General features: G+C 47.1%; 3 protein-coding genes and 2 long non-coding RNA genes across 13 annotated transcripts; 2 read left to right on the forward strand and 3 right to left on the reverse strand.

The window, feature by feature from the left end:
- The first annotated feature begins 13,016 nt into the window (after positions 1-13,016).
- LOC120663899 (protein kinase PINOID-like) lies at positions 13,017-14,770 on the forward strand. The gene is made up of 2 exons (XM_039942845.1): positions 13,017-13,739; positions 13,835-14,770. Exons 1-2 carry the CDS (start codon positions 13,060-13,062, stop codon positions 14,622-14,624), a joined length of 1,470 nt encoding a protein of 489 aa, XP_039798779.1. The 5' UTR covers positions 13,017-13,059; the 3' UTR covers positions 14,625-14,770.
- Positions 14,771-18,274: 3,504 nt separating this feature from the next.
- Positions 18,275-21,798, reverse strand: LOC120666934 (putative pentatricopeptide repeat-containing protein At1g10330). 2 transcript variants are annotated; one of them, XM_039946927.1, is made up of 5 exons: positions 20,119-21,798; positions 19,631-19,848; positions 18,920-19,138; positions 18,731-18,825; positions 18,275-18,642 (listed from the first exon to the last, which is right to left on the reverse strand). In XM_039946927.1, exon 1 carries the CDS (start codon positions 21,686-21,688, stop codon positions 20,234-20,236), a length of 1,455 nt encoding a protein of 484 aa, XP_039802861.1. In that variant the 5' UTR covers positions 21,689-21,798; the 3' UTR covers positions 18,275-18,642; positions 18,731-18,825; positions 18,920-19,138; positions 19,631-19,848; positions 20,119-20,233. The 2 variants fall into 2 exon arrangements, with proteins under 2 accessions (XP_039802861.1, XP_039802860.1); XM_039946926.1 differs by having other exon boundaries at positions 18,530-18,825.
- An 872-nt stretch (positions 21,799-22,670) lies between these two features.
- Positions 22,671-29,759, reverse strand: LOC120666935. 5 transcript variants are annotated; one of them, XR_005671953.1, is made up of 6 exons: positions 29,313-29,758; positions 28,197-28,279; positions 26,688-27,835; positions 25,835-26,596; positions 24,126-25,203; positions 22,671-23,281 (listed from the first exon to the last, which is right to left on the reverse strand). It is a non-coding gene; the product is annotated as an uncharacterized LOC120666935 (long non-coding RNA). The 5 variants fall into 5 exon arrangements; XR_005671949.1 differs by having other exon boundaries at positions 26,688-28,279; positions 29,313-29,759; XR_005671950.1 differs by lacking the exon at positions 29,313-29,758 and having other exon boundaries at positions 28,197-28,303.
- Positions 29,760-36,805: 7,046 nt separating this feature from the next.
- LOC120666937 lies at positions 36,806-47,385 on the reverse strand. Of its 4 annotated transcripts, XR_005671956.1 has the most exons (7): positions 47,259-47,385; positions 46,175-46,207; positions 45,518-45,634; positions 42,201-42,379; positions 42,059-42,110; positions 37,334-38,171; positions 36,806-37,256 (listed from the first exon to the last, which is right to left on the reverse strand). It is a non-coding gene; the product is annotated as an uncharacterized LOC120666937 (long non-coding RNA). The 4 variants fall into 4 exon arrangements; XR_005671955.1 differs by lacking the exon at positions 36,806-37,256 and having other exon boundaries at positions 37,296-38,171; XR_005671957.1 differs by lacking the exon at positions 36,806-37,256 and having other exon boundaries at positions 37,296-38,171; positions 42,041-42,110.
- On the forward strand, positions 41,976-44,768 carry LOC120666936 (wall-associated receptor kinase 1-like). Its single transcript, XM_039946930.1, has 3 exons — positions 41,976-42,990; positions 43,228-43,410; positions 43,502-44,768. Exons 1-3 carry the CDS (start codon positions 42,069-42,071, stop codon positions 44,674-44,676), a joined length of 2,280 nt encoding a protein of 759 aa, XP_039802864.1. The 5' UTR covers positions 41,976-42,068; the 3' UTR covers positions 44,677-44,768.
- Positions 47,386-65,737: the final 18,352 nt, after the last annotated feature.

The raw sequence follows: 65,737 nt of genomic DNA on the forward strand, positions 1-65,737 counted from the left end.
AAATGGTCTATATCACCCCGTGAACTTTCCAAAACCAGTCAAATTACGCCCTAAAGCAGTTTTGAAAAATCATAGTAAATCACAAAAAAATCATAAAATGAAAAATCCAATTGTGTTAGACTCCAAATGATTAGATCTGTATAGTGGACATATAATATGGAATACTTTAGTATTTTTTTATAACTATGAAGAAAAGCATAGATCGAAAGCTACAGCAAAAAAAATATACTAAAACATATCATATTATATGTTTATTGTGTAGATCTACTCATTTGGAGTCTAACACAATTGAATTTTCTATTTTATGATTTTTTTTGTGATTTACTATGATTTTTCAAAACTGATTTAGAGGGTAATTTGGCCGGTTTTGGAAAGTTCAGTGTATGATATAGACCGTTTCATAGATTGAGGGTTATGTAGTCCGCCCCCATAGGTGAGGGGGTGATATAGACTTTTTTCTATAATAAATCAGCACCAGCCAACAGCCACAGCCAGCCGAACACCGGCCACAACTATTATAGATTATATATATTCACAAACAAGTTGTTGGCCGTAATATCTAATTAGTGGACGGGGGTAGTGCTGGATCCAAAGGGCGAGTAATTAACCATATAGATAGATATTATTTAATAACTCTAAATTTTCAAGATTCTCTTTGATATTCTAAATTTTCAAAATTCTCTGTGATGTAACGGGTTTGGAGCCAAACGGGGCCGCATCTCCGTGCGTGCGTGTGCAGCAGAAGGCATGACGTCTGACGTCACACAACAATAGTCAAATCGAGGCGCGCACGCGCGCGTGCATGGCTACAGCACACCGCCGAGGAAAGGGATTGGCAAGCCGTACGAGCGGGGCGGCGCGCGGCGCCGGCACCGGCCGGGGCCCCCGCCGCCATGGATTCTTCCCATCCCATCCCGCCCGTCACTACACACTAGGGTCAGGAGGGTCACGTACGCAGGGGGGGCCTAGCCCGCCGCAGCACATGCATGCGATGGACACGGTTGGCATGCAGCACGGAGAACGCCTCCGCCGGCCGGCCTGATTGATCGGTGATCGCCGGCCCCCGGCGTCCGGCCGACGGGGTCGGAGGAGAGCCTAGCCGCGTGAGCGTGACCCGCGCGCGTACTCTTTCCAAGTCCCCGCTCCGTCGTCTACCTCCCTTCCCTTCCCGGCCGTGGTCGGGAGCACGGCGAGCAAGTCGTGCTGATGTGATTGCTGATTGCCTATCACGTACATATTAAGTATAAATAGCTCTCCAGTTTGACAGTTTGTGTGTGAGCCATGTGAGCATGTCTGTACCTGGCCATGAAATATGAGAAAAAAATCCAAGTTAAAAGCATCATAGGACGAGCAGTTAGCTATAGTAGTAACTTTTTAAATGAAAGAAGAGTACAAAGACACGGCAGGGGGGCATGCATGCAGGCTCGATCAGATTTTCAGAAGATTCCTCCGTCGAGTTTAAGTATTGACAAATCGCGACGCCTTGCTTAATGGTGTAGGGTTCTTAGGAGATATAAGCTGCTTCGCCGTGCGCGGGCTGTCCCCCTACAACCGCAGCGCGAATCTTGGCGCGCCTGTCGCCCGGCCGGCTCTTCAACTTCCTCTCTGGTTGGTGGCTGCTAGCACAAGTTTCTCTCCAGATTCTCCAGGTTTCTTGGGCTTCCATCTTAAGTCTGAACCAAAACAGAGGCTGATCCCCGTGATTACTAGTTTAATCTGATCTTGCATGGGGTAGTGCAAGGTGACAAGCAGGCAGGCAGGCAGCTTCTCGCAGCATGTTTTTTTTTTGAACGAACAACACTCGACGAGTGTATTTCTATTGATATAGCAGAAAAAATACAAGGATATAGCCCTGGAAGGCCATAACCAGGAAAAAGAAAAGAACACTTGATTACAAAAACCGGCGGGTTGGATTGGGACATCAACACGCGCCGAAACACAACTCCACATGCTGGTCGGATTGGGACGTCGACGCAAGACACGCAAACGTCTCCAAGAGACAACACTATCCAGTCGGATTGGGATGTCGACACGGACGAGACCACTCTACTAAGGCCGCGGCTGACAACCTTCTCCATCTCATGTAGCCACTGTCAGATACGGCCCCGCGCCGACAGGGAACCAAGATAACAGACCGCACCACACCGAAGAAGGCCACCACCATGTGGGACCCACCGCCGTAGTGCCGCTGCAACACCACACACCATCCGATAGGGTGAAATCACTGGATCCGGATCAAACACAGGCTGTCTCGCAGTCGCCACCACGACACACAACGCGCAGGGGCCTCGCCACATCCGCCGTTGGACTCCACCTCACTCGTCGCCTCGCCACGCCCGCCACAGCACTTCGAATCGCAAATCCGTCTCCAAAGTCGCTGCCAGGATGAAGAACAGTGTTACCCCGTTTCCAAGAACCCTGTCAGAAACAGACTAGCCGCGCCCGCCGGATGACAGCATCACGTTGCACCACCCACGCAACCAGCCACCGCCATCATGCTAGCAACCCAAGTTGTCGTCCGCGCCATCTTTCGACGATGTACCATACCGGAGTCGCCGAGCGATGCAGAGCAACCCGCCACAGTCCGCTGCGGACCTAGGCTTCCCGCGATGTCGTTGCTGCGAGCGTCGTCCTCCGACGTTGTCCCACACCGCACTGGCGATTGCCAAACAACGCCAGCCGCCGCGGTCCGCTGCAAGCAGCCAGAAACCGACACCCGAGCGAAGACCCTTGGCTGCCGGCATAATATTGGAGGACCATTGCAGGGGCGGAGGTACATGGTGATCCGGGTGGTCCATGGACCACCATGCGCTCAGCCCAAACAAGGCCCATACAGATAGGAAATTTGGATGACCCCAGCCCATGTGTAGCTTCCGTGTTGTTTCTGCAACCCTACGCAGAGCAGAGGGCGCAACTTCGTATCCTGCTGCCGGCGGAAACCCTTCCGCTCTCCTTTTACTACGACACATAGCAGCAGCGACCCAGCGACGGGCCGGTCAGCCGGTGGCGGGTGCCTGACGACGAGTCGACAATCAGGCGAGCAGCACATGTGAGTGCTCTGCAGTACGCCTCAAAATCTTCTTCCGATTACCCTATTTGTTTAGCCATGTTTTAATTTTTTTTCCTTCAAATATCTCCGTAGAGCAACTGAGGTAGAGATGCATGATGCATCTGCTATTTGCTAGTGCATGTGATCAGCAATGCGTCATCTATTTGCTAGTGGCTATGATCTGCAGTACGCCATAAGGTGCCCAAAATCTTATTTTATTCTATGTCACTAGAAAATAATATATTATTGGAATCCCTTGGTGCTTAGCGTAGTCAAATAGACCTTCATCTTAATACTTTTATTCTCTTGCAGACATTGAAACATGAAGAGGAGTAGTGATATTGCCTCTCTTTTTCAAAAATATTCATCAAAGAAAAAGGTTTCTTCTCCATCTCCTGTGGCTGCTACTATTCCAGAAGAGCAATTTGAAGAACAAGGTGGACCAGATCAAGATAGAGTGATTGCAGAGAATGCAACTCCAATTCCAATGCCATCAGGTCCACCTCCAGTTGCAGAAAAGGAACCGGTTTATGATATCAATCGGCTTCCACTTGATCCAGGGGAAAGACAATCCATCGCAAGTTATCCCTACAATGATCAAGATGCAGTTCGAAGATCATATATCTTGAAAGGCCCATTCCAACCTTATGCACATGAATTTGAAAGTAGAAAAATCGGAGATAGAGATCGGCAATTCAATCCTATATGGTTTTACAAATATATTATCAAGAAGAAGGCAGCATTTTGCTTTGTGTGCTACTTGTTTGCAAAGGAGAAAGCTAAAAAAAACTGCATTTGTTGAAGGTGGTTGGAGAAAGTGGAATAGAATTGATACACTTGATTTACATGTGGGTGGTGTAACAAGTGCTCACAATGCAGCTCAAGAAAGATATAACTTGTTTATGACTCCTCATGGAGCAAATGATGATAAAATTGTGAAGGTGGATAACGAGGAGCGGCGTCTCTATATGATCAGGTTGACTTATTCACTTAGATGTTTGAGGTTTCTTTTGCAGCAAGGATTGGCATTCCGTGGGCATGATGAAAGTGAAGAGTCTAGCAACAGAGGGAACTTCATAGAGCTTTGAAGTGGCTTGCAGCAAATAATGAAGAGGTGGACAAGTTTGTTTTGAAGAATGCTCCAGGTAATTGCAAGTTGACAAGCTCAGACATACAAAAAGAAATTATTCAATGTTGTGCAATGGAGACTAGAGATCAAATCATTAAAGAAATTGGTGAATATCACTATACAATTTTAGCTGATGAGTCTAGTGATGTCTCTCATAAAGAGCAACTAGCCCTTTGCTTGCGTTATGTTGATAAATCAGGAAGGCCATGTGAGCGGTTTCTTGTAATTGTTCATGTAAGTGATACTACTTCTTCATCACTTAAGGAAGCAATTCAATCTTTACTAGTTAGTCATGGTTTGACTATAACTCAAATCCGTGGTCAAGGCTATGATGGGGCTAGTAACATGAAAGGAGAGATCAAAGGGTTGAAAACCTTGATCATGAAAGAATCACCATCTGCTTATTATGTTCACTGTTTTGCACATCAACTCCAATTGGTTCTAGTTGCTGTTGCCAAACAAAATGATGATTGTGTGTGGTTTTTTGATCGAGTATCCCTCTTGCTAAATATTGTTGGTAGTTCTTGTAAGCGTCATGGCATGCTTCGACATCACCAACTTGACAATGTCATCAAAGCACTTGAGTGTGGTATACTAGAATCTGGAAGTGGGTTAAATCAAGAGATGGGGCTACCTAGACCTGGTGAGACTCGGTGGGGCTCTCATTATAAAACTGTGGTCAACATGATTGCTATGTATCCCACAATTCGTGATGTACTCATAGCTCTTGGACAAGATACTTCACAAAGGGGTGAATGGCCAAAAATACATACTATGGTTGGAGTGCTTGAATCATTTGATTTCATTTTCAGTGCGCATTTGATGCTTGACATTCTTAGACACACAAATGAATTGTCTGAATGTTTGCAAAGAAGAGACCAAGATATTCTTAATGCAATGTCACTTATCCGTTTTGCAAAGAGTAAAATGCAGCAGATGAGGTCTGAAGGGTGGGTTTCATTTCTTCAAAAGGTTACAATATTTTGCAATAAATATGGTGTTCAAGTTCCTGGAATGGAACAAAATTATGTGCCATATGGAAGATCAGCACGTTTTGCTCAGAACCAAACAAATGATGATCACTTCAAAAGAGAAGTATATATTGGAGTCATTGATAAAATTAGTCAAGAACTTGACAGTCGGTTTGATGAGGTAAATATGGAGTTGCTTACTTGTATGGCTGCTTTGAATCCAGCAAATTCCTTCGCTTCTTTTGATGCAAACAAGCTACATAGACTTGCTGAATTTTACCCTAATGATTTTTCAAGCTCTGATTTGCTAAGACTCGATTTGCAACTTGAAACCTTTATTGATGATATGAGAAAAGATGAAATCTTGTTGACCTCTCGGTAAAACTTGTTGAAACAAAGAGGGATGAAGTTTATCATTGGGTCTGTTTACTTATCAAATTGGTATTGCTTCTACCTGTGGCTACCGCAAGTGTTGAAAGAATATTTTCTGCAATGACCTTTATCAAGAATAAGTTGAGAAATAAGATGGGTGATAGCCTTCTGGATGACTGTTTATTGACTTTTATTGAGCGGGATATCTTCTTACAGTTGAGTGAAGAAGAGATCATCGACACTTTCATGGCTATTAGAAGGCGCATGCCTGATAAGAATAAGAAGTGATATCTTCAACCATGGGTATGTAATATTTAAATTTTATGTTAATAAAGTTATACTTATCTATTTCATAAACTCTCTACGCTCTTTTTTTTTCCTGAATTGCATTTTGTAATTTTTCGATATGTTAAATTTATAGCGGGTAAAAAAATTAGACAAATGGACCACCACAACTCCAAATCCTGGCTGCGCCACTGGACCATTGTATGTGTGCATGAGGTTTTCTTTTTTTTTTTGTCAGGGGCAGCATGAATTATTCTATCTGACATTTGTTCAGGCAATCAGCCACTGAACCATGTGCGCGGAAATTGGCGTCGAAAAGTTCACACTAGCTGAGCTATGCTCGATGCATTGGCAAGAGCTAGATTAGCAAAAGAGGAAAGGACCAGCTGGGGCACCAAGAATAGTTAGTTATTTCTGGCTGAAGTCTGAACTTCTTCGCAAAAAATAAAATAGAAAAAAATCTGTCTGAACTTTGTCGAGTCACTGAACATGGGCCCGGCTGGCCTACTTTATTTAACCGCTCGCACGTAATTGAGTCCCAATAATTACTTTCTGATAATTTCTGACTGACTCGGTTGCACTTGCAAACACTTTGCCCAGTGCCCATCAGGCCATCAGCTTCGTATCATGTGGTCAGCTTTGCTTACCATTTCTGCATTGTCGTTTGGCATCAAAGTTTTTTTTTTCCAATACTCTCTTGTTCATCAGTTCCTGCTTCTTGGAAGCTGTGGATTGAGAGATCATCATGGCGATCTGCACTATCATTGCAAACGGATAACACTGATCATTGTTTTTAGCCCTCAAGAAAAACGAGGAGCCCTATAGAGCGAGTGTTTAAAGAACTGAAGACTGAAGCACTTTAGGTTGGCATTTGGCCAGACAAATCGTCCTCTCCAGTCTTTACTGAATGGCCAGATGATATCTTAGATTAACCGAGAGCAGATCGTCCTATGTCTGAAGAAGTTCACGGATCCGAAGGGAGAAACAACCAACAAAATGCATGGCGTGTGCTTTGGAATTTGAAACTGCACGAAGCTTCTAGCGCGGCGCCTTTCCTTTGAAGCCGGGATCACGATCAAGGCTACTGTCCACTTTTCCGGCCGTTTCAGATTCACCCTAACCCCAGCTTGAACTAGGCCTCCTTGAAACCGTCTGTTTTCATAGGTTGCTGCCAATCAGTCAGTACTGCTACTCGCCGCTGAAAGCTGGAAACACTTTGACTCTCACAGTTGCTTCCACGCATTTTACGCTGCCGTACGTCCTGGCCACTCTACAATGCTCCTCCCTAAAAGCAAACATGACACAGCTAGCAGCTATTAGCTTTGTGCACTTAATCAGTACGATGAACCAGGTCACGATGTGGCCACTAATGCAACATCGACCAATTTTCCAATATTCAGTGATGTAGTACGTACTGGTGTAAGGGCAAATTATACTACTAGTTCATTTTATTTCCAGGGTGGTATTAGGCTATTAGCTAGTGTTATTATCTAGTACTACCATGCAAAGTTTGTGTGTGTCACAGTGTCAAGCATGTGGGCATGTCTGTACCTGGCCCTGCAAAGCCCCTCCAAACGTCAAATTAAACTAAACTAGATAGGCAAAGCAAGGCAAAGGAGAACAGCCTACTAAGTTTTTTTCCTAAAAAAAGTTGCATAGACAGTGAGACAGACTAAGAGGTTCAGTATCATACTCCCACAATTTCAGAAGATTCTTCAGGGTTTGATTAAAACAAATTGCCGATGCATGCATTGCTTAATGATGTAGGGTTCCTAGGTAATCAGAGCTATAGGCGTGTCCCCGTACAAGCGCAACGAGTGCTGTCGCGCTTGTCCTGTGTCCCGTGAGCTTCTCTTAGGGATTCTCTAGGTTCCTTCTTGGTCTGTGCTCTCAAGTCTGAACCAGGCTACAAGGTCACATACATGTGCTGCTCCGTGATTAGTTTAAAATGATCTTGATCTCTGCAATGGCCCATCTGCACATGCATCATGTACTACGTAACTTGGATCTTCGAGCTAGATGCAAGGTGACAAAGCATTAGTCGTCTACCTTAATTAGCATTGGTTGCGTTGATCTGCAGGTGCCACTATCTAGGTCCCCTTAGGTTAAATAAAGAAACAATACGTACTTCGATCTAGGGCTCCGTGGTGACGGCAAAACAGTCATGGGGTGGCAATGTGAACAGTTCTTCAGGCTGTTGTCCAGTGATGACTTGGGATAGATGTCATTTCTTTGCTTGATCTGAATATTAATCTTGTCGAGCAACATGTATTGTGATGTGGTCCATGTCTGGTCGTGTGCTAATAATAAGCGAATTAAAAAACAAGAGTGTTGAGCAGCTATCTAGCAGGATAACAAACGATCAAGGTCCATCTTCAGAAACTTCTTCTGGGGCATGCATGTTCAGCTTCTCTTTATCTTTACTTTTTGCTAGCTGCAACTGCAATCGGACTTTGTTGTATAAAGTAAGAAATTCAAGTACACATACGCAATTTTCATACACCAAATTCAATAGAACTCATCAATTAGCTTGCCCTTATGAGACGACCGGACTGGACCCATATGCACACTGCCTGAACTTGCTGCTTGTTCAGACACTGAGCCATGGGCCCAGCCAACATGCATGCTTATATTAAACCGTTGTTCATCAGCACGGATAATTGAATCCCAACAATCACTAGCTATGATTTTGATACGTAAAACATATTCTAAAGCAGGAGTTGAATCTTGTTTTCACTACTGTCTGCAAAAAAAAAAGAACTTGGTCCATCAGCCGATGTGCATGGATGATGAGTGAATGAATGCATGAAAAAGGTAGGCAGTGAGACCGACTGGTGATCTGCGCTATAATTGCAAATGGATAACCAGTAGTGACCTCTGTTTGAGAAAAGGAAACCGTACCCTAGAGTGTTTAAAGAACTCGGGGAATCGAAAAAGAAAATTACTCTATCAGCTGGTGATGAAGTCCTTGGCGCGACGTGGTGCATGTACTTCGCTTCTGCTTTTGGCTGCCATTTAGGCAGACAAACTATCCTTCCAAGTCTGTCTTCGCTCGTAATTCGCGGTTGCAATTATCCAAACTTCACTTGCGGTGCAAATAAAATCAGTTTTTTTAGAAAGACAGGTGCAAAATCAGTGGGAATTCGAAAAGTTTGTGCGAGCTTTATTTATCTGAACTATATTTGCGCCTGCATTCCCAGGGGTTGTTTAAATTTGCTGGTGCGGCGGCGTGGTCGATCGATCCGAGGAACGGCCGCGCGCCGTGCCTGCCGCCGGTTGAGCGCCACCCGTTGCCTGGGCATCCATCTCGCGCCGCGCGCGCGCAGGTCTCCCAGCCACCAGTGCCCGCGGACACCGCCGGCGCCCGCGCCGCGCACATGGCCTCGCTAGCTTGCGCGCCCACGTATGGCTCGCGGATGGCGTCAACGACAGCCGCGGGCGACGACGGGGCAGGCGAGGCCGAGGCGGAGCGCAGACGCCGGCAGCCGCAGCCCGGCCGGCCGGCCGGCCGGCTGGGACCCTCGCGTGGTCCCGTACGCGACCACGTGGTCACTGTTCGATCCGATTTTTTTGTCAGTTTTTTTTTTTTTTTGCGCAGGTCGACTGAGTGACTGACTCTTGCGTGCTCAATCTTGACCCAGAGGAGCAAGATCAGTGCGGGTAGCCCGTGTCAAAGCCCACGTCGTAGCTACTACAGTGGTTTTGCGTGCCTGCACGTCCTCCCGACGGCTCGGTCGGGCTCGTGATTCCGGTGGAGGGTCGATTGTTCACAACGGCACCGGAGATGATCGGCCGGCAACTCGCCTCAAATCTTCAGTGCTCGATCTCTCTTTTTTTTTAAAAAAAAAACAAAACTCTTCAGTGCTCCATCGATCGACCGGCCTGCCATCCTCGCCTACGGGCTACTACGGCTGATGACCAGGGATGCTGTTGACTCGTGTCATCACCTCCAATCTGCAGATCTGATCGTCTTCGTTCTCGGGCCGACGTAAGCCTCAGCACGTGCCTGCTTCTTATATCCACTAAACATAAAGTACTCCTTCGACAGCAAAAGAAAAAACAAGAGCTGCCACCAATGGTCAATAATACTCATATTAGCACCGAGGAGACGAGTCCGGGATTTGCATCCTTGGCATCTACCTTGGCCGTCTCACCTCACCTCATTTGGTGCCTGTCCTCTTGCTCTTTGCAACCACTTTGGCGCCTAATTCCCGGGGCATCCTTTTGAGATTGTCTTTTAGATTTTAAGTTGGATTATAATTATATAACTTTATGGGCAAACAAATAGGGCCTAAGGCCCCTACCAGATTATTACAAAGAAAGTTGGAGGAGGGAGGCAGAATCCCATCACCTATTGAGCCATTGCTTAATTAATTTGCTAGTACTAATCTTAGTATGTAGCTTCGGCTTTGATTTAGCGTGGAGTGCTGCTGATTAAGCTGTCGCCACCTTTGGAAACAGAGATAAACTAAAGTCCATCGCTTCTAAAGCTAGCCGTTTGTAGCCATCAAATTTGACCCGACGATCACACATCTGCCTATTCAATAAAAGAGTGTTAAAAGAAAGCATCAAGTTTGCCAAGTGAGTCTAAAAATTAATTTCTACATTAATCTAAAGAAGAAAGGTTTACACCGTTGGATCTGCATAAAATCCAACAGTCTAAATTGACTCAAGAGTCCATATCAAATACGACTAATAAATAGCTAATTTCGAAATTAAAAATTAAATAATTAGGAGAAAATCAAAGAGATTTTCTTCAAAAAATTTAAGGATAATTTTCATACACAATGACCGAAACTACCAAATAAAAGTGCATCACCAGTCAAAATTTTATATCATGCCAAAATATTTCAATGTAATATAAGCACGAAGTGTCACAAAAATATATTCTTATATATAAGATATTTTATTTTTCCTAAACTCATGTTCTAAAAGTATTTTACAAAATGTAACTGGTGTAGAAAATATAGATGACCTGTTGGTTGGTCCCATCTAGAAAAAGAATTACAATGTACATCATCTGGAAAAATATAAAAATTAAGAAAAACTAGCTTCACGTGCTATTTGCGCGGGCTAGCTTGCTAGTTTTTTTTCTATAAGAACGATCATGCATTGTTAATTATTTCCACTTTCCACGCACGTACTATCACTAATACATATGCATAGTATATATCAGTATATCACGTTCCCAAAGTCGTAGTCTCCATTTGAGGCGAGGCATGAGAACACGTACCAGTAGTTCCAGTTTTTCTTTAAAAATATGCGACGCTTTTGACCTCTAGGATCATAACTGGTACTAGTCCAATTTTTTTCTTTATTAAAAAAAATTAAGGAACTGGTTTATTTTAAGCCTATAAACTAACCGGGCATTCGAGCCACGCAATGCCTTGGGGGTTCTTCACGTTCACTGCTCGCGCGCTTCACAAAAGTCCAGACGACTTTTACGGCCGATCGGTTTGACGTTTCCGTCCCCGACAAAGTTACCAGTTAACCAATGATGCTAAGAATAATCACCTGTGCTTACGTGCACAAGCAAAGCAATAATCATCCCTGCCAGACAGTGAGCTAGCTAGTGCGTGTTTAACCGTCTCGTGCTTCTGGCTTCCGGTACACACTTCCGGGGGGGCCACACGGCATGGTTGAAACAAAAAAGAAGCAACTGTGCAGCTTCTAGAATCCTGAGTTGTTGACGACAAGGAAGATGCCGATATTCTCCTATATGGCAGGAAAAGCCGGTGGCATGCTGATATACCCTTTGTTTAAATGCAAAATTTAAAATTCCAAAACTATCACGGCGAAAGAGATACTAAATTGCTACAGTAAATGCTACAGTAGCATGCGCTAATGAATATTAATTAATCTTAATAAATTAATATCGTAGTTTACAGACAAATTCTGCAATTAGTTCTGTAATTAATTTATATTTAATATTTCAAATATAAAAAAAATTCTCTTTCAACAAATTTACAGCATGCATCTAAACGAAGGGTATAGTCTGCGGGTGTAGAAGAAAAAACACACAGGGAAGCGAAGAGCTCTTTGGACACGCGGACGTTGCTGACCAAGACATGTACTCCCTCCGTTTCAAATTATAAGTCATTCTAAGAATTTTGGAGAGTCAAACCATCTCAATGTTTGACCAAAATTATAGAGAGAAATATAAAGATTTATGACATCAAATAGGTATACAATAAAAATATAACTAACAAAGAATTTAGTGATACTTAATTGATATCGTAAATATTATTATTTTATTGTATAAATTTGGTCAAATTTGAAAAAATTGACTCTTCAAAATTCTTGGGATGACTTATAATTTGGAATGGAGGGAGTATCAAAATTCTTGGGATGACTTATAATTTGGAATGGAGGGAGTATCAAAGAAACATCACGAGATCATCGATGTTTGCAGTGATGTTAACAGCAAATATGGGATATCCAAGACCGGAACAGGAAGCTCGGCAACTTCTCCTGCATCGCCATCCTCCCTACTGGTCGAAGCAGGCATTGGCCAGCACAAGACAAATAGACTAATCTTTTGGACAGAAAGAAATCTCGAATTTTGTAGTATTTTCAAAAGAAGAAAGCTTGGATTTTCGTCGTGAGCACCCCTGAACAGAGGTGAACCTGTACCTGTCTGTCACTGGAAGGACGCCACTGCTCATCGTCTCCCTCCATGCCGGCTCCGCCGGACAGCGGCGGGGGTTGGCTGTCGAGCACGAGCAACGCGCCACACCGGCCGCGCCGCCGCCGCAGCGGATCCGGTTTGACCTCGCCGCACCCCCCGCACGGCACGCTGCCCCACCTCCAGTAACACTCCACTGCTGTAATAAAAGTGCTGCGGCGCCGTGGAATGACGGATCTGCCCCTGCCGTGCCCCGCCGGCGCCGGAGCCCGCGCGCACGAGCCTGACGCCTGCCGTTACCCCGACCCAGCGCCGGCGCAGCCACGTGGCCGCGCCGTGCCGCCGGAGCCCACGTGCCGGTGGCCGAGCGGCTGGATTTGTTTTTTTAGGGGGCGCTACTGCCTCGTCGCCGCCTAGCCGTCGCGTAACGGTGGATGACGTGGGGGCCGTGTGGTCCCACGTGTCGGAGGGGTTCGGTGCCCGGAGCTGCCGCGCCTTCGGCTTCGGGTCCGGTGGTGGGCTCGGCTCGCCGCTGGTATAAAGAGCCCGCGCCACCAACTCCCTTGGCCGCACGCACCGCGGAAATCTCTCGGCGGAGCTAGAGCGAGTGAACCAGACAGAGCCTGTGATGGTCGCCGCGGTGCGCGCTGCACCGGTGCCGCCCGGCAAGCCGCCGCCGGGGCTCGCGATGCTGGAGGTGTCGGCGGCGGCGGCGGCGGGGGAGGAGCGGCTGTCCGACGCGTCCACGGCGGCGCCCAACTCGAGCCTCAGCTCGGCCAGCAGCGCCGGCAGCCTGCCGCGGTGCTCCAGCCTCTCCCGCCTCTCCTTCGACTGCTCCCCGTCCGCCGCCCTGGCCGCCGCCGCCGCGCGCTCCCCCCCGCCCGCGGCGGCGTCGCGGCCGCACCGGTCGGGCGACGCGGCGTGGGCGGCGATCCGCGCGGCGTCCACGTCCGCCGCCGCGCCGCTCGGGCCCCGGGACTTCAAGCTGCTGCGCCGCGTCGGCGGCGGCGACGTCGGGACCGTGTACCTCTGCCGCCTCCAGGGCGCCGCGAGGGAGGGCGCGTGCCACCTCTACGCGATGAAGGTGGTGGACCGGCGCGTCGTGGCCAAGAAGAAGAAGCTGGAGCGCGCGGCGGCGGAGAAGCGGATCCTCCGGGCGCTCGACCACCCCTTCCTCCCCACGCTCTTCGCCGACTTCGACGCCGCGCCGCACTTCTCCTGCGTCGTCATGGAGTTCTGCCCCGGCGGCGACCTCCACTCGCTCCGCCACCGCATGCCCTCCCGCCGCTTCCCGCTCCCGTCCGCTCGGTGAGCACTTCGTTCTCCTCCTACACACCGTCAAAGATGGAATCTTTCTTTCGTGTCGCTGACGGCGTCGAGCGCTTGGGCGGCCGCCGGTGCAGGTTCTACGCGGCGGAGGTGCTGCTGGCGCTGGAGTACCTGCACATGATGGGCATCGTGTACCGCGACCTCAAGCCGGAGAACGTCCTGATCCGCGCCGACGGCCACATCATGCTCACCGACTTCGACCTGTCGCTGGAGTCCACGTCCTCGCCGTCGCTGGAGTCCGCCGTGGACGACGACGGCGGCGGCGCGTCGACCTCCGTGTCCTGCTTCCCGGACCACCTGTTCAAGCGACGCCGCCGGCGCCAGCGCCGCACCGCCGCGCCGCGGACGTTCGTGGCGGAGCCCGTGGGCGCGCGCTCCTGCTCGTTCGTGGGCACGCACGAGTACGTGGCCCCCGAGGTCGCCCGCGGCGATCCCCACGGCGCCGCCGTGGACTGGTGGGCCCTGGGCGTGTTCCTCTACGAGCTCCTCCACGGGCGCACCCCGTTCGCCGGCGCCGACAACGCGTCCACGCTCCGCAACATCGCGCGCCGCCCGCTCGCGTTCCCGCCCACCTCGGGCTCCTGCGGCCCCGCCGACGCCGACGCGCGGGACCTCATCGCCGGGCTCCTCGCCAAGGACCCGGCCCGGCGCCTCGGGTCCCGCCGCGGCGCCGCCGACGTGAAGGCCCACCCTTTCTTCCGCGGCCTCAACTTCGCGCTGCTCCGGGCATCCCGCCCGCCCGTCGTCCCCGGCGCGTCGCCGCTGCACCGGTCGCAGTCCTGCCACGCCGCGCCGGTCCCCGCTACGCCCAGCAATAGGAAGAAGCCGGCGCCGGCACCGGACCCCCGATTTGACCTGTTCTGAGTTCTGAACGTTGCCGCCGCCGCCATCGTCGCCGGGAGACACGCCGCCAGCATTAACCTAGCCAGGATGTACACAAGCTAGTAGCTGCATGTACTCGTACTAATTTAATCTTATGTACTAATACTACGCCATTAGTCTGATCCTAATCCTACTACTACCTTCGAGCTCCGGTTTCCGAGGCACGCCGTCAGCAGGTGATCGCCGGGTTAATCTAGCGATCGGAACCGGCCGTGTTTGGTTACTAAAGTGAATTTTACGCGCACATTTTTCCAGGAGAAAATCTCCAATTCAATGCATGGAGTACTAAATAAAGTCTATTTGTAAAAAAATTTCAGGAATGAATGTAATTTTTCGAGACGAATCTAATGATGGTAAGTAACTGGTTATTTGTTACAGTGTTGCTACAGTGATCATTCTCTAATTACATGGGGGTCGCGTGATTTATATGAGGGTTGTGGAGGTGGTTTTATAATTAGACTTTATTTAACACTCTAAATTAGTGGTGAAATGACCAGAAAATTTTCGCGAAATTTTTTACAACCCAAACCAAACACAACTGTTTGGAGCTTGTCCGGTAATCTAGCGATCGGAACAGGGGTCACATGGGTGTTTGGAGCTTGCCCGGTGAGCAGGGCGATTACATTAGTGGCGGGTGTTGACCTGTCTCCCGGAGCGCCTCGTCCCGGGCCTGCTTGGTTGGTGCGGCAGGCTGCCAGCGCCAGTGGAGTGGTTTTGGTAACCCAGCAAGCACATGCTGCATTGTATTTTCGTTTTGGTTGCCGGAGAGGTGTGTGACAGTCCCGCCCAATGGATGGCTAGTTTTTGCTCAAAGTGTCTGCACTTGTTGGTCGTCGTCTGAAATTGACGTGCGTTGGACGAACAGTTGTTGGATGCATGGATTTCGTTGGTTGTTGTGGGTATTGGGTCCGTCCGGAGAGATTAGAAGATGCTTGAAAGTCACAAAGTGATACTGTAGCTAAGATGAGGAGGGTTGCAGATTAGAAGATGCTTGAAAGTCACAAAGTGATACTGTAGCTAAGATGAGGAGGGTTGCAGCCATGATCAGAGAGTTTTTCAAGCTCACTGTCACTGATGGAGTCGTTGGCACGGGCTGCTTGTTGGCACCTGGCCGTGGACCACGTGCCGGGCCGGAGAGCGGCTGCGTCCTGCCGCACCATGGCACGGCAACCACGGGTCCACGGCACGGTTGCTGCCGCCGACCGCCGTTGCGTGTGCCGTCGCACCAGCTTGCCGCGTGCTGGTCTGCGGCTGCCGCTGCACGTCCAGTTGAGGGCCTGAGGCAGGGCGCCCGCGAAGGACGCGACCGGTGGACGGGGACCGATCGAGCAGCTAGCTGGGGTTGCCGATGCCGGTGGGTGTCGTCGCAGTCGCGGAGCCCCTTTCCCCGCACGATCGGTCCATCTCTGTCGGGGGCCCCGGCCGGGTCGCCGGTCTCGGATCACCGACCGGACACGGCTCGCCGGAGCATCCCCGCCCCCCGTTGCGTGCGGCGTGCGGCGACGTGCCATGTCCGCCGCGGATGCCGGCTGGGCCCACGCGCATGCTCATGCACCGTGCTTGAACTTTGAAGCCTTCGAGTCCTCTACCGGTGCTCCCCCGGGGCGAGTTCATGGCTCCTCCACTCCACACTCCACACTCCACACTCCACAGGCATGGTGAGCCGCGGCGCCAGATGCACCCGCCATTAATACGGGACACGCAGGTCGTCTGGGGCTCTGGGCGCCGGGCAGAGGCTTGGAACAGGGCCGTGACGTGACCCGCGGCTCCTCTTAGCGAAGCACAGCAACCAGCGCTGTGTTTAGGTGGGGAGAATAGTGGGAGAAAAAGTCACATCAGTCACTGTAGCACGCTATAGTATTTTTTGTTTGTTTGTGGTAAATATTGTCCTAACATGACTTAACTAGTCTCAAAAGATTCGTCTCGCAACGTATATCAAAACTATACAATTAGTTTTTTTATTTAAATACATTTAATACTCCATGTATAAACTATTTGTTATATTTAATGTTTCGATGTGATAGGAGATGTGATGGAAAATTTGAAAAGTTTTGGAAATTTTGTGGGAACTAAACACACGCCAGGGCAAGCAAAGCCTGCGCCGGGCCGGGCCCCAGGCCCCGGCCATGCGAGCACGTCTGCAGATCCGCGTGCGCCCTGGAACCTGCAGGGGGGCTTTGACCCTAAACTCGGCAAAGAAATTCGCCTCGATCGGGGCCGCGGCCAGGACGGGACACCCGCGACGGGACCGTAGAAACTTCGCGGTTAAACTGTTGTGGAGCCCGCGGTGGCGAGGCAAAACTGTTGCGTCACCCACTGTAATTTCTGCCGATGCCGTGCTCCGTGACAGCAAAGGCTAGCAATCAATGGCGGTGGGCAGGCAGGTTAGAGCAAGGGCAATAGATTTCGCCCGCCCCTGGCTGAGATGCCGGCGGAATGATGGTGGCCCCCGCTGCTAGATCAGTGCTCAACCAATAGCAGGACGCCCCTCGCGTCTCCGCCCGCCGCAGCCGGCGTTTTGCGAGTCGCCCGGTCTAGTCTCTCTCCTATGCCACGTCGACTCCCCGCCACCTCTCAGCCGGCCACAATACTTGCTCTTAAAATCAAAGCTGCTGCGCGTAGGGTTTTTACTCCGGCTGAGCTCGCCATGGAGCGCCTAGTAGGCAGCTAGCTGCAGGAGCAGGACGCAGGTATCGCCATGGCCACGGCCGATCACGAGCACTAGCAGAGCAGAGCAGGCGTTCCGAGCAGGCCGGCCACTTTCGCTGCCTCACTGCGTGCGGCTCGTAGGGAGAAAAGGACACGCGCTAGATTGCGGTTTCCTGATGTCACGGCAGTTGCACATCATGGGCGCGGCGCGCGCCGCGAGGAGCGTGGAAAGCTCGCCGGCGATGGATCACCATGCAGTGCAACGCCTGCCGGGCTAGGGATGCAGGAGCCGCAGGCTACGACTCCGTGGTGGGCAGTGGCGCTGGATGGAGGAGGAGGAGCAGCGGGGGCGGCAGGCGCGCGCGAGGGAAAGGCAGCGGAAAGCCTGCGCGGCGCATGCACGTCTCGGTCTCGCCTCCTCACGCCCGACCTCGGACCCTGGGCCGCGCCATGGGCGCCACCTCCGTATCCTTGGCCAGCCGCCCAGCCCATGAGCTCGAACGAAAAGCTGCGTCCGTCTGCAGCGGAAGCTGGGAGGAACTGGAGCCATGGCGCGCTTCCTGAGCATGTCGCATCATCTAGGCTACCAGCTACCTAGCAGGAAATGGTAGGAGGAGCACGGACGAGGCCACGGGCGTAGCCTGGCCTATGGGCTGTGCGGCGAGGCGAGCCGGTGACACGTTCGTACGCACGCGCGGCGGGGGGCCAGGGCCGCAGAGGAGCAGTGGTCATAGGCCATGTTTGGTTGGAGGGTAGAAAAGTTTTGATGAGAGAGAAACGATGCTTTGACTATTAATTAGGGATATTAAATAAAGTCTAATTACAAAATTACCTCCACAACTGTGGTACTGTAACAGTTGCTCTATCTAATGAGGTCTTTGACCGCATGATTGGAGGATGATTGAGCGCTGTTACTGTAGCATCACTGTAGTCAATCATGATGAAACTTGGCTCATTAGATTCGTATCGAAAAGTTACACCCATTCCTAAAAAAATTTTGCAAATAAACTTCGTTTAGTACTTCATGCATGCATTCGTCTTTTTGTGCAAAAATTTCCATGGAATCATCCAAACATGGCCCTAGTGCCGTTGCCAATCCCCAGGTGGAGTGCGCGAGGTCAGCACGTAGGGTCGTGATGTGATGCTCGGCGCGCGAGAGAACAGTGCTGGAGCAAGCGGCGGCCGGCCGCGATTTGGCCTGCCCAGCAGTTCCTGACAAATGTATGGCCCAGCCCAGATATCATAACCGGCCCGGCCCGTCGGTTGCTGCCAGCCCATATTCTGTCCGACCATCGCAAGCCAAATTTTGGCCTGACCCCAAAGGTATCTCTGGTTTCCATTTGTCTTGCACCTACGACAGAGATTCATATCAGAATGGATTACACACATACATGAGCCAGTCTGATCAAGATGGAAGCAAAGCGGCTGTTGTTGACAACTTGAGACGAGAGATCGCGTCCAGTTTTTGTTTCCAACGCACGGGTGCTGAGCTCTGGCGGCGCTGGCTTTCGACTTCCAACACCAAGAGACGATCCTGCAAGCACCGGTAATTTGGAAGCACATGGCACAGTTTCAGCATGCGCGCTCTCCTTTCGCTGAATTCAAGCAAAAGAACGAGTTTGCGGTACCAGGTGTGAGACGGTTAATCTGGCGAAGCACAGAGCTGCAGGTGTGGCTGCTGCAATGCAAACCGTGCTTACTATCCCCGACTTGTGCAGTGCTCGCCGTCTGTCGGAAGACGATGCAAGAACAGCGATTTTCCCACCCTCGCACATTAGCGATTTCCATCTGGTCAGTGGGTGTGATAGTTCTTCCTCCAACCTGTTGCCGCCAAGTTATGTGGCTTCCTGAAACATGATAAACAAAGCCGTCAGGATTCAGGAACAACTTCCTCTCACACCATTTACAGCACATGATAGTGATTTCCCACTGACGAAACCAAACCAATAGATGTCCATTCGTTGTGCGGGACTTAAACATTCATGGTTGAATACTTCTCCTGTTTCTGTTAGCAAGTGAACTGAGCTTGGATTGTTTTTCCGGATCAAGGCAATTCTATTGTTCTACTCCCGCATCCCAAATTATTAGTCATTTTGGCTTTTCTAGATACATAGATTTTGCTATGCACCTAGACATAATATATATCTAGATACATAGAAAAAATTATGTATATAGAAAGCCAAAACGAGTAATAATTTGGGACGAAGGGAGTATAACAAAAAGAAAACCTTTTAGTCCCAAGCAAATTAAAATAGGGAAAACGTTCCAAACAGTAAAAAATGTCTTCAGTTCTGTACCACAGAAGCAACTGTTTATCTGGATATATGGAGCAAATTTACCTGGTTAAGGTCCTTGGTCCACCTGGGCTCCTGGAGTCACAATGCTTGGAGTTGGAGCTCCCAGGCAACTGAAATCAAATCTGTCTCTTCTTCGCATGGGTGGCCAGCTGGCTTAATTCTTTCCTCCCCTCTGATTGAATCATGGGTCATGAGAGTCATGACTCACGAGTCACTACTAACTGCCACCAATCCAATTGCGTTACTGTTACCACAGCGATCTACAATCCAACATCCCAGTGCAACAAGAACAAGTGTTATACAACATTTCAATAGCTTCATTCACACATTTCCAAAATTTATGCATGTATAATGCAAATTCAATAATCAGTAGACTGGATCAAGTATGGCAAAATAATTAAATTTAAGTTTTGAGACTTCTGTGTTGCACAAATTTCCAGAACATTTTCATGGTAGAAGTATGGTTTATATTGCCTAGGGGCTAAGTGCATGAATAAGGAGAACCGAAGGAGTGAATTTTTGGTACTTACATCTCTTTGAAGCTATATTACACCCATGCAGAACAGGTCCAAAGTGATGAAACGTATGTTAACAATCATTGAAGAGCATCTGTTCTTGACCAACACATTTTGCAACGTGCGGTAATCAAGGAATGGCATGACCACGAAGCACCACACTGCTCTGCCCTACTATCTTCTTGATTCCAGCCTCCTGCATCACCTCTCCCATTCTAACACCAGCCTGCCAATTACCATCTTCTAAAAAAACATTCCTAACAGTGACATATCGACCTGATTGCTGGGGGCCAAGGGCCATCAGTTTCTGCCCAACCTCCACTGCAAGCTCCACATTTCCATGGAGCCTACAAGCCCCAAGAAGAGCACCCCACACAGAAGCATCAGGCGCGAAGGGCATCCTCTCTATAACTCGAATGGCATCCATAAAACGGCCAGCACGGCTTAATAAGTCCACAACACATCCATAATGGACCATCAGTGGTGTCACCTTGTAATCAGCGACCATGGCCTCAAACCAGTATAACCCAATCTCCACCATTCCTGCACGAGCACAAGCCATCAGCAGAGCAACAAAGGTGATCTGATTTGGCAAGAACCCTTCAGTCCTCATCATGTCAAACTTAACCAGCGCTTCAGCCTCCTTCCCATGATTAGCCAATGCCGAAAGCAGCGCGTTCCAAGTGCAAACCTCCTTCTTGCAGACAAACTCAAAAGCTCTTGTACACGCACCAAGCCTCCCATGCTTCCCGTACATGTCAACTAGAGCTGTGCCAAGAAACGCAGTGGGCTCAACCTCATGCCGGACCATGTACGCATGGACAGCCATCCCCGATATAAGCCCCTCAGCACCATCAAGGTTGGCAGAGGCCGAAAGCACGCTGACCAACGTGGCCTCCTCGAGCCTTCGTCCCATATTATCCAGCAAAAATCCCCTGAACACCTCGAGAGCGCACCGGTGCCGGCCACCGCGCGACAACCCAGACACGAATGTCGTCCATGACACGGCGTCCCTAGCTGGCATCTGCTCCAAGAAGACCCCCGCCGCTTCGAGGTCCCCGGCAAGGCACAGCACATCGAGCAGAGAGTTGCAGGCGGCCAGGTCCGGCCTCGCCTCCATCTCGTCGAACACCTTGCGTGCATCGCGCGCCGGGTGGCCCGTCCTGCCGTAGGCGCTGACGAGCGAGCAGGCGACGAAGCGGTCGCTCGCGAGGCCGCGGCGGAGGCACTGCGCGTGGAGCGCCCCCGCGGCGGCGGCGGAGCCCGAGGCGGAGGCGGACTTGAGGAGGGAGGGGAAGGAGTGGCGGTTGGGGCGCGCGCCGCGGGCGAGCATGGCGGAGAAAAGGCGCAGCGGGGCCGACGGGGGGAATGCCGACGAGGAGGCGGCGGAGAGGCGGAGGTGCGCGTGGGCGAGGCAGTTGTAGGGGAACGCGGTGACGGTGGCGGCGGAGCATTTGGGGTCGGGGAGCAGCACGCCGGAGGTGAGGAGGAGCGCGTGCAGCTGCAGCAGGCGGCGCGGGAAGGGGAAGTGCTGCTGGAGGAGGCACTCGAGGACGGCGTACGAGTACGGGGAGGCGCACCGCATCGACGCTCACAGAAACCTCGCCGCCGCCGCCGACGTGAATGCAAGCGCGCGGCTCCGCTCCGCTCCGCCGTGGCCGCGAACTGCGCCGCCCATCAGAGAAACATTTCTGCGGGCCGAACTGGTCTCGGCCCACGTGGCCCACCACACGTTGCGCGCGAAGCAGCACGACCTGGCTTCCGGCGGGCGCAAAACCTATCCGTGTTCCGGAAGTTTTTTCCCAACATAACTTCTAGTGTTTGAGATTCGTGCAACCCATTTCATCCATCCATCTCTTCCCTCAACGCTAATCCGGCACCCGCACGCGCCCCTCTCCTACCCATGTGCGCCGCCGCCGCCCTCACCCGAGGGCCCTCGCCGCCGGCCCGGGGCTGCTCGCCCACCCCCACGCCGCCGTCGCCTCTCGTGCCCACAAGCACCGCTGCCACCCGCACGCCTCCTCCTCCCGGTCCCTGTGCCGCCACCCGCACGCCTACTCCTCCCGGCCCCTGTGCGCCGCCGTCGTCGTCACCCGCGGGCCGCCGCCGCCGCCGGCCAAGCTCTGCTCGTCCCGCGCCCCCGCCACCGCTTGTGCCCACGCGCACCGCCGCCACCCGCGCGCCCTGCTGCTCTCCGAGCCGCTGCCTGCGTTGCCCCGCTCTGTGCCGCCGCCGCCCGCCGTCGGTCGCCGGCGTCGGAGAAGATGAGGAGTAAATGTCGATTCAATATTTTCAAAATACTGCTTCAACATTTTCGAACTACTAGTTCAACATTTTCGAAATACTAGTTCAATATTTTCGAATGCTAGTTCAACATCAACTGGGCCTTAATGAGCTTTATAGATGATTTGCTTAACCATCTTCCACTAGATGAATAGGGTCCCCCTCCGGCGGGCCCGCAATGCCGCTGGCCCAGACACATTTTTATGTGGGCTTCAAGTGGAAATGGGCCCAGTCGCCCTACTCATTTTTTCTATTGCAATTATGGATCACCAGGTCCCCCTCAAAAAAAAAAGGATCACCAGGTTTTATTTACATCCACAGAGACAATACAGGTTAGAAACGAAGATAAAGGCCAAGTCACCTTATTCAGATAAATACTAGTTCAGCACTGGAAAGAAAGATGACGGGGATTAACGATTGTTTTCATTACAACATGAAATGTACAGCACATACGGAGGCCAATTAGGCAAGATGTGTTGCTGCACAAAAGACTAGTAGTGATTGGCATGAGCAACGCCGCTGTTTCTGCAGTAATTTAGCTGGATGCAGTTCATCGTGGTGCAGTGCTTCAGAAATTCCACCCTATATGCCGAGGCATGGATGGCAGTTTGATGGAAGGAGCTCGCCTGCAGCTAGTCAATGTGCCAAGCGAACAGAGTGAATAATTATCGTTGCCGCGCCACAGTTGTATTGCAAACTGTTGCTGTTTTTCCCAGTAAATTGCTTGTGCAGGCCTCCAGACTCAAAATGGTCGCAGTCCCAAGAGTTCTTGACTTCACAGTTGCACAGCCAATAGCTGACAAATGATCCATCTCCCAAGCAGCACCATGGAAGTGTCGATTTGTATTCAGTTGCATTGTATGTAGCGGCAGACAATTATCTACGCTGGTGAGAACTGCATGAAGACGACAGATAGATTAGTCAAATAAAAACTGCAACCGATTTAAGCCTCGGCTACACTAGTCCACAGTAGGAAAACTATCAATATTAACTATCTATTTTCCTTGAATTTCTTGCCATATAAACTGCCTCATCGCGCTAACTCCATTATCGCTCTCATCTAGTTTCTTATTGCAGGAATATTTCAAACCATGCGATTTTGAACAGCCAATCACATTTTGTATTAATTTTTCAGCCACAACTCATAGAATGGGCAGTAAACAAGTAATGCCACTTCCACTACCATATAGAGCAAACTCAAATTCCAGGTTTTCAACAGTGACTTTGAACAACCAATTTTGTATTTTTCAGACAATCTCAAACTCCAGGTTTTCAACAGTGACAGGTTACAAATGAGCTTTTTTTCTGGGGGATATGGTTTACAAAGGAGCTGACCTTTCGCAGTTTCCAATAAGCTTCTTATGTCAATCATGTAAATGAACCTACTAGTCAGCTTTTGATCCCCATTCTACATCCTGTGTGTTGTTTAACAACTTCACCTTTGAAATTTGAACTGTAAAGCAGTATGTAATCCAGGTCAAAGTCTTAGGATTAATGCTGATTTCACCTACGATAGTTAAATTCATATTTGGGGAAATCATCTGCACAATAACAGATGTTATACAATGCATCGCATCAGCCTTCATCATCTGAAAAGGAATGGGAGCCACACCTACTTGGCTATTACTCATCATCTAGCCCACCCTACAGTACATAATCGGATGATGGTAATGAAACAGTAGAAAGAACTGGCTTAGCTTGATTGTAAGACAGTGCTATAGCAATTCTCAGGTGCTCACCGTACTTCTCCAGTCATGAAAGAAGCATTAATCTTCCTGGTGCTCATCATCTTCCCAGTGACTGGCGATGCCTGATACCTCTTCCTGACGAGGAAGCATGCGACGGAGCGGTCGGAAACGAAGCCGTGCGCATCAAGCGTCCTCGTGGTGGTTGCCCTGGAGCTGGATTTCAGGAGGGAGGGGAAAAGACTGGTAACGACGTGCCGCCCCACCGACGAACACAGCAGGGCGGAAGTGGGGTGCGCCACGTCGGCGTGGGCAGGCAGCTGAATGGGAAGGCGGCAACGGAGGCCGGAGCCGGAGGAGAGGAGCAAGCTTAAGGTTGACGCTCGTGGGGTGGCGAGCAACTGTACGAGTACGGCGTACCGTGCATGTGTGCATTGCTCACTGAAGCTTCGCCGCCAACCGAGCCTCTGTCTGGGAAGCCAGTCCGTAACACTTCCTACTTCAGCTGCCCCTCCAGTAATTCTGGCATTTCATCTGATAGTCTGATTGATGCGCCCAAGTCAGAAACATGGCTGCCAGATTATGTGCTCCTGCAACTGTCAGTTCTTTCTTCTTGTCATGACAGTCGATTTGTCCACTTGTAGCTGTTAACCTGACTGCATATATATCCTTTGCTGTTCAACACTGTACTGCAAACTAGTCGAGTAAATTTTGGGCGTACCTCCTGCCTCTCATTTTTTTTCAACCAAAGAATTATATGTTTGGACATCTGTAAGTGTACCTGCATTTGCCTTTGGTGAAGTATAATTTCCTTCTACTATCGCTGTCGAATTATATTGATCCATCTAGAGAGGACAGCGTATGCACTTGACTCCAATTTAATATATCCATCTGACTCTTCTTATTGACCATGTGACGCACCATAAGTCCGTAAGTGCTTTAGAACCATTAGCATGACCATTCACATGACCAAAACCTCCAAAGCATCATGGGAAGCTGGAAACACCAGATTGGCTGGATTACAAGATAATCCTTTCTGCTGGGAACGACAGCACGGAGATAGTACATCCCTTCAAGCACATGGAAACAAGCAATTGGTTGGATCCCAAGATAATCCTTTGTGCTGAGAGAACTGCATGAAGATAATACATAAATAATATGTTAGTCAAAACATGAGGCCAATTGAAGCCTATCTGTACACTATTCCTCAGCGGGAAAATAACAAGTCAACTGTACACTTCAAATTCCTCGCCATCTAGCTAAGTATTTCATGACGCCTGATCCAGAACAATTCAAGCAGCGTTGGCACGCATCCATATTTTTCAGATACAACTCAAAAAATGGACAGGAAGCAACCAGAGTTTGACAGCAATATGAGTAAAACTCAAATCAGATACTAGCACTTTTAACAACAAAACTATAACATGACTGTGGCACTTTCGGAGAAAGTTAGAGATGTGTACAGCGCCACAACACAGCTTTTGATTCCTACATTTGCATGCTTCAATTTCGGAGTTTTAACAGAAAAGCAATATGTCATTCAGGTCAATTGGTCAAAGTCTCAGGGCTAATGTGAACTGACCTGCACTAGTTAATTACCATTCACAGAAATCATCTTAACTTCCTGGGTTACGCCTACTTCCTTATAAATCATTATCTAGTCCATCCTAGAAAATACATAATAATCACATGATAGTAACAAGAGAGTAGTTGAGCACTGGCTTAAAACGATGCCATAGCTGCATAGCAAGTATACACCAAACCTCTAAAGCCATGAAAGAAGCCTTATTCCTCCTGGTGTTCCTCATGTCACAAGTGAGAGTTATATCCACTACCTCTTCCAAGCTCGCCGTATCGCTTCCAGGGTGCCCCGCCAAATGCGGGAACATCACCATCCCTTACCCCTTTGGCATTGGTGCTGGCTGTGCAGCAACTAGCCTCAACCCCTACTTTGCAGTGACCTGCAATGATACCTTTCAGCCGCCGCGGCCTATGATTGGTAACACTTCAACACCCAGAGAGGTCATTGACATCTCCTTGGAGCATGGTGAGGTGCGCGTTTATGGCCCTGTTGGCTACAGCTGCTTCAAGGCAAATAACACTATATCAGAGAACTACACAGCTGAGTTCAGCCTGGAAGGCACACCATTGATAGCCTCGACCACCAAAAACCGCTTCACAGTCATTGGCTGCAGTGCCCTGGGGATTATCGGAGGCAGAAACCCTGACCCTTACGTGGCTGGATGCTTCTCATACTGCCAAGGTATCAACAATACAGAAGATGGAGCAGCGTGCACCGGGATGGGATGCTGTGAAACCACCATCTCCCCCAATCTTACTGTCATCTTAGCGGAAGTGAGCAACATGAGCATTTCATGGATCTTCAACCCATGCTTCTACGCAATGCTTGTTGAAGTTGGGTGGTACAGCTTCAGGAAACAGGACCTTGTTGGGCACCGGTTCATCAACGAAAGAGCAACTAGAGGTGCTCCAGTTGTTAGTGACTGGGCCATTAGAAACAGCTCCTGTCCAAAAGAAAGGACAATAGCACCTAAAGATTATGCTTGTGTCAGTACAAACAGTTACTGTATAAGTGCAAGCAATGGGCCAGGGTACCTGTGCAACTGTTCTGAAGGTTATGGGGGCAATCCTTATCTTCGTGAAGGCTGCCAAGGTAATAATTTATTAATTCAAAAAGTTTCTGTAGACTAGGATATGGAAATCAAGACCATAAACTACAGGGACAAGTTTAGCCAATACATAATTGTAGACCACTTGTTCCTTACAATCAGAACACAGGTTTTGTTTCCTTTTTTTTGAAATTTCTCAACATATTGAATAACTCACCTTCTGACTTTTTTTTTTACTATACGTTAATCAATTTTAAATCTATCCAGATATAGATGAGTGTGAGCTGCGTAAGGAAGACCCGAAGTACAGTGCATTATATCCATGCAAAAATGGTGTCTGTATCAATACTCCAGGAGGTTGTATATGCCGATGCAAGATAGGAACAAGACCAGACGGCACAAATTCTGGATGCCGGCCTGTACTTAGTCAATCTGAAAAAGTGGTGGTCGGTAAGATTCATACCTGAGAGTATATTCCCCAAAAAAACATAGTTCATAAATTTACGTCCATATAAGGTGCTTTTCAAGGATTATGATGTGTCAAGCCTCAAATAAAATAATCGTGCAGGTCTCTGTGTTTCTGCACTTGGTGTGATGCTTTTGACATGCTTGTTAGTTATGAAATTACAACGGAGGAAGCTCAGGAAAGAGAAGGATGAGTACTTCAAACAAAATGGAGGCCTGAAGTTATATGATGAGATGAGATCAAGGCAAGTTGATACCATTCTTATACTTACTGAGAAAGAGATTAAGAAAGCCACAGACAACTACAGCGTTGATCATGTTCTGGGATGTGGTGCTCACGGAATGGTATATAGAGGAACTTTAGATGATAATGAAGAAGTTGCCATAAAGAAGTCCAAAACAATAGATGATGACTGCAGAGAAGAATTTGTAAACGAGATAATAATATTGTCACAAATTAACCATAGGAACATAGTGAGGTTACTGGGATGCTGCTTGGAGGTAGATGTGCCAATGTTGGTGTATGAGTTCATTCCCAATGGTACTCTGTTTGAGTTCCTTCATGGCAATGATTGCAGATCACTGATCCCTTTGGACTTAAGGTTAAAGATTGCTACACAATCAGCAGAAGCTCTTGCCTACATTCATTCATCAACTTCTCGCACAATTCTGCATGGAGATGTCAAATCCCTCAATATACTCCTTGATAATGAATACAACGCAAAAGTGTCAGATTTTGGAGCATCAGCACTGAAGCCCATGGACAAAAATGATTTCATTATGCTTATCCAAGGAACTCTTGGCTATCTAGATCCTGAGACTTTTGTCAGTCACCATCTAACTGACAAGAGTGATGTATACAGCTTTGGAATTGTTCTTTTAGAGCTAGTTACAAGAAAGAGGGCTATATACATTGATAATCTTAATGAAAAAAAATCACTATCTCATACGTTCATACTGACGTTCCACCAGAATAAGCTCTGGGATATGTTGGACTGTGAAATAATAGATGATAAAGTTATGGTAGTACTTGAGAAACTAGCTGAGCTTGTCATGCATTGCCTGAGCCCAAGAGGAGATGAGAGGCCGACAATGAAGGAAGTTGCAGAGCGCCTACAAATGTTGAGGAGACTCCAGATGCAGTTAGTAACAAAAACAAAACCTATTAGAGTGCGTTACTCTCATGAAGGACCATCGAGGCCTGTTGCTTCAGATGAGATAAGGTACCAGGGCATGGAGACAACCAAACTAGTGTTTGATGTAGATGCCTGAACATAGTAAAGGCATGGTATTTGGTAGATCACTTCTGCTTTGTACTATCATTGTGGGTTTGGACTATGCTATTGTGTCTTTATATGTTTATAACTAGAACAAAATCATCATTTATATTCTGTAAAATGGAATGTGTAATCCTAAAATAAACTCGATACAATTTTATTACATCATTTATTTCACCCCGCAATTTTTCATTAAAAAAATATTGTTCAGGAGTGTAAAGTTAACTTGTTCAAGTGCGAGAAAGCTCTAACTTTTCTTTACACTTCGATTACAACAGGCTTTTTCGCTAAAACCAGCATACCAAAAGATTGGATTATTATGGACAGTATGAAATGTATTCTGTGTCCGAGGAAAACAAATTATCGGATGAAAGTACTAAGTTAGTGCAGATTTCAGGTCTCATCAACAAAGTGGTTTACACTATAAGATGATTGCATCAGCTCTGGATGCATCTATACAACATACAAAGACATATGGGGGCATGGGGAAAATTACAAATGCAGTAAAGTAAATTAAATTCTTGATGAGTAAGCCTCTTTGGCTAATGGTTTTGATGTGTCACGGTATCAATTTCTACAAGAAGACATATATGAACATGCAGTATTTCTTATTAACGATTTATAGAGGCTAAATTCCATAAGAAAACTTGCAATTGCAGCTCATTAACAGTGCAAGGATTTTCCTCTCAATACAAAGATACCCAGCTCTCTTGCGTGTTCGAGAAAAAAAAAAACAGCGCAAGGACTACAAAAGACAGACATAAGCAAAATAACAGACATAAATGGACAGAGCATCTTGAACTGCACTCAAATTTGTATCGCCATTTTCAAGAAAAAATATGTTCAACAAAATGGATCAAAAAGCATACCTTACATATATTCAGATCCACCAGCTGTGCAGAATTATGAGGACCTGGTTGCGAGCCATCCACTCACAGAACACAAAAAAGGTACAGAAAATAATTATGGGCAGCATTGGTGCAGCATTGGTGAAATAGTACAAGGTAAATGTACAATGATCATCCTTAAGACTGCACCCGCACTAGTCATCATTTGACGAGAGGGGCGCTGCACCTGCGGGCGAGCGTGCGGAGAACAGCCGGAGCGGGGCGCGCAAGAGGGAGCGGAGGTGCGCGTGGGCGAATCGGTTGTACAGGAAGCCGGCGGCGGAGGGGAAGGGTCGGAGAGAGCGCTAGACATCGCCTGTCCGGGATGGCTCCGCGCCTCTGCCACCGCCGGTCGCCGAAGCCTCCCGCCGCCGCGGCCCGCGTGCCGGTGATGTGGGAGACGACGGAGTAGAGAGGCGCGTGGGCCGTCCCGCCCGTCGCAGCCACTAAATTATGGGCCGAGAAGGTCAGCCCACCTTGGCACCTTGGTTCTGGGTCACGGCTAATAGCGATCCGATTTTGGGCCGGGTTGAGTTCATATGCTGCCGGGCTACCACCACACACAGAAGAAGGCTGGCGAACGGCCCAGTACGTTTTGAATCCGCAGAAATCGTTTCGCTACGGCCCCCAGACGTGGGCCCTCCCGCCATCTAGCTTGCAGCTGTTGTGCGTGAGCAGCAGTAGTTTGCTAGGATTTGCCTGCACCATCGCTTCCGAAGACTTTCCCAAATTCGTGGGAATATGGTACTAGCTGTTATAAAACTAGGTAATTTTCAATATATTTTAATTTTAAATATTACTAGCAATTTCATAACATAAAAGAGTGATAATGTGTGAACAAAATATGTGCTTATGTTCATGTTATTCTCACTAATAAGCATGAACAAAATATTAAACCAGAATAAGTTTAGAGTGTACCCCAAGGCGGGACCAGTGCCGGAGGCATCGGATGCGCTGTTACCAGCTGGAATAGACATTCTATTCGACTGGCCTTGCTTGAAGTAGCCGAACGACGTCGATGCAGGAAGATGTTCGCAGTGCAGTCCCACGAACCACGAACGATCATCAGGCAGTAGACGAAGTAGTCGTTCTGGTCGCCGAAATGTAGACGAAGTAGTCATTCACGCCGCCAGGAAGTAGCCGATGTAGTCGTTCAGAGAGGGAGCGAGCAGTCGCGCCAAGACGCTCCCCAAAAAACTGATTGCCCGCTATCCCGTGTAGGACCTTCAGCGTGCAGAGGTTCCGGAGACCTGCTGTCGCTAGAACTGTGCACGCAGTGCTAGCGATGGAGATCGCAGAAAGCAGCTGAGGGAGAAGAGAGAGATCTCCTAAGCAGGAGTACCTGAAGCAAGAGCTGAAGGTGTGAGGATGAGTGGAGGAGGGGGTGGTTTATATAGGCGTGGAGGTGTCTCAGATTCAATGAATCTGGATGTTATAATGGGCTTTGATGAGCAGCAATTACTGGTGCAATTGAATCACAGGAATCTCATTAACCGCAAAGGTTTTATTCTGTGTCATCATTCACCTGTAAATGTCAACATTTTATTGTCTCTGATTTAATGCTTGCACCGCACCGCACCACACGTCACGTACGGCCGCGTCACGCCGCGCCAATGCCCACGCCCACGCCCACGGCCTCGGCCCGGCCCGGCCCGGCCCGGCGAGGCGAGCGAGCGCGCGCGCGTGTGGTTTACCGATCTCCTCTTACCGGCTTCACAAGTGGTGTACATAAGGTCCACCCTTTAAGTCGGTTGAGATCTTCCTCAATTCCCGATACGTAATTAAGCAATTGATTCCCTAGCATTTAATAGTGGGCTTTGAATTCTTTTAATGCATTGAATAGAATAAACGGGCCAAGCCCATAATTCCAACAATCCCCACCAAGAATTTCAAGCCACACTAGAAATGCTCTCATTTCTTCATTGATATACCAGTATTTGACAGACACTGTTAAGTTGCCTAGCATTTAATAGTGGGCTTTGAATTCTTTTAATGCGTTGAATAGAATAAATGGGCCAAGCCCATAATTCCAACAATCCCCACCAAGAATTTCAAGCCACACTAGAAATGCTCTCATTCCTTCATTGATATACCAATATTTGACAGACACTGTTAAGTTGAACTTCCATCTAGAACAAAGACTACACTTATTCACAACTGTACAATGGACTATGCCTTGAATTGCCAGTCTTGTGCAAACAAGTTTGACCAGAGTCCTACACTGGTACTAGGCTACATAAACATCCCCGCGGTTTGGAGCTTATAAGTCATACTCTATGCCTTTCATGAGTTTCTAGAGAATACCCAGTTCTCATAGACTATGACCAGTAGTCAGACTCGTATAGGTGTGTTCCTTTCAGATATTCTGTAGGACATCTTTGTTTCAAGAAAACAACTCATTTGTTTTAAAGAAACCATCTGGAACACATTAAGGTATAAACCAACCTGTCATACAGATTAGAAGAGAAATGCACCTTATACACAGAATGAGTCTTTTTACAAAGGTTCTCTTCTCTCAGTCAGACTTTAGTTTATTTCACCATCCTACTTCACGGGATCTCCGATCACATAGGATAGGTTTCCACTATAGAATGACTCGCGTGGGTTTCAAGCCCAATTCCATAGATACATTGTCTATCACATTTCGTGAAAGACCCTTTGTAAACTAATCTGTCAGATTTTAAGCCGTCTGAACATAGTCCAAGACTATTACTCCGGAGTTTCTCAATTTTCTGACAGATTTCAATTGTCTTTTTACATATCTTGATGACTTCATATTATCCTTTGAACTGTTCACCTTGACAATTATCGTTTAATTGTCACAGTTCATTAGAATTGCCGGTATCGGTTTTTCAACTATCGGCAAGTCCAAAAGTAGCTCACGAAGCCACTCAGCCTCAACAGTGGCGGTATCTAATGCTGTGAGTTCTGCTTCCATAGTTGACCTTGTTAAGATGGTCTGCTTACAAAACTTCTAGAAAATAGCTCCACCACCAAGTGTAAACACATATCCACTTGTGGCCTTTATCTCATCAGCATCAGAAATCTAGTTTGAATCACTATACCCTTCTAGTACCCTAGGGTACCCGGTGTAGTGAATTCCATAGTTCATTGTGCTCTTTAGATAGCGCATTACTCTTTCAAGAGCCTTCCAATGATCATCTCCCGGGTTTGAAACAAACCAGCTCAGTTTGCTTACAGAAAACGAGATGTCAGGTCTTGTTGCACTAGCTAAATACATCAATGACCCAATTATCTGAGAATATGTCAGCTGATCTCGCATTATCCTTTTGTTCTTCCTTAGAATTAAACTGGCATCATATGGTGTTGAGACAGGTTTATAGTCGTTATAACCAAAGTGACTTAACACCTTCTCCACATAGTGAGACTGTGTAAGAATCACCCCACCATTGGTTTTTTTACCAGCTTTATATTAAGGATAACATCAGCTTCTCCCGGATCCTTCATTTCAAAAGTTTGATATAAAAAGTCTTTGACTTTTTTAATCACAATAAGGCTAGTGCCAAAGATCAGTATGTCATCCACATACAAGCACAAAATCACTCCTTCAGCCCTACCATAGTGATAGTACACATATTTGTCAAATTCGTTCACAACAAAGCCAGCAGACATCAAAGTCCTGTCGAACTTTTCATGCCACTGCTTAGGCGATTGCTTGAGACCATATAAAAATTTCAACAACTTACAAACCATTCCTTCTTGACCCTTTGATACAAACCTATCTGGCTGATCCATATAGATCTCATCTTCCAACTCTCCATTGAGGAAAGCCGTCTTAACGTCCATTTGATGAACGAGAAGACCATAAGAGGCTGCCAGGGAAAGTAACACTCGTATCGTGGTCAACCGGGAAACTGGTGAATAAATGTCAAAGAAATTTTCTCCTTCTTTTTGGGTATAACCCTTGGCCACAAGCCTAGCCTTATACTTTTCAATAGTACCATCTGGCCTAAGTTTTTTCTTGAACACACACTTGCATCCAACTGGTTTGCATCCATAAGGACGTTCAACGACCTCCCAGGTTCCATTAGACATAATAGAATCCATCTCACTCCTCACTGCTTTCTTCTAATAGTTAGCATCAGGAGATGAATATGCTTCTTTAATGGTTCTGGGTGTATCATCCATGAGGTATACAATGAAATCATCACCAAAAGACTTTACAGTCCTTTGTCTCTTGCTCTTTCTCGGAGCATCATTGTTATCCTCCTCAGGATTTTCCACAAGTGTAGGTTCATTGTGTTCTACCGGCTCAGCAGAGCTATCATCCTCGATGAACTCTTGCCTAGATGAGCTTGTTCCATCTCTCATGGAAAAAATGTTTTCAAAAAATGTAGCATCTCTGGACTCCATTATAGTACCAACATGCATGTCTGGTACTCCAGATTTCACTATTAAAAATCTATACCCAATGCTGTGAATAGTATAACCTAGAAAGACACAATCCACAGTTTTAGATCCAAACTTACGTTTTTTGGTTATTGGCACACTCATTTTTGCCAAACAACCCCATGTACGTAAGTATGAAAGTGCTGGCATTTTCTTCTCCCATTTCTCGAATGGTGTTATCTCTTTATTCTTTGTAGGAACACGGTTTAGGACATGACATGCAGTCAATATAGCCTCACCCCACCATTTCTTGGAAAGTCCCGCTGTCTCTAACTTGGCGTTAATCAAATTCGTTAGAGTGCGATTCTTTCTTTTGGCAACCCCATTTGTCTGAGGTGAATAGGGAGGCGTCCTCTCATGAATAATACCATGTTCCTCGCAGAATAAAGTGAATAAATTTGAGAAGTACTCGCCACCACGATCTGACATAACTCTTTTGATCTTTCTCTCAAGTTGGTTTTTTACTTCAGCTTTATAGATTTTAAAGTAGTGTAAAGCTTCATCTTTTGACTTCAACAAATAGATGTAACAAAATCTAGTGCAGTCATCAATCAAAGTCATGAAATATCTTTTACCACCTTTTGTCAACACTCCATTCATTTCGCACAAATCGGAATGAATTAATTCTAAGGGTGCCAAGCTCCTCACCTCCGCGGCCTTATGAGGCTTGCGAGTTTGTTTTGATTCAACACATACATGGCACTGGCACTTAGAATTTTTGACAAAAGTAAATTTTGGAATTAAACTCAAATTAGCTAAGCGTATCATACAACCAAAATTAACGTGACAAAGTCTCGAATGCCAAACATTTGTTTCATCAATGTTAATAATATTGTATGCAACTTTATTACAAACATCTGTTAAAGAAAGACGGAACAAGCCTCCGCTTTCATAAACTTTTCCAACAAAAATACCAAACTTAGACAAGATATATTTATTGGACTCAAAGACTAATTTAAAACCATCTCTACACAGTAGAGAGCCGCTGACTAGATTCTTCTTGATGGTAGGGACATGCTGCACGTTCTTCAGCTGCACGGTCTTCCCCGAAGTAAACTTCAGATTTACCGTATCAACACCAAGAACACATGCATGAGATCCGTTCCCCATCAGCAAGGAGGAAGTTCCGCCGACCTAGTAAGAAGAAAACAAAGAAGCATCATCACAAACATGAATATTAGCACCAGTGTCAACCCACCACTCGGGTGAACAAAAAACTAAAAGAACTGTAGGTAATAAATTACCGTACCCAGATGTTCCTCCAGGCTCGCTAATTACCATGTTGGCGGAATCCTTGCCTTTGCGGTTCGGACACTTTGCAGCAAAGTGTTCCATACTAGCGCACACATAGCAAGCTCCCTTCTTCTTCTTGAAGGTGGTTGTCTGCTTAGTCCTTGGTTGGTTCAACGGTGGCTTTTTCTTATTCTTGTGGGAGTGGTTCTTCTGAACAAGATTGGCACTTGAAGCACCAACAACTCCTTTCCCACATATGTCCTTTGCTCTCGCCTTCTCCTCAACATCAAGAGTCCCAATGAGTCCATCTATGGTGAACTCATGTCTCTTGTGTTTTAGTGAAGTAGCAAAGTCTCTCCAAGAATGTAGCAGCTTAGAGATAATACCTCCGGCCACAAACTTATCGGGTAACACACATAGGGACTCTTTGCTACAATTTTTGAGATCTTTTGCCAGAGTATGTATTTCATGAGTCTGTTCCACCACAGAACAGTCTTCGACCATCCTATAGTCAAGGAACTGCTCCATCGCATACAACTCACTGCCGGCATCAGACACTCCATATTGAGCCTCAAGAACATCCCACAATTCTTTGCCAGTTGGCAGTAGGACATAAGAATCCACCAGGTTTTCAGCGAGAACACTAATGACGCAGCCTCGAAAGAGGGTATCAGCCTCATCGAACGCACTCCCTTCCTCTGGAGTGAACTGTTCAGGCTTACCCTCTTTTACATGCATCACTCTCAGCACTGTCAACCATAGTATAAGCCGCTCTGGCCAACGTTTGTAATTGGAACCATCAAAAGGTGGTGGTTTGATTGTTGCAGCAAAGCTAGATACCGAAAGCCTATTAACAAGATCAGGTTTTTGGATTGTTAGAAAACTTGGTAATTTTTGATATATTTTAATTCCAAATATTACTAGCAATTTCATGACATAAAAGAATGATAATGTGTGAACAAAATATGTGCTTGTGTTCATATTATTCTCACTAATAAGCATGAACAAAATATTAAACCAGAATAGGTTTAGAGTGTACCTCAAGGCGGGACCAGTGCCGGAGGCACCGGGTGCGCCGTTACCAGCTGGAATAGACATTCTATTCGACTGGCCTTGCTTGAAGTAGCCGAACGATGCCGATGCATGAAGATGTTCGCAGTGAAGTCCCACGAACCACGAACGATCACGCCGCCAGGAAGTAGCCGAGGTAGTCGTTCAGAGAGAGAGAGCGAGTAGTCGCGTCAAGACACTCCCCAAAAACCTGATTGCCCGCTATCCCTTGCAGGACCTTCAGCGTGCAGAGGTTCCGGAGACCCGCTCTCGCTAGAACTGTGCGCGCAGTGCTAACGATGGAGACTGCAGAAAGCAACTGAGGGAGAAGGGAGAGGTCTCCTAAGCAGGAATACCTGAAGCAAGAGCTGAAGGTGTGAGGATGAGTAGAGGAGGGGGTGGTTTATTTAGACGTGGAGGTGCCTCAGATTGGTGCATTTGAATCACAGGAATCTCATTATCCGCAAAGATTTTATTCTGTGTCATCATTCACCTGTAAATGTCAACATTTTATTGTCTCTAATTTAATGCTTGCACCGCAGGTCACGTCCGGCCGCGCCGCGCCAACGCCCATGGCCTCGGTCCGGCCTGGCCCGGCGAGGCGAGCGCACGTGGTTCACCGATCTCCTTTTACCGGCTTCACAAGTGGTGTACATAGGGTCCACCCTTTAAGTCGGTTGAGATCCTCCTCAATTCCGAATTAAGCAATTGATTTCCTAGCATTTAATAGTGGGCTTTGAATTCTTTTAATGCATTGAATAGAATAAATGGGCCAAGCCCATAATTCCAACACTAGTTAGCAGGGATGTAAACGGATCGGATACGGACGAATATTACTAATATCATATTTATTTTCATATTTGTATTCGAATATGGAGTCGGATACGAATAGTGTTAGTTTTTATCGAATAAGATTGTAATAGATATCGACATCATAAAAATGTAACTTTTGAACATTCGGATACGGATCGGTTACGGATATTAGATACTCGGAATCGTATACGGACGGATAAAAACCCCTCCAGACCGGATCGAATTCGAATACGGTCGGAAAATATCCGTACCATTTACATCCCTACTAGCTAGAGTTAGGGAGCCTCGCTCTTCTGTAGTTGCCTTTGTTTTCACAAACTGTACGATGAATAAAAATCATAGCAAGGGATTCACAGAATGTCGAAGTTGAGATACACATTACTAAATTAAAACATAGAAAAGCAACACATGCATTCATACCTGAGTTTCACAGAATGTCGAAGTTGAGATACACATTACTAAATTAAAACATAGAAAAGCAACACATGCATTCATACCTGAGTTTAAACAACTAGAGATTACACATTGAATTTAAAAAGCGACACATTAACAACTGAGTGAGTGAAAGACATACAAACGCGCAACACACATCAACACCAGATCCACCAAAAGAAAACATATTTTTGAGATTACACCAAACTAAAACATAGAAGCAAAAGTCACACCCGAATGAAAACATAGTTACTTATCTATTAATTTTAGCATTTCACAACCAAAATGCCGCTGGATCCCTATTGAGGAAACCACTTGTTACTTCTTGAGGCAGGCTGAAGCATCGGACCCGGCAGTTTTTAAGCTTTAGGTCCCTTTCCGCATCATACCCTAGGGAGAAGGTCTTCAAAGGATACATAAAGCGACCGCATTGGGGCACGCCTCCAGCAGCCCCTGGCTCCCCTGAGCTCCTGATCAGCCGCCTGCCGTTCTCAATGGAGACACACTCCACAAGGTAGAATTTGCTCAGCTGTTTGTGCAGCAATATTTAGGTGGGAGGTTGCATCACGGGCTTCTGAGGCCTCATTATTTCTGAACAGCAAAGTAGCAGCAAACAAAAAGGCTGTTTGGTGTTGGACACTGAAGCAAGTGTACATGGATTCGGGAATGATGACCAGCATGATCAGCATGCTTCTTTTGAGTTCAGCTAATATATTGACTGCATGCTTCTTTTGAGTTCTTTGCTCCTCTGTATGATCCACTTTGACTGCTTCCACTAAGCAGATGAACCCAAACACATGATCGTCGACGTGATGAAGACACTCCCAAATTCGTGGAAATATGGTACTGGATTCCATTGCGTATATGTTCCTCCAAGCAGTTGAATGCATATATGATCCTTTACTGCGGAAAAGACAAAAGAGGTCCATTGGTCAGAACACGTGACTGATACAATACAACAACACAACAACAACGACATAGTCTTTTTCCCAAGCAAGTTGGGGTAGACTAGAGATGAAACCCGAAAGAAATAAGTTCAAAGTTCAGGCACATTGATAGCTAGTCTCCAAGCGCTTCTATCCAAAGCTATCTCTTTAGAGATATTCCAATCCTTAAGGTCTCTCTTAACCGACTCATCCCACGTCAGTTTAGGTCTACATCTACCCCTCTTTACATTATCGACCCGCTCAAGAACCCCATTACGCACCGGCGCCTCAGGAGGCCTTCGTTGGACATGTCCAAACCATCTCAGCCGATGCTGGGTAAGTTTCTCCTCAATTGGTGCCACTCCGACCCTATCCCGAATAACTTCGTTCCGGACTCTATCCCTCCTTGTGTGCCCGCAAAACCACCGCAACATCCGCATCTCTGCTACACTCAGTTGCTGGACATGTCGCCTTTTTGTAGGCCAACATTCAGCACCGTATAGCATCGCCGTACGAATTGCTGTCCTATAAAATTTGTCTTTTAGCTTTTGTGGCACCCTCTTGTCACAAAGGATGCCAGAAGCTTGCCGCCATTTCAACCAGCCAGCTGAAATTCTATGCCTAACATCTTCATCAATGTCGCCATCCTTTTGTAGCACCGATCCTAAATACCGAAAAGTATCCTTCTGGACCACCACTTGTCCATCTAGACTAACGTCTCCCCCCTCATGCCTAGTCGCGCTGAAATCGCACATCATGTACTCGATCTTGGTCCTACTAAGTCTGAACTCTTTCGACTCTAACGTGCGTCTCCACAGCTCTAACTTCCTATTAACCCCTGCCCTACTCTCGTCAACTAGCACCACATCATCAGCAAAGAGCATACACCAAGGGATATCACCTTGTATATCCCTTGTGACCTCATCCATCACTAAAGCAAATAAATAAGGGCTCAATGCTGACCCCTGGTGTAGGCCTATATTAATAGGAAAGTCAGTGGTGTTGGCATCACATGTCCGGACAAACGTCGTCGCATCCTTGTACATATCCTTAATGAGGGTAATGTACTTAGTTGGGACTTTGTGCTTCTCCAAGGCCCACCACATGACATTTCTCGGTGCTTTGTCATATGTCTTCTCAAGGTCAATGAAGACCATGTGCAAGTCCTTCTGTTCCCTATATCTCTCCATCAATTGTCGTATTAAGAAAATCGCCTCCATGGTTGACCTTCCAGGCATGAACCCAAATTGGTTTTGGGTCACATTTGTCACTCTTCTTAGGCGATGCTCGATAACCCTCTCCCAAAGCTTCATCGTATGGCTCATCAGCTTAATCCCACGGTAGTTAGTACAACTTTGAACATCACCCTTGTTTTTGAAGATAGGTACTAATATACTTCTCCTCCATTTTTCCGGCATCTTGTTTGACCGAAAAATGAGATTAAAAAGCTTAGTTAACCATACTATTGCTCTATCTCCTAGGCATCTCCACACCTCAATGGGGATACCATCAGGGCCCATCGATTTACCTCCCTTCATCCTCTTCAAAGCCTCCCCGATCTCTACCTCCTGAATTCTCCTCACAAAACGTCTGTTGGTATCGTCAAAAGAGTCATCTAACTCAAGGGTAGGGCCCTCACTCTCCCCATTAAACAACTTGTCAAAGTACTCTCTCCATCTATCCATGATCTCCTCATCCTTCACTAGCAGTCGATCTGTCCCATCCTTAATGCATTTGATTTGGTTGATGTCCCTTGTCTTCCGCTCGCGGATCCTAGCCATCCTATAAATGTCATTCTCCCCTTCTTTCATGACTAGCCGCTGATACAGGTCATCATACGCCTTACCCTTTGCTACATTCACAGCTCGCTTTGCAACCCTCTTCGCTAATTTATAGCCCTCGATGTTGGCTGCACTCTTGTCAAGGTGGAGGCGCTTGAAACACTCCTTCTTCTCCTTAATAGACATTTGCACCTCGTCATTCCACCACCAGGTGTTTTTCCCCTCCTGTTTGCCTCCCCTACTCACGCCAAACACCTCTGAGGCCACCTTCCGAACACATATTGCCATCTTTAGCCACATGTCATCTGCGGCTTCTCCTTCTTCCCAAGGCCCCTCACCTAGCATCCTTTCCTTAAACGCTTGTGCCGCTTCCCCTCTAAGCTTCCACCACTTTGTTCTCGCAATCTTGGCACATTTGTCCCGGTGGACACGTACCCGAAGACGAAAGTCCGCCACCACAAGCTTGTGTTGAGGGACAACACACTCCCCAGGTATCACCTTACAATCTAAGCAATCACGTCTATCCTCCCTCCTAGCAAGGATAAAGTCGATCTGGCTCGAGTGTTGTCCACTACGAAACGTCACAAGATGGGATTCCCTCTTCTTAAACACGGTATTCGCTATCAACAAGTCGTAGGCTAACGCGAAGTTCAACACATCCTCCCCCTCTTGACTCCTGCTACCGTACCCAAAACCCCCGTGCACTCGCTCGAACCCTACATTAGTCGCACCCACATGGCCGTTGAGATCTCCTCCTATAAAGAGTTTCTCGCTGGTAGGCACGGTATTAACCATGCTATCTAGATCTTCCCAGAACTGCATCTTGGTGCTCTCACTAAGGCCTACCTGAGGGGCATAGACACTGATCACATTCAAAACCGAATCTCCAACTACCAACCGGATTAGGATAATCCGGTCGCCTTGTCTTCTAACCTCTACGACTCCATCCTTAAGGCTCCTATCAATCAAGATGCCTACACCATTCCTACCCGGAGTTGCTCCCGTGTACCAAAGCTTGAAGCCAGTATCCTCAACCTCCTTCGCCTTCTGGCCCTTCCATTTGCAAATTTCTTGCCGTCCGAATCTTTCCCGTCAAGCTGATCCACTATAGCATTTATCTCTTCTAGAATCTGATTGTGACTATGGAAGAAGACCCAGCAAAGCAAGCGACCATAATGGCTAGATACAACTCAGAGAATGAGACATAAAACGATTGCTACTTTGGCTGGCACATGACCCCTCCGTATCCAACAAAAGTACAAGAACAAGTTGCCGAGGAGAACACCCTTTCGCAATCTGAGAGAAACTTCCTAATTGAAAAGCAATCACTCAACATTTGATTTTCATATATCACGCCTTTTCAACTTTGACTGGTAAATCACAACATGTAGAAGTCAGTTCAAACTTCAAAGGCTCCAGCACCCGTGTCCTATTTTCTTTGCCGACTTACATCGCATGTTTAAACACCAATTAGGAGTACTAAATATAGACTTATTACCAAACTAATTTCATAAGTCGCGACTTAATCACGAGACGAATCTATTAAGCCTAATTAGCCCATAATTTGACCACTAATTGCTACAGTAACCACTAATTGTGCATTAATTATACTTAATAGATTCGTCTAGAGTTAAGCTAGCAACTTATGCAATTATTTTTATATTAAATTGACATCTGAACATTAGAATTGACATCCGAGCATTCGATGCGACAGCGACTTAAAAAACCAAACGAGTGTATCCCCAAAAATTCTGCCAAAACATAGACACACAAATGAGTCTGACATTGACACCCGCAGAGTGTATCCCCAAAAATTCTGCCAAAACATAGACACACAAACGAGTCTGACATTGACACCTGCACCGGTGTCCATGTCACACTGATAAGTCAAAACAGTCCTGTCCATAGCATTATTTTTTGTTCATCATCTAAAAAGGAATTCTGAGCTGCAACTCTTCCATATAAAAAATCTAGCACAGTAGAGGATGCAAACTCACACCACAACAACGAAACATAAGAGAGCACAGGCTTTAGCTAGGTAGTTAGAAAGAGCGCAAGGCAGTACCGTAGAGCGTGACCATACCTCTCCAGCCATGGAAGAAGCATTGATCTTCTGGGTGCTCATCATCTTCATCCTGGTGAAAGAGGGATCAGGCACCTTATCTGAGCTTGCTGTATCAAAGCCGGGCTGTCCCGACAAGTGTGGCAACGTGACCATCCCTTACCCCTTCGGCATCGGTGATCACTGTGCCGCGAGCAGCCGGAACCCCTACTTCATTGTGACCTGCAACAATACCTTCCAGCCATCCCGACCTATGGTTGGTGACATTACAACATCTGTAGAGGTCCTCGACATCTCCCTGGAGCATGGCATGATGCGTGTTTACAACGATGTCAGCTACACCTGCTTCACATCAGACACCATCACATCAGATATCCACCCCAGTGGATTCAACCTGAACAGTACGCCATTCATCCCCTCTACCACCCGGAACCACTTCACGGTCATCGGCTGCAACACCCTAGGGCTCATTGGTGGCTACATGCACAACAACTCTGACTCTGACCAGTATGTGGCTGGCTGCTACTCTTACTGCCAAGGACTCAACAGCACATCTGAAAACGCACCATGCGCTGGGTTGGGATGCTGTGAGACCGCAATATCCCCCAATCTCACTGATTTTGCAGCGGTACTGCCCAACCAGAGCAGTGTGTGGAAATTCAACCCGTGCTTCTATGCGATGCTTGTCGAGGTTGGGTGGTACAACTTCAGCACAGAGGACCTTGCGGGGCACCTTACATTCATAAAGAAAAGAGCCGGAAGAGGTGTTCCTGTGGTTGCAGACTGGGCCATAAGGGACGGCTCATGTCCAAAAGATGGGGCAGAAGCACATACAGATTATGCCTGTGTCAGTTCAAACAGCTATTGTGTGAATGCAAGCAATGGGCCAGGCTACCTGTGCAACTGCAACCAAGGTTATGAGGGCAATCCTTATCTTCACGAAGGCTGCCAAGGTTAAGTATCTATTCAAAGGAACTAGCTGCAAAATTAGGATTTGGAAATAAAGATTATCTGCAGGAACAACCTTAGTGGCTTAACAGACATATAACAACCATCTTCCACATTGGAAAATTTATTTTGTTACCTGTTCAACATTTTTTAAGCATGCATAATATATTGAAGTAGTTCCCTGTTTTGATCTTTTTCTTCATATATTTTAATATATGTTACTCCATTTGAAAACTCTTCAGATATAGACGAGTGCAAGCTGCATAAGTTGGATGCAAAGTATAAGGAATCATATCCATGTAAAAATGGAGTATGTCGCAATAAACCAGGAGGATATACATGCATATGCAGGATGGGAAAAATATCAGATGGCACAAATTCTGGATGCCGACCTGTGCTTGGCCAAACTGAACAAGTGGTAATAGGTAAGTATGACACCAGAGAATATACTTGGTCCTTACAAAGAACCGTTCCAGGGAATTAAAGTCATGAATAATCTCAAAAACCATTTCGCAGGTCTCAGCATTTGTGCAGTTGTAGTGGTGTCTTTGACATGCATATTTGTTATAAAATTACAAAGAAGGAAGCACATGAAGGAGAAGGATGATTATTTTAAACAAAATGGAGGTCTGAGATTATATGATGAGATGAGATCAAGGCAAGTTGACACTGTTATCATACTTTCAGAAAAAGAGATAAAGAAAGCCACAGACAACTTTAGTGAAGATAATGTCCTTGGATGTGGTGGCCATGGAATGGTCTACAGAGGAACTTTAGATGATAACAAAGAAGTTGCCATTAAAAAGTCCAAAGTAATAGACACTAACCGCAGAGAAGAATTTGTAAATGAGATAATAATCTTGTCACAAATTAACCATAGGAACATTGTGAGGCTACTGGGATGCTGCTTGGAGGTAGATGTGCCGATGTTGGTGTATGAGTTCATTTCCAATGGTACCCTCTTTGAGTTCCTTCATGGCAATGAGAGCAGATCACAGGCCCCCTTGGATATCAGACTGAAGATTGCTACACAGTCAGCAGAAGCTCTTGCCTACATTCATTCATCAACTTCTCGTGCAATCCTACACGGGGATGTCAAATCCCTCAATATACTCTTGGATGATGAATACAATGCAAAAGTGTCAGATTTTGGAGCATCAGCACTTAAGTCCATGGATAAAAATGATTTCATTATGCTTATCCAGGGAACTCTTGGCTATCTTGACCCTGAATCTTTGGTCAGTCACCATCTAACTGACAAAAGTGATGTATACAGCTTTGGGGTTGTTCTTTTAGAGCTGATGACAAGAAAGAAGGCTTTATACACTGATACCTCGAATGAAAAGAAAGCACTATCGCATACTTTCATAAATATGTTTCACCAGAATAAGCTCCAGGATTTGCTTGACACTGAAATAGTAGATGATAAAGTTATGGTGGTGCTTGAGAAACTAGCTGAACTTGTCATGCACTGCCTGAGCCCAAAAGGAGATGAGAGGCCAACGATGAAGGAAGTTGCAGAGCGACTACAGATATTGAGAAGACTCCAGACGCAACTAGTCACAAAAACTCATTCTATTCGACCACATTATTTTTATGGAGGTCCATCAGTTCCGGTCCCTTCAGATGAGATGGGATATCAGGGCATGGAGGCAGCCAAACTAGTGTTGGATGTAGATCTCGCAAGATAAATATCTGTTATGCCACTCTTTTTATATTTGTAATGTATAAACATCATTATAGTACTAACTAATCTATTGTGTGCCAATCCACCGTTTATGTACTGGAAAATCGATGTGCACATCTTTATACACGTTTTAAAATCTGTCAGCATTAATTGCATCAACAGTTTTAGTTAAAAACTTCATTTGGATGTTAATTTATCTAGTTCAAATGTTAAAGAGCTCTGGATTTACACATTCGCAAATCGCAATAACACTCTTCTCCAGAACGAGCGTTTTGACATATTGTGTTAAGATAGATTGAGTATATGCACAAACTTAATGCTGGTTTATAGTTAACCAAAGTCATGCTATATTTCTACCTTCTGTCCTTTTTTACCTATAGAGGCTGGGTGCTATAAGAAGCCTCAAAGAAGAACATGCATTATGCAATATCCTATTCTGCTTTCTGCACAAACAAACAGGAGTACAAAGACAATGCGAACAAGTAGAAAAAATGTACAACCTAAAGAACACAAACAAAATGGATGAGAGCATTTTGAATTGTGATTGAAGTTTAACAAAATCAAATATGCAGCATGCTTTATCATAGATCCAGACCCAATAACTAAGCAATTATCAGACCTAACTTAAGCTATCCACTCTCTACACACAAAATTTACAGCACATGAGTATGAAGGCCTAAATTTGTGCGAGTTCAAATATATGGTGATTATTTTCCTTACACTGCACTAGCTCAATGTCAGGCTATGCAAGCGTTCACATGAAATGCATTAGCTACATAGAAACATGTTATTTGTACAAAAGCATGCATATAAATTTATTTAGACTCCCCTGCAGGAAGGCCTACCTTACAAGTCATTCTTCAAGGTTCACTTGTCAATTTCACAGTTCAGCTAGTGGTCACTTTCACTTCGCAAATGCTCTTCCAGGGCAGATCCTCTTAACAGCACAACATCATGAAAACCTGTTTATTCACATACAGAAAGGGTGTCAGAATACAATTATACATTGATAACGCGGTATGAAAATGTTATAGAACCAAATTTGTTAGTGATGAACGTTATCGAATAGCAAGAGAAATAAGTTTTGTGTGCACATACATCATGACATCTTCTCTCTTAGCAGAGCTGTCAGGTATCATGTCTATGTACCATTAGCAAAATGACAAAGAAGAAATTTTGCAGAGCTAGAAACTAAATAGATTACACATTCATTACAATTTAAAAACAATAAACCAGATACAGGCTTCATTCCATGCACAAGACTGTTGAAAAAAAGCAAAGCCCTAATATTATTGCTTCACACAAACAGGATCAAAGCAAAATAAGTACATAAAACAAGAAAAATAAAAGGTAAATACAAAACAACCAGAAATAGCCTAATAGATTGGCATGCCTTTGGGCACAATCTGGTCCTTCATCCACTGTAAATAGACATCAGAACATACTATGCAGCACATATCGTTCCTACGAGAAAGTGGAAAAGCAAAGGTCATTGGACTCACAGGCTTGCTGACACCCTCAGCCTTTGGACCAAGCTGCACAGCCAATGATACAAAAACAGGGTAAGATGAGCTTCATGTTATATCATCATACAAGTTATTATTAAGTTATACATGCATGTAGCTACAGAAAGAATCATCATTCATGTACTGCAAATGGAATGTGTAATCCTATGATCAACTTCATTAACCTAATAGCATTCCTTTCACCCACAGTTTTAGTGGAAAAACATTTAGAAGAGGGTGGTAACTTTTCATGTGTTAAAAAAGTCCAATTTTTCTTTACACTTTGATCAGAACAAGGCTTTCTCTCTAAAACCAGCATCCCAAAATATTTGGCTTAAGATGGATTGAGTGAACAAAGGCACCAAGTTAATGAACGTTTCAGGTTTTATCAACCAAATTCATGTTACATTTCTGTGTTATGCAGAACAAGGTGACAGGATCAGCTCTGGATGCATGCATACAATACAAGCTACAAAGAGAAACGGGGCGTTGCGTTACAAATGCAAGAACACAACACAAATTAAATTCTTGATGTGCAGGCGCTTTGGCTAGAGGATTTGATCATTTGATGTGTCATGGACCCATAGTTACAGTTTTCACAACAACCACGTGCACATGCTGACATGCAGCATTGCCTCCTGAAAAAATTTCCTAGAGAGGCTGGATGCGGTGCAAGGAAAACTTGCTGGACAGCATACCGTGCAAGGAGCACAAAGAAATAAAGAGCAAGAAGCAGTACGGCGTATAAGGAAACATATCGGAGGACAGCATTTTGAGTTGAATTGGAATTTGTAACATTTGTTTCAGGGCGAATTATGTTCAGACAAAACACAATTTTTTCCAATACAAATTACGTTTCAACGAAATGGTTTAAGGAAAATAACTTGTTATATATACAGATCCAGAAACATGCAAAATGATCAGGAGTTCAGGACCTAGAATGGAGTCATCCAAATATCCAATCCCTGGACATGAAAATTACAGCAAACAAGTAGGGGCACCTTCCCGCATGCTTGGTAGTTGGTACAGCAGTACATGGAAAATAGGTGATTACTCGATTTAAGACTGCACTATTGCTCACCTGAGAGGCGGAAGGGGAAGGACTCGGGCGCGCACCACGGGCGAGCATGTCTGGGAAGAGCCAAAGCAGGACGCAAAAGCGGCGCAGAGGAGACGGAGGCGTAGGTGCGCGCGGGAGAGGCGGTGTAACATCCCAGTTTTCATCACACTTAAGAGGGAGTGTTGAAATTTATAATGCAAACTTCTAGAAGGTTCTATAAAAATAAGGATAAACCATAGCATAATTTTGTTCACCATGACAAGGTTCTAGAATGTTCTACAAGAATCATAAGAAGACAAGAAGCTTGGATATTTTCTTGTCATGGTAAAATTTAGAATTTTTTAGAATTAGATATTTGTAGGGAACTTAAATATTTGTAGGGAGCTTCCTAGATTGTGACAAGTGTCACTCATCCAAGAGGGTATGAGTGCCTATATAAGGAGGGTGCCACCCATTGCCATGCCATACTACTCCACTCCATCCCACACACATCCAAGGGCATGGTAGAAGTGAGCATAGGTAGAGTGTGCTAGGTGTGTTCCTTTGTTGCTTCAATAAGGTAAGCGTCTTTATAAGTGTTAGTCTCCCGGTTAAATTTAAGTACTTAGTGTATAAGTTGTGATCCATCGAAGGTTGGCTCTGCCACCCGGGATCACAAAAGGGTCTGGGCTTCATCGAAGGTTGGCTCTGCCACCCGGAAGCCAGCTTCATCTGTTGGCAGGCTCTGCCTCCCGGAAGCAAAAGGCGGCTCTGCCGTCAAAAGGACCCAGTATACTAAGTAACTAGAAGCTGACCGACTCTGAATTGAGTTGGTGTAGGTCCTCAACTTAGTAGGGCTGCCTCAATCACTAAAATAAAACTTATGTTGCAATTAAACTAGTAACGTAAAATAATACTAACGTTATACGAGGTATTACATAACTACTAGGTAAACTATTTTATACTCTTGCCTTGCGTTAGTACATTCGTTCCCTCCAGTAACCAGCATACGCATGCTTGCACCCACGACAAAAATCATCTCGTCTCTTTCCATAAAAGCCTCTCAAGTCACCGTACCATGCCATAATTCCCAGACAATCATGACAGCGCCTACCTCCTTTGCCATAACTTCATCATTCCCTGGAAGCCACAGAATACCCACACCATTGACCTTGAAAAGACCCGTCATGGCAGCACTCACCTCCCTAAAAATCGGGGTCGCCACGCACAGTGCCGGCCGATATTTTTCCCGCTGAACCGCCTCATCCGCTCGCTCTCGCGCGCGCACGCGCGACACACCGTCCCCACGACGGGACCGCGTACTGCCGCCGGCATCATGCCGTGCCGCCCACTCCCGCGTCCCCACCTCACCCACGCCGCTGCAGCGCCCTCGCCGGCTTTGCCGCCTCGGCGCTCACGCCTTCAGTGCTGCCACTGTTCGCGTTGACGACGAGCTACCGCAGCCCACGCCGTCGCCCGTCCTTGCGCGACGCCGCTGCTGCTCTCCTCGCCTATAAAAGGAGCAAGGCCGTGACGAGCCCCGTCACCAGCCCAAGCACGCCGAGCCGCTTCGCTCCACCAGCTGAACCACTCCTCCCGAGCCCAGCTCACTCACGAGACGAAGCTCCAACAGTTGACCCTCTTCCTCGAGCTGTTCCGCGCCAAGGTGAGATGGCAGGCAGCTCCCCCGACCATTAACTCCACAACAAAGGCCCAAAACACCCACCAGGCCGTGAGCACTTAATCCAAATCATTCTACCAACCAATACTGTAAACTCAATATCTCCTTCATATCAACTCCTCTTCACATAACTCTTTTTCCTTAACTCTCCTCAAATCATATACTATCTATTCCTCCTATTTTCGTCTCCATTTGAGCTTTTTGCTTGCTTGTGTTTGTTTGCCGGTTGTGTCGTTTTCGCTCATAGATCACGGAGTGACCGAGGAGGAGCCTGCCAAGGAGCCAGAAGACCCGTACCACGAGCAGGAAGCCGCCGCCGACGACGCGTACGCAAGCGAAGGCAAGTTTCATCGACCCCTACGTGAGCGGTTGCATCCATGTGAGGACGTTTAGCTGTAGCCTGGGTCTAGGATCGATTACATATACCAGTACTTGAGTGATTGAGTGTGCTCATGCATGCATCTGAGTAGTCATGCATATCCAGAGCTGAGAATAGGATACGAAGGGATCTGGCTGAGACCAGGGCAGCTGGGTGTGCTGGAGCCGGCGCTACCGTGGTGGTAGACTGGCGGGTGAGTGCTACCGTGGTGGTAGGCTCGAGTTGGTATGTGGAGAGATGGTTGCTGCCCTGGTGAACCATAAGGACCGAGTTGTTTTGACATCTCACCTAGCTTACTTTCAGTACGACCACATGAGTTTGTATGGGCAAACCTTAGCCTAATCCCACTGGTTAACCTGGTAGTCGTCCGAGGTGGATATGTTTTGGGGTGAGACCTGGATTGGTCCAGACCCGAGGGTTTGGGGGCGACTAGTCGGGGTTGAGCCACGGCTGGGTGTCGGCTATGTCGGTTGTCCGTTCGGGCAGCCGAGCGTGTGGGTACAGTGTACGACCTCTGCAGAGTGTATAATCCATTCGAATGGTCCGTGTCCACGGTATGGACAGGCTACGGTGTGGTCCTGACAACTAGTGAGCTACCTATGGTGGGTTGTGTCGGGAAGAGTTGCTTACCATTAGTTGCATTGCTAATGCATGGTGCTCAATGTGTGTCGTGCATGTCATTTTCCCCTCCCGTAGGGTGAGGTGGAGTTTGCTGAGTACTTTTGTACTCACCCCTGTTGATTTTTCTCCAGAGGATCCTGACTTTGTGCCAGAATACTACGAGTAGATCGTGTCCGCACCCAAGCTGATCGAGTGGAGCCGTGATGGATGAAGAGCTAGTCCTGCATGTCGTTATGCTAGTTGTTATCCTATGGTTGTTCTGTGTAGCTTTGTGTTGTCACTTTACTCCTCATGTACGTGTTAAATAAAGCTCTGTATGACTCTGGACTCCACTTGATGTAACATGTATTATGCCGGAGACTTTATTCGGTACTTAATACATGGTTTAGCCTTGATCTTCGGGTCGGGGCACTTCAGGTGGTATCAGAGCCATGCTTGGCTGTAGGACGCGAACCGGTAGTAAACGATGACCGTAGGAGCCCTAGGATGGTCAATCCTTGAAAATATGTTACTCCTTAAACTTTATCCTTGTTATGCTAACCCTACCCTTGAAAATCAGATGGCGGATGACTGGACCACCACCTACTGCATCAACGAAGATGGATTCCCCAGGGTGCTTTATGCTGCCACGGTGCGACTTGGTATTCCGGAACGACCGGAGTACGTGGGTCGCGAGTTCGTGGAGCATGGCACCGAAAGTTGTGAGGTCACTATCCATATTGGTGCCAGTGATAAGTACTTGGAGATGCAACCCTGGAGCGTCACCGCCACTGGAGCCCGTATGCCTGACACCATCCAACTTGCAGCTCGCAAGGCGCTGCGGTACCTGTGCCAGATGTTTGAATGGCACTTGGGTTCCACTCCTATGAAGTATTTTCCACCGCTGGACCGTAGCCGTCCTGCTTGGGCGGCGAGGATCCGCAACCTGGAGAGCCCCGCAGGGACAGAGAAGAACCCCACAGTTGTCGCTATGTCTGGCTATTTGCTTAGCCTCGACGATTTGTGCGACCAACTGCATCAGCGTGTGAGAGATTTAATCCAGCGTGCTGAGGAAGCGGAGTCCCGTTGGCGTAGGACTAAACTGGCCGTAGCCCAGGCAGAAGCCCGAGCAGCCGAAGCTGAAAGCCGCCTTGCCATGGCCGAAGAGAACCTTAGGGAGCAGGCAGATCGCCACAGTCAGCTCCTTAGGGGTGTCTACCTAGTGGACCGTGCCAAGCGCAAGGAACACCATCCCAGGACTGCCGCGAAGCTGCCAATCCTAGAGGGAATTCTGCTATGTTCCTCGTCCCAACCACGCAGGAGGATTTGTGAATCAATGCCGCCCACGCCTCCCGCATCTCCCCGAGATCCCGGAAACAGTGACCCCGAAGACCGTGTTGTAGGGTTCAGTAGTCGAGTCGTCCCGGCCGACCCTTAAAAGTCGAGCCGCGTTATTGTAATCCGTCGTGTCTTGTATCTCTGCTTGTTTGAATGAATGATTGTGTGGTGCTTGAGTGATTTGTTTGTGTGCATTGCGCGGTACAAAATATTTTATATATACAAATATACCCCAGCATTATACTAGGGGAGTCACCTAATCTTGCCCTCCTTGACCGTAGATGTCTCGTCGCTCGAGCCGAGTCCAGGGACTCCATGCTCAGGAAGACGGTGACGAGGTCAACCCGAGAAACCAAGCCCCTCTGAATGTAGCCCCAGAAGCACCAGAAAATGGACAACTACCGCCGTTACCTCCCCGTGCCCCGGCACCCATTGACTTGGCAGCCATACTGCAGCAGCAGAACCAACTCCTTCAAGTTCTTGTGACCACTCTCACAGCTCAAGCTCAAGGCAATCTTGGCAACAATAGACCTGCAATGCATTATAATGGCAATGGCAGTAGAATTGCAGATTTCAACCGCCTGCAGCCACCTAAGTTTGGAGGATCTGATAACCCGATGGAGGCAGATGATTGGCTGCGAGAAATTGAAATGAAGCTTGAAGTGGTCCATGCAGATGATAGAGACAAGGTTTTGCTCGCGGTACAGCAGTTAAAGGGACCAGCCCTTGCTTGGTGGCAGAGTTACCGGGAAATAAATGAAAATGCTAACGAGATGGTATGGACTGACTTTGTCAAGATCTTCAGAGAACATCACATTCCCAGCAGTGTTATGAAGCTCAAGAGGGATGAGTTCAGAAAGCTTCGTCAAGGTGGTATGACTGTGACAGAGTATCTTCATAAGTTCACAGAGTTGTCTCGTTATGCACCAGAGGATATCAATGATGACGAGAAGAAGCAAGAAGCTTTTCTTGGTGGGCTTAACCCTGAAATCAGGACCTTGGTTGAAGTCACCACCCACAGTGACTTTAATGCTATGGTCAACAGGGCCATCACCATTGAGAGAAACAGGAAGGCAGAGCTTAGTGAGCGCAAACGTCGGTTTGAAAGTAAGAAGCCCCAGCAGTTGGAGAAGTTCCAAAGGACCCAGTATCCGGCTCACTCGGGCCCAAGGAGCCAGGGTGCCTTTTCATTCAAAGCGCAGCCCGGTTCTTTCCAGAAGCCCACTCAGTCAGCTCCTGTTATGAAGACCCAGAATACCCTCCGTAACCAACCGTCTGGGGGAAGTCAAGTGACCGATGCGAAGACCTGTTTCCACTGCCGCGAAGCCGGACACTACAAGGCCAACTGTCCGTATCTTAATCAGCCCGCCCCTTCTGTTTTCTCCAACTCTGTTCAAGGACTAAAGCAGCCGACTGGAGCCAACCGTGCAACACCAGCTAAGAGCCAGCAACAGTCCTTCGGCAAGGCAAAAGTGAATCATGTGAATGCTGAAGAAGCAGAGGATGCACCAGGAGTGATTCTCGGTGAGTTTCTGGTCCAATCAGCTCTAGCCTCAGTGCTTTTTGATTCTGGAGCATCGCATTCCTTTATATCCTCCCACTTTGTGGAAAAGCATGATATACCTACTATAGCCCTTAAGAGGCCACTAATAACCCGTTCCCCAGGAGGTCATATACCTTGCCACTTAGGTGTCTTAGATATCCCGATAAACCTAAGTGGGGTAGTATTCCTTGCCGACCTAGTAGTCCTTACTTCCAAAGGGATAGATGTCATACTCGGTATGGACTGGCTCACCAAGCACCGCGAAAACATAGCCTGTGCTGAGAGAGCAGTGACAGTCACCAACCGCCAAGGGTTAATAGTCACATGCCAAATCCAGCCTAGCCTGTCAGACTCTATGGTGAACCACATCCAAGCAGAATCCCCAGAAGATGTGCCAGTAGTTCGGGAGTTCACAGATGTGTTCCCAGATGAATTACCCGGTATGCCTCCAGAAAGAGATGTAGAGTTCACTATTGACTTAGTCCCTGGAATCAAGCCTATAGCAAAGAATGCCTATCGGTTAGCAGCCCCAGAGCTTGCCGAGTTGAAGAAGCAGCTTGAAGAGCTTCAACAAAAGGGATTTATTAGACCCGCTGCTTCTCCTTGGGGAGCCGCAGTGCTCTTTGTGAGGAAGAAAGATGGAAGCATGAGACTTTGTGTGGACTACCGTGATCTGAATGCAGTCACCATCAAGAACAAGTACCCTCTACCTCGGATTGATGACCTGTTTGATCAGCTGAAGGGAGCTAAGTTCTTCTCCAAGATAGATCTAAGGTCAGGTTATCATCAGCTCAGAGTGCGACAAGAGGACATCTCCAAGACAGCCTTCAGGACCCGTTATGGCCAGTATGAGTTCACAGTGATGCCTTTTGGTCTGACTAATGCCCCTGCCTTTTTCATGACCCTCATGAATAAGGTGTTTATGGAGGAGTTAGATCGGTTTGTCGTGGTATTCATAGATGACATACTGGTCTACTCTAAGAGTGCTGAGGAGCATGGACAACATCTCAGAATTGTGCTGGGAAAGCTCAGAAAACACCAGTTGTATGCCAAGTTTAGCAAGTGTAAATTCTGGCTGCAGAGAGTCAGTTTTCTGGGTCATGTCTTAACAGCTGAAGGTGTTGAAGTGGACCCAGAAAAGGTCAAGGCAGTATCAGAATGGAAGCAACCAACCTCAGCCTCGGAGATCAGGAGTTTCTTGGGATTAGCCGGCTATTACCGGAGATTCATCGAAGGTTTCTCTAAGATAGCCCGGCCTATGACCGAGTTGCTCCGGAAGCACACGAAGTTTGTCTGGTCTGAAGCTTGCGAGAGAAGTTTTCAAGAGTTGAAGAAGCGACTAACTTCTGCCCCAGTGCTAGTCTTGCCAGATAATCAGAAGAGCTTTGTCGTTTATTGCGACGCATCCCGACAAGGATTGGGTTGTGTGCTTATGCAAGAAGGAAGAGTTGTAGCTTATGCCTCAAGACAGTTGAGAGCACATGAGCAAAACTACCCCACCCATGACTTGGAGTTAGCTGCAGTAGTGCATGCCCTCAAGATTTGGAGACATTATCTGATTGGGAATAAGTGTGAAATCTACACGGATCACAAGAGCCTGAAGTATATTTTCACCCAGTCAGACCTCAACCTTAGACAGAGAAGATGGTTGGAGTTGATCAAAGACTATGATTTAGAAATTCATTACCACCCTGGAAAGGCTAATGTGGTGGCTGATGCGCTCAGTCGTAAAGCATATTGCCATCACTTAGTCACACAAGCCCCAGAACTGAGTGAAGAAATGAGGAAGTTGAACCTAAGGGTTGTACGCCGCTCTTGCAACTATAACCTTAGTGTCCATCCCGTCCTGGATGACCAGATAAAGGAAGCTCAGATGGAGGATAAAAGATTGGTATGGATTAAAGGTCGCAACAGTGAAGGCAAAGCCCCAGATTTCAGAGTAGATAAAGATGGAGTCTTGTGGTTCAAGAAGAGATTATGTGTGCCTAAGCAAGGTCATTTCCGCAGGACCATCTTGGATGAAGCCCATAACTCAGCCTATTCCATTCACCCTGGCACTACAAAAATGTACCTGGACCTTAAGGAGAAGTATTGGTGGAATGGTATGAAGGGGGATATCGCTCGATTTGTCGCTCATTGTGATGTGTGCAACAGGGTCAAGGCAGAGCATCAGAAGCCTAGTGGATTACTCCAGCCGTTGCCGATCCCAGTATGGAAGTGGGATGAAGTTAGTATGGATTTTATCACCGGTCTACCAAGAACCCAGAGTGGTCATGACTCAGTTTGGGTAATTGTTGATCGACTCACTAAAGTGGCTCACTTCATCCCAGTGCGTACCACTTATGGAGGTGATAGATTAGCCAAATTATATATTGAGCGTATTGTGAAGCTGCATGGAGTACCTAAGAGGATTGTGTCAGATAGAGGAACCCAGTTCACTTCGAGATTTTGGAGCAGGTTACATGAAGCACTTGGTACAAAGTTGGACTTCAGTTCAGCCTATCATCCTCAGACTGATGGGCAGACCGAAAGAGTTAATCAGATCCTTGAAGACATGCTAAGAGCCTGTGTTCTTACTTATGGCAAAAATTGGGAAGACAGTTTGCCATATGCAGAGTACAACAACAGCTACCAGTCAAGCTTAAAGATGTCACCGTTTGAAGCCCTCTACGGGAGGAAGTGTCGCACGCCTCTCATGTGGACCGAAGTCGGTGACCGCATTATTGAGGGCCCAGATTTTATTAAAGAAGCAGAAGACAAGATAGCAGAAATCAGAGAGAATCTAAAGGCAGCTCAATCCCGCCAGAAAAGTTATGCCGATAAAAGAAGACGTTCCCTCAGCTTCGAAGTTGGAGACTATGTGTACCTTAAAGTTTCCCCAATTCGCGGCACACGCAGATTCCAGGTACGAGGAAAGTTGGCCCCACGTTACATTGGACCTTTCCCAATTATCAAGAAAGTGGGAGCGGTAGCCTATAAACTTCAGTTGCCAGCAGAGATGTCAGATGTACACGATGTATTTCATGTGTCCCAACTCAGAAAGTGCCTGCGAGTACCAGAAGAACAAGTGGCCCCAGAGACAATCGACCTGCAGGATGATCTCAGATATCAAGAGGTACCAGTAAAAATTCTGGACACTGTGACGCGAAGAACCCGCAACTCAGAAGTCAGGATTTGCCGAGTTCAGTGGAGCAGGCATTCGGAAGCAGAAGCAACTTGGGAGAGAGAAGACGCGCTCCGAGCCGAGTTTCCCCGTCTCTTTAGTGGTGAAGCTGAATCTCGGGGACGAGATTCAACCTAAGTGGGGTAGGTTTGTAACATCCCAGTTTTCATCACGCTTAAGGAGGGAGTGTTGAAATTTATAATGCAAACTTCTAGAAGGTTCTATAAAAATAAGGATAAACCGTGGCATAATTTTGTTCACCATGACAAGGTTCTAGAATGTTCTACAAGAATCATAAGAAGACAAGAAGCTTGGATATTTTCTTGTCATGGTAAAATTTAGAATTTTCTAGAATTAGATATTTGTAGGGAACTTAAATATTTGTAGGGAGCTTCCTAGATTGTGACAAGTGTCACTCATCCAAGAGGGTATGGGTGCCTATATAAGGAGGGTGCCACCCCTTGCCATGCCATACTACTCCACTCCATCCCACACACATCCAAGGGCATGGTAGAAGTGAGCATAGGTAGAGTGTGCTAGGTGTGTTCCTTTGTTGCTTCAATAAGGTAAGCGTCTTTATAAGTGTTAGTCTCCCGGTTAAATTTAAGTACTTAGTGTATAAGTTGTGATCCATCGAAGGTTGGCTCTGCCACCCGGGATCACAAAAGGGTCTGGGCTTCATCGAAGGTTGGCTCTGCCACCCGGAAGCCAGCTTCATCTGTTGGTAGGCTCTGCCTCCCGGAAGCAAAAGGCGGCTCTGCCGTCAAAAGGACCCGGTACACTAAGTAACTAAAAGCTGACCGACTCTGAATTGAGTTGGTGTAGGTCCTCAACTTAGTAGGGCTGCCTCAATCACTAAAATAAAACTTATGTTGCAATTAAACTAGTAACGTAAAATAATGCTAACGTTATACGAGGTATTACATAACTACTAGGTAAACTATTTTATACTCTTGCCTTGCGTTAGTACATTCGTTCCCTCCAGTAACCAGCATACGTATGCTTGCACCCACGACAAAAATCATCTCGTCTCTTTCCATAAAAGCCTCTCAAGTCACCGTACCATGCCATAATTCCCAGACAATCATGACAGCGCCTACCTCCTTTGCCATAACTTCATCATTCCCTGGAAGCCACAGAATACCCACACCATTGACCTTGAAAAGACCCGTCATGGCAGCACTCACCTCCCTAAAAATCGGGGTCGCCACGCACAGTGCCGGCCGATATTTTTCCCGCTGAACCGCCTCATCCGCTCGCTCTCGCGCGCGCACGCGCGACACACCGTCCCCACGACGGGACCGCGTACTGCCGCCGGCATCATGCCGTGCCGCCCACTCCCGCGTCCCCACCTCACCCACGCCGCTGCAGCGCCCTCGCCGGCTTTGCCGCCTCGGCGCTCACGCCTTCAGTGCTGCCACTGTTCGCGTTGACGACGAGCTACCGCAGCCCACGCCGTCGCCCGTCCTTGCGCGACGCCGCTGCTGCTCTCCTCGCCTATAAAAGGAGCAAGGCCGTGACGAGCCCCGTCACCAGCCCAAGCAAGCCGAGCCGCTTCGCTCCACCAGCTGAACCACTCCTCCCGAGCCCAGCTCACTCACGAGACGAAGCTCCAACAGTTGACCCTCTTCCTCGAGCTGTTCCGCGCCAAGGTGAGATGGCAAGCAGCTCCCCCGACCATTAACTTCACAACAAAGGCCCAAAACACCCACCAGGCCGTGAGCACTTAATCCAAATCATTCTACCAACCAATACTGTAAACTCAATATCTCCTTCATATCAACTCCTCTTCACATAACTCTTTTTCCTTAACTCTCCTCAAATCATATACTATCTATTCCTCCTATTTTCGTCTCCATTTGAGCTTATTGCTTGCTTGTGTTTGTTTGCCGGTTGTGCCGTTTTCGCTCATAGATCACGGAGTGACCGAGGAGGAGCCTGCCAAGGAGCCAGAAGACCCGTACCACGAGCAGGAAGCCGCCGCCGACGACGCGTACGCAAGCGAAGGCAAGTTTCATCGACCCCTACGTGAGCGGTTGCATCCATGTGAGGACGTTTAGCTGTAGCCTGGGTCTAGGATCGATTACATATACCAGTACTTGAGTGATTGAGTGTGCTCATGCATGCATCTGAGTAGTCATGCATATCCAGAGCTGAGAATAGGATACGAAGGGATCTGGCTGAGACCAGGGCAGCTGGGTGTGCTGGAGCCGGCGCTACCGTGGTGGTAGACTGGCGGGTGAGTGCTACCGTGGTGGTAGGCTCGAGTTGGTATGTGGAGAGATGGTTGCTGCCCTGGTGAACCATAAGGACCGAGTTGTTTTGACATCTCACCTAGCTTACTTTCAGTACGACCACATGAGTTTGTATGGGCAAACCTTAGCCTAATCCCACTGGTTAACCTGGTAGTCGTCCGAGGTGGATATGTTTTGGGGTGAGACCTGGATTGGTCCAGACCCGAGGGTTTGGGGGCGACTAGTCGGGGTTGAGCCACGGCTGGGTGTCGGCTATGTCGGTTGTCCGTTCGGGCAGCCGAGCGTGTGGGTACAGTGTACGACCTCTGCAGAGTGTATAATCCATTCGAATGGTCCGTGTCCACGGTATGGACAGGCTACGGTGTGGTCCTGACAACTAGTGAGCTACCTATGGTGGGTTGTGTCGGGAAGAGTTGCTTACCATTAGTTGCATTGCTAATGCATGGTGCTCAATGTGTGTCGTGCATGTCATTTTCCCCTCCCGTAGGGTGAGGTGGAGCTTGCTGAGTACTTTTGTACTCACCCCTGTTGATTTTTCTCCAGAGGATCCTGACTTTGTGCCAGAATACTACGAGTAGATCGTGTCCGCACCCAAGCTGATCGAGTGGAGCCGTGATGGATGAAGAGCTAGTCCTGCATGTCGTTATGCTAGTTGTTATCCTATGGTTGTTCTGTGTAGCTTTGTGTTGTCACTTTACTCCTCATGTACGTGTTAAATAAAGCTCTGTATGACTCTGGACTCCACTTGATGTAACATGTATTATGCCGGAGACTTTATTCGGTAGTTAATATATGATTTAGCTTTGATCTTCGGGTCGGGGCGCTTCATGCGGCTGTAGGGAAAGGCCGGGGGAGGGGTTTGGCGGCTGGGGCGGTGTCGTACGTGTTCGCGGAGGCTTCCAGTCCCCGCCGCCGCTCGCCGAGGCCTCCCTCCCCCGGTCCCGCCGGCCCGCACCCAAGGCCAGCGATGTGGACGAGACCGCGGGCTGCGACTGCGAGTGGCAAGGAGCCAAGCGCACGGCCGCGAATTGCAGAGTCCATCAGAACCAGCGCTGCAGGCTGCACCAGCTCTAGCTCCCTCATCTGCGGCCTGGGTGAACTGGCGACAGGATCAGCCCAAAAGGAAGCAGAATAAGGCCCACAAAGCAGCTAGGGTCTAGGGGCTTGGACTGCTGCTTTTTTTTTTAAAAAAAGAATTATTTACAACACCCGGATGGAAGTTCGCGCTTTGTTTGGAACTATTTCTTGTGAATTCTATCTTTTTTTTGCGAGGATTTTGTTGTGAACTCATGCGTCCCAAACAGTCCCCTCAAAGATCTCCATCTAAAGGCGCGTTTAGTTCCAAAAAAATTTTGGGCAACAATTTTCAAGAACTTTTACAATACTAATAGGGTCCGCACGTGTTTGAAAAATAATATTGCGAAAAAACACGCACATGTCCCTACCGTCGGCAAGTTGATTGGAGATGAACAATCCACAGGAAAAATTATTCCGATTTTACAACATGACCTGGAAAATCCTTGCGTTAGACCAGCGGATGAGGTGCCTGCAGAGTGTAGTGTTGGATTGTACGACATATGATCTATATTATTACAATAGTTATTGCATCATGTGCAGAGCATTTAGATTAACATCAGCACGAACACACAAATAGAACTCAGCTCATCGATAGCCGGTTAAATGTCATCCTGAAAATAATAGAGCTTAATCTATGATTAATCCATAATTAAAGGATAGTTACTGTAGCATCATTGTTGTAAATCATAGATTAAGTAGTCTCATTAGATTCGCCTCGCGATTTACAACCCATCCATGCAAAAAGTTTTGTAAATAGACTTTATTTAGTACTCCATGCATGTGTCTCAACATTCGATGTGTCGTTTTTTTGGCTTTGGTCCTTCCTTGATTAATCTCCTTCCCGGTAGTGCATTGGTGGCCACTGCAGCTAGACACACAGGCCATTTCAACGAGCACTTCTGAAATAGGCATTTTAACGAGCAGCTAGCAAGCAGAGCTCAATGACACACGAGGTAGCAGAACAATGGTGGCCGGTGTCACTGTGCAGCGAAATCGGCGGCGATGTAGGGTCAGGGTTCACCAAACCAGTAGGAACCGGTCCGGTTTGACCGGTTACCGGTCCAAATTCAAAATGGTGAATTTTGGTCAGGTTTCGGTTTGGACCGGTACTAAACCGGCCCAAATTCAAAATTTAAATTTAAATTCAAAAAAATGAAAAATTTTCAAAAAATTCCTAAAAATACTTGGTGCAACGAATCTAATGGTGTCAAATTTTCTCAAAAATTTATTCATTTAGTATAGTTTGCGGGGATTTGAAGTTAAACAAAAAAACGTGCATACAAAAGTATACAAATACAATGTAAAAGTAGTATAAAAAAAATTGGAGGGTTCATTTAGACTAAAATATATTATACAAACATTCATTTAGTATACTTTGCGGACATTTGAATTTAAACCAAAAAAGAAAAAAATTTGAATTTAGCCGGTTACCAGTCAAACCGGCCGGTAAACCGTCAAACCGGCCAGTAAACTAGTCAAACCGACCGGTATACCGGTCCGAACCGATTGCACGGCAGTTTTTGAATTCAAATTTGAATTTGACCGGTTCCGACCGGTTACCGGCCAAACTGAACCGGTATACCGGAACCGGACTCCTCCTGGTTGGGGGGTGGGGGTTCCATTTTTACTCTTACCCGTCGGCGGCTATCACCGGAATCAGCCTGTGCTCGCGGCCGTGACGCTCGTATCGTTTCGCCTGCGCCGTGGCCGCCGCTGCCCTTCCAGGTTTGGCCTCGACGGTCTTCCGCCTCCTGACACCGCGAAGCCTCGCCGAAGTCGCCTTGTCCTCGCCTCTTTCTCGTCGCCGGCCGCCCGGCCCTGTTTCTCCGTCCAGTGCTCCAGCGACGGGAGGGATGAGGGGAAGGCGAAGGAGGTGGCGACGATTTTGGGATCGGGCAGGTGCCCAGTAAGGAATTGCGGCACGAGTGCAGAGGGGTGGCGCAGGAAGGAATCCCGTGATTAACGCTGGAATTTCAAACTGAGGGTAAGTCGGGCGGGTATGGCAGCGCTTGGTGTCAAAAAAATTTGGGATTTAGCGGAACCTTTTTCTAACGATCAGTTTTAATCGGTCTGCAGCTCCAAACCATGGTCCATGCTCTGACATTTGGGGTCGCCGTGAGAGGTACGAGATACTTTGTCTAGGTACATATTAATTTCAATTGTTTTGGATCTTTATAATATATATATATATAGACTAATTAGAAATATTAAATATAGATTGATTATAAAAAGAATTACACGGAAGGACCGGAAATCGCGAGATGAATCTATTAAGACTAATTAATTTGTCATTAGAGATTGTTTACTGTAGCACGATATTGTCTAATCATTGTATAATTAGGTTCATTAGATTCGTCTTGCGATTTCACCCGGGAGTTATGGAATGATTTTTTTGTCAGTTATTCATATTTAATACTTCTAATTAGTGGTCAAATGTTCGAAGCTGCTGTAGCACATAAAAATTTTAGGAGCTAAGGGTCTGTTTTGTTGTTGGGCTTATTGAAACCTGGCTTATTTTTGTAGCCTGGGTAGCCCAGGACAGTGTAAATGGAGTCACCCCTAGCTATTTGGTTGCGTGGTAGATGAATGCAGGCCAGCTGAAGTTTGTGTTTGGTTCCCTGGTTAGCTGGGTGGCTTGCATATTGGGAGAAATAGGCCCATGTTTGGTTGCACTAGGCTAGGGGTGGTGACTGTAATTCTGGCTCATTTCAGTGAGGTTACCGGCCGCGGCCCATCATATCGTGCGTGTACGAGCCGGCGGTGACTCGTGTCGCATTCACCCCCACCCCGCATTCTCACTCTCGCCTTCCTACCTCTTCGTCTCTCTCGGCGTGATTCTCCCGGTCCTCCTCCGTCACGCCGTCGACCTCGCCGGAGGGATGGCCGGAGCGAGGCGCGGCCGCGTTAGCCGGAGTCCTTCTCCGACCGGGTTGAGGGCCCCTACTCCGACGAGCTCTTTCGAGGTCAGCTCGCCGGCAGCCACGGAGGACCAGACGGATCTGTTCGAGTGCTGCTCGGAAACTCCTTGCCTTAGGTGTGTGTTCTACAAGTGTCGTTGCTGGGGCACTACCGGCGCAGTGTGGTGGTCGAACCCGGTGGTCCGCCGATCTGCTCCCACGGCTGCGACGTCGGGATCCGCTTCCCGTGATTCGACGGCACGGCGGGCCGGATCTGTGGGCGGCGGAGACTCCGACAATGGCGGGATCCGCTCATCTTCCGACAAATCAGGGCGCGCCTCTCCAGTGAGATCTCACTGACCCTTCCCTCTAGGGTTTCAAATCGAGTAATCTGCATTCGATCTCTGAATTAATGTGCTAGGGTTATCAGTTGTATGCTCTGAATAAAAATGCTTGTAGTGTAAATTGGTAATCAATTTTTAGATGTTAATCTTATGGTTCTTGAAATTGGTCGATTCTGTAGCGTTCCTCTGCTAGTACGGTGTCTGATGGCATAGAGGATTCTAACTGGGGTGGAGTTGTGCATGAATCATTGGTTCTGTGCCGCCACGGTAAGCATCCTCGTCGCCTATATGCCTGGGACGGCAAGCATTCTGGCCGGCGTTATCTTGGATGCCCCCTGAAGGTAATGGATTGGTTGTGATTTGTTGCCTGTTTGTGTAGTGTCAGGCCTGCTGTGGGTTCATGGTAATGCAATTGTAACACTATTTGGTTGCCTAATGTTTAGGACAAATCTGAGAGGTGTGGCTTTGTTCAATGGATGGATGAGGAGTGGCCAAAAAGCGCTCAAGATGTCATTCTGACCCTTTGGGACATGGTTAACCAAACCATTGAGAAGGCCGACAAGAACCTGGTCGACATGATGGCAGAGAAAGCACTGAAGAATGAAGCCCAAGAAAAGGTGGAGCTCCTGGAGGGTGAGAAGGAAAACTTAGCAAGGGAGAAGCTGGAGCTGGTTAGGGAGAAGGAACAGCTCAATGTTAGGTGCAGGTTCTCTCAGTCTTGTTGCTCTGCATTGCAAGCTGTTGTTAGGAATGAACTTGATGACAAGAAGAGGATCTGGATAGTTGTTGTCTGCCTGATCGTCTTGTTGGTGGCCTTGCTGTTTGGAGTAGTTCTCAAGATGAAGTGAAGTAGAAGTGCTGAATGGTGTGAAGATGAAGTGAACTTGAAGTGGTGAAGGTGGAGAGCATTTTGTTTTGTGTCATGCTCTGGTAATGCCTAGGTGTAGGCTCTGGCCATTGGTGCCCTTAACTTTGAGCTGAATCTGCAGTAGTTGTCATGTTGATGCTTCTCTTTTGCTTGTGACAAACAAGTTCCATGCCTGCTGTGAAGTGTCATCTGATTTGTGTAGTTGTGTCCCCTGAACCTGGTTGCATGTAATGAAATGGTAGTTTATGTTCAGATCGACGTGTGTGATGGTTGCAACCTTTTTTTATCTTACATTTGCCTACTGTTGCTGTTATGGTCCACCGGATCGAGTGAGAGGACAAACTGAACAAAATGGATTGCTGAAAATCCGAATTTCAGAAGTCTGCAAAATGTTGATACATGAAATGTTGTCCAATAGTACACGAGTCAATACATTAAGCATTACATCTGAGGTAATAAGACATGATCCTCACTACTTTACAAGCCAGTAGGACGTGATCTTCAGAACTGCTACTAACAAAACAAGTCCTATGATCACATGCTTCCATGGGTTGCGGTTAATGAGCTTGGGTTCTGCTTCCTTTGTAGTTCCTTTACAAGCAACTGGATCATCCATCATGACACCAGTTGCATGTACGAAGGCTTCATATGCATGGCAAGCTTGTTCAGCTGTGTTGAACTTCTTGTAGCTCGAGTGACTGAACCCAGATACTTGTGCTTGGCATAATCCCTAGTTGTCATACACCCCAGGACGCCTCCCACGAAATACAACATACCAAGTCATTGTTTCCCTATCAAAAGGTCAAATGAGCAGAAATCATCATCAACAATCATAGATGCAGTTATAACTATGAAATGTGAAGCATACACACACAGAAAAGGTAAACTCAGCACATGTTTCACAGTTCAACCATCAATCTAATCATCCTCTGACTGCACATATGTCATGCATACATAATCAGTTGTAGTATGCATCATGCATAAGGTGCATACCTAGTGTTCTAGTATGCAAGTATTCATGCTTCACCTGTATTAAGTTACATGCTCAATGTAGAGCAGTACTGAAACGTTCTGGCACAATGCCCCTAAAGCTAAAGCCAATCCTATGTCAGAAAAACACTAGGTGGAAAATTCTTGGCACATAAGGCCCTACACCTGCCCCATTACAGAAAACACCCCAAAAAGCAGTCAGGAGCTCCATGTCAGGATCTCAACCAAAGAAGTTGTTCTTGAGCAGATGGTCCCTCATCCAGTAGTCCTTGTCTCCAGCATCCATCTCCAAGAAAGTCTCTGCTATCCCCTTGTTGACCATAAGATAGTTGAGGCAGAACATCTGGACATCCTTGGTGAACTCTGGGACATCCATAACTACCCTGTACAGCCCTGGAGTACCAGCCTTAATAGCATTGGACAACCCATCAACAGATTTGGTCAGACCACCATAAACCTCTGCTTCTTCTTCTGAAAACCCTCTCTTCCTCTTCCTAGTAGCTGATGCAACTCCCTTCCCCTTCTCAGCAGCAGATGTGACAGCACTGAGTGTGGGAGTCTTGGGAGCTTCAGTATCCAGGTCAATGGTCTCATGATCCTGAGGTTCACCAAGTGGCTCACTTGAACCCATTGCAAACCTCCCAGTGGCCACACCACTCCCAAAAATGTTCTGCATGTGCAGGTAGTGTTGGATTGGACAGTTGAGAAACTCTACATCTTTTGGATGATCCTGGATTAAGACAACTTGTATCAGTTCAAACAATGCAATGCTGGACATAACATTTATAGCAAAACCATGATAGTAAGTTAATGGTGGTTACCTTGATGTGCCCTTTGAAGTGCTCATCATCCAGTGATATCATGTACACATCTTCCACCCATAAAGCTTCACTGAGGTCCTTGAGCCTGCAGATCTTCTGCCAATTGGATCTCCATTTGTGCAGATGGTTGTAGACTTGGTTCCCTGTCACCTCCACATTTGCAAACTCTGCCAGGTTCCTGGCCACCTGGTTTAGATGAACTTCCTTGAAACCCTTGTCAGTTTTCAGCCCCTCACCAACCAGATCTGAGAAACAGCGCAGAATGAACCCAGACATCACATTTGTCTATGTCAGTCGTCCATGAGGTGCATTTCCCTAGCCTACATTGCCATCAATCCCACCCATATCCACCTCAGCCTCAGGTGCACCAGCCCCCCCCAACATTTGCCATGTTAGCCATCCCTATAATGGAAATGCAGACACCCAGATCCAAGTGCATGAATACAAGTAAATTGAAACAAAGCACTCAATGGTCAAATAAAAGTAGACATGTAGTTAATTTGGTTCATCATTGCTCTAATAAGTAGTCTCAGGCAGTAGCATCTGCTCATTACATCATAGATGA

This window comes from Panicum virgatum, chromosome 3N (assembly GCF_016808335.1).
Source record: "Panicum virgatum strain AP13 chromosome 3N, P.virgatum_v5, whole genome shotgun sequence".
NCBI classification, from domain to species: Eukaryota; Viridiplantae; Streptophyta; class Magnoliopsida; order Poales; family Poaceae; genus Panicum; species Panicum virgatum.

Coding starts and splice junctions, on each gene's coding strand:
- LOC120663899 (XM_039942845.1), top strand. CDS start 13,060: ATGGTCGCCGCGGTGCGCGCTGCACCGGTGCCGCCCGGCAAGCCGCCG. Junction 13,740..13,834: donor TTCCCGCTCCCGTCCGCTCG/GTGAGCACTTCG, acceptor CCGCCGGTGCAG/GTTCTACGCGGCGGAGGTGC.
- LOC120666934 (XM_039946927.1), bottom strand. CDS start 21,688: ATGCGGTGCGCCTCCCCGTACTCGTACGCCGTCCTCGAGTGCCTCCTC.
- LOC120666936 (XM_039946930.1), top strand. CDS start 42,069: ATGGAAGAAGCATTGATCTTCTGGGTGCTCATCATCTTCATCCTGGTG. Junction 42,991..43,227: donor TCTTCACGAAGGCTGCCAAG/GTTAAGTATCTA, acceptor AAAACTCTTCAG/ATATAGACGAGTGCAAGCTG. Junction 43,411..43,501: donor AACTGAACAAGTGGTAATAG/GTAAGTATGACA, acceptor ACCATTTCGCAG/GTCTCAGCATTTGTGCAGTT.